The following is a 71,018-nucleotide window of genomic DNA, read 5'->3' as shown; positions in this document are numbered from 1 at the left end:
AAGCAAACAAGGAGGGTTTATTCCAGTCCCATTTGGAGATGACCTTGAACAAAATAGAAAAGTCTGGGGTGGGGGTGGGGGAATTCTGCTCTCCCTTCTGTTGGCTTTACAAGGGGTTTATTTGGGGGGTCTCTTCTGGACCTGGGGGCGGAGGACCCGGGGGCCTGCCTGGGCTTTCTGGGACGTTATTCTGTCCTGGAGGAGCTTCTCAGCAGGCTGATCTCGCAGCAAGCCTCCCAGTGAAGCCCTGGGTGGGAACCCATTTCAAATGCAGATGTTCGTTTTGTCTGCTGGCAAGTCTGACCCTCCGGTTTGCCCTATTGTCCCAGTCTCTGGAGGACGCCGAGTTGAAAGAAGAGCTTGTCTATTCTGCCAGCGCAGGTGCAGCCCTTTCTAGTCCCACTAGCAATGCCTACTGCTCGGGTCGCTGTACTTCATCCACGTTTGTTTATCATCTTCCGCCCTGCATTACTTTTAGAGAAAATTTTAAACACTTCCCTATATCCCGACTAAAAGGAAAACATCGCAAACAAACCAAAGTTGTAGACACTGAGGTCATAGTGAGCTCACCTTTCCAAACCTCTGCACCTCCCCATCCCGGCATAGGGACCTTATAGAAGCACACACACTCTCCACTCCCATCCGGTCCATCAACGTTTTCCTTAGATGGGAAAACGAAAGCCCAAAAGACAGGTGATAGTGTGGGCAGACACGAACTTCATCTCTATGCACGAAAGGCCAACGAGACCCATATTCAATTTGAGTCACGATTAGTAGCCAGCGCTTCTCGCACAGAGAACGTCAGAGTTCAAGGGGGCTTTTGAGGCTGATGTCTCCCTTCAGACACCTCAATAGGAGTTACCACTCCCTTCCTGTGGGTCTCTTTACTCTGCACCAAGAAAGGGGAGTACACACCCCAGAACGCACAGACCCTTAGGAGGCCCACTTCCATGGCTCAGACTGGGGCCTGCTCTGTTATGCTAGGACCCTAGGAAGTCCAAAGCTTGGGGGTAAAAATATTTACCAGGTCAGAATGTCTATAAAAGTTTTAATAAAGAGTATATACTGTGGGAGAGAGAAACACAGCTGGTGAATTATCAGAGTCATACCAGGAGAGGGAATGGGGCCTTTGATAAAAGACAAGTCTCTCTTCCCGCTGTTCTTCTGAGGAGACAAGCAGGTTCACCCCCCCCTCTCCCCATCGCCTTTACCCTTCTCTCAATAAACTCCACACTCAAAACCAACAAACCACGTCTCACACACAGTTTTATCCAGAGACCCTTTGTGTGGAATTAGTATTTGCATAGATAAGGGGGCACTCAGCACCCCCTGGTCTACAGAGCAAGTTCTAGGAAGGCCAAGGCTATACTGAAAAACCCTGTCTTGAAAAAACAGAGAGGGAGGGAGGGAGGGAGGGAGGGAGGGAGGGAGGGAGGGAGGGAGAGGGAGAGGGAGAGAACACGTGTATTTTGTTGTTGTTTTGGTTGGTTGGTTGGTTAGTTTTTTCCAGACAGGGTTTCTTTGTATAGTTTGGAAACTTGTCCTGGGACTTGCTCTGCTGATCAGGCTAGCCTCTAACTTACAGAAACCTGCTTGACTCTGCCTCCTGAGTGCTGGAGTTAAAGGCAGGGGCCACCACCACCCAACAAAGGAACACATTATTTTATGACACCCTGTGTCCTATCTGAGGCAGGTGCTGGGGTGAGGTGCCATGGGTCATTCTGAGACAGCCCCTAGTTGTTTAAGGAATGATTAGACCAAGGCTCCAGGCAATCAGGATCTGGTTGTTCTGGCATAAAGTCAATAAAGCACTCATATACAGAAAAATAAATAAATCTCTAAAAACAGGGAACTTTCACTTTTAGTGTTTTGGCCTTTTTTGACCCTAAATCCTCTTCTAGAATTCCCATCTATAATTCTTCCTCCGAAAGGAATCCTAGGGGTAGGCATGAGATCAGACTGCAGGGAAATCCTGGGAATGCCGGTGCCTGGTGACTTCCCAGAGCTGAATCCCCTTCAAGACGGGTTCTCTCTCTACAAGCATGGTGCCCACACCACCTTTTCTGGGCTGTGTGCCCGTGCATGCACACATGTGCCTCGCATGTGTGCGGATAACAGGTACCCCTGGTGTGTACCTCAAAAGGCGCATAAGCTAACCAGTGCAAAACAAGTCTCACTCCCATGGGTTTCCGGGTTTCCAGATGGTAGTGTTTGCTCTCCTTCTCTGCTTGGCCCCATGAAGGGCAACCCTTCCAACTCAGCCTCACTTTCTAAGCCTGGACTTCCTCCTCAAGAAAACCAAAGTGGGAATACTTACTGTAGGTGGGTTTAGGACCAAATAGGAAGGCCCGGCAAGCATGGAGCACTCCTGAATCACCGCTGCTGAGGACAAGTCCCAAGTCCCAATTCCCCACCTTATCTAGTGAGATCTGTGGGTGAGGGTTAGATGGCCCTGCATGGGGAAAAAATAAGATTTATCTTTCTTTTATTTCCCCTCCCATTCTTCCTTCCATTTTTATTTTGTTTTGCTTTTGAGACAGATTCACCATTTAGCCCCAAATGGCCTCGAATTCCTTCTGCTTCAGCTTCACGAATGCAGGGTTTACAGGCTTGAGCACTGCACCTAGCTAAAGACTTCTTTATTGTATTGCATGGCAAGCCAGCTGCCGCTGCCTGAGACTGGGGATTTGTAGGACAGCTGGGGCATTTCTGGTCCCTGGATCTTATTCAGTAAGAAGGGCCCAACTCCCTTGAGGATGTTCTTCTAGCAGAAGCATGAGATGCTAAACTACATAGGCACAGAACCTCCCAGCATTAACTGCTCAGTTAAGCACACAGCCAGGATTAAGCTTTATGTCTGAAATGTCCCCCAAAGAGTCCTGTGTGTGAAGGGCTTTGGAGAACTGACCTGATCACAAGTACTTAGACCTAGGTAATGAATCAATCTTTTGAGGGTTCAGAAAACTTGACTGTGCTGTTAAGGGGTGGGGCCTAGTTCAAGGAAGTAGGTCTCAAGGGGTTTATAGTGGTGGGGGTTGTGTCCCCAGTCTGTTCTGTGTGTCATTTCCCACCCCCACCCCCCTGTCTCTCTGCTTCCTGATCTGTTGTTAGAGTGTTTACTTTACCTCTGGCCCAAGCAACAGAGCCTGCCAACTGAAGGAAGCCTCTGAAACTGTGAGCCAAAACACATTTTCCCACACATCACATTTTTACTGTATTTGTCACCACGGTGAAAGGTGACCTGTTGAATGAATATTATTTCAAGGTGTGTTGCTTTGGTTTATGGTGCATTTGTTTAACTCTGTGAAGCTGTGGTTCTTTGGCTGTCTAAAACACCTGATTGGTCTAATAAAGAACTGAAAGGCCAATAGCAAGGCAGGAGAAAGGATAGGCTGGGCTGGCAAGCAGAGAGAATAAATAGAAGAAGAACATAGAAGAGGGAAAAAGAGCAAGAGAACAGGAGAGGAAGACACTAGGGGCAGCCACCCAGCCACCCAGGCGCCCAGCCACCCACCCAGCCACCCACCCAGCCACCCACCCAGGCGCCCAGCCACCCAGTCACCCAGCCACCCAGCCACTCACCCACCCAGCCACCCAGCCGCCCAGGCGCTCAGCCACCCAGCCACCCAGCCACCCAGCCACCCAGCCACCCAGCCACCCAGCCAGCCACGGAGTAAGAGTGAAAGTAAGATACACAGAAGTAAGAGAAGGAAAGAGCCCAGAGGTGAAGTATAGATGGGATAAGTTAAGAAAAGCTGGCTAGAAACAAGCCAAGCTAAGTCCAGGCATTTATAAGTAATAAGAGGTCTCTCCTTGTGTGGTTTATTTGGGAGCTGGGTGGCAGGCCCCCAAGGAGTAAAGAGTAAAAACAGCCAACTACAGTGACCTCCATAGAGCTCAATCCAAAGTCGATGGGGTGTGATCAGTCCACCTGCCGTGAAGCAGTGACAAGGGGGTACCCCACCAGGAAGCAAAAGCCAACGTTTCTGTCTGCTCTGTTTAGGTGGAAGCTCCCCTTTGGTCCCACCCCTGAGAAAGCCTGTCAAGCTGTGGCTCCTCCCTGTGAGATGCTCAAGACCACACCTACGGGGTATTTAAGATCAGATCCATAGACCTGTCTCACTGATTTCTCTCCTACTTTTTTTTTTTACCCCCAGAAGACTTTTAATTCAGCCTGGTCTAATTTACTGCATCAGCAGAAGAAAACAGTATCCAGGCACCAACTACCTGAAAAACGGCTGCCTGGTCGCCCATGCTGGCAGATTTTCCTGGTTGTATATTACTGTGTGTCCATCCCTGGTGCCTTAGTACAGTGCCTGGTGCCCAAATAATAGAAGTTGAGTTAAATAAATGAACAATTGAGGTGATCGCTTAAAATTTAAAGCTGAAAAAAACTTAAATCTGATCACATCACTCCTTTGATAAAAATTAGTGTTGGGGGCCTTAAGAAATAGTTCAGCAGTTAGGAACTTAAACTGCTCTTCCAAAGGTCACTAGTTTGGTTCCCAGCACCTACATGAGGCTGCTCAAAACTAATATAACTTCAGCTCCTTGTCCACTTCTGGTTTCTGTGGGCACCAGTACACATATGGTGTTCTCTCTCTCTCTCTCTCTCTCTCTCTCTCTCTCTCTCTCTCTCTCTCTCTCTCTCTCTCACACACACACACACACACACACACACACACACACACACACACAAATAAACCTGGCATTTAATCCCAGCGTTTTCAATACAGAGGCAAGAAGATCTCTGAATTTGAAGCCAGTCTGGTCTACAGAGTGAATCCCAGATCAGCCAAGGACTGCATAATGAGACTCTTTCTCTGTCTCAGAAACAAAATTAAAACAATCAACTTTTTTATTCTTTCCTTCTCCTCCTCTTTGTCCTCCTCCTTTTTAAATCCATCAGTGGCTCCACACTTCACTTAAACCAAAAGCCAGACTCTCAGGCTCGGCTCTGGAGCCTGCCTCTTCTGGCACCTCCTGCCCAGTTCACTGAACTCTGCAATGACCCCCTCTGGGGATACCAGCTCCCTTCAGCCCTCTAGCCTTTGCTGCTACTGCTGCTACTTGGCTCCAGCTCCTCCAGCAAAACTCAGTTCCAGGAGGGCCATTTCATCAAGACTTCCCCAGGCAAGCAGATCTCTGAATCTGAAGCCAGTCTGGTCTACAGAGTGAATCCCAGATCAGCCAAGGACTGCATAATGAGACTTCAGGCCGCTCTACCAAAGAGGCTTCCACTAGGTGCTGCAGCCCTTCAGCCCCTTCACTTCCTGCACAGTGCTGGTCACTGACTTTAATTGTCTCTCTTCCTGTTTATTTGCTTATTACTTGTGGCCTTGTTCTCTCCTGCTGCTACAATACTGCCCAGAACACAAGGCATGCTCTCCCGTATCAGCTGAGGGATATCTTGTGGTCAGAAGAGGAAAAGAGAAAGAGGGGAAAATTCAGTGCCTATGGAGAGAAAAATGATTTTTCTGGTCACTGCACAAGTTTTTTTGGACAATGAAGGCATTTTCTTGGACCCTGTCAAGGTCCAAGGACACTGATTGAAGGAAAAACAATGTATTGCATCTGTCCAGCATCAATTGGGCCAGGCACAGTCTTGGGCGTCCTCATACCTCACCCCATTTGGTCCTCACAACAATCTTAGTATTCTTTCTCTTTCTGGAAATGAGAACTAAGTGTGAATGATGGTGTCTGTCACGACACCTATTCCCCACACTTGCTTTGCTAATAGGACCCTGGTTTTATGTAGAGACTATGCCCAGCCCTAGTTGATAAATCAGACTCTCTTGCAGCTAGGTGTGGCTATGTCAGCCTGTTCTGAACAATGCGTACTAAAAGCAGTCTGGTGGTGGTGGAGGGGGATTCTAAGAAAGCTTTTGCTCCACTCACATCTGACTGCCTGCCTTAAAGTGGTCTGCTGTCTGAAGCAGTAGCAGCAAACTTATAACTAAAAAACAGCAAACTGAAAAGTAAAAGCCATCTAACTAAACCTCGAGGATCAGAAAAAGGGAAGCATTTTAGAATTATGGGCTCATTGTTCATTAAATTAACTAAAGCCACCAGCAATTGCTATTCTTTTTTTCTAAAGGAATGAATTAGGCACCTATTTGTTTAGAAACCACTACCAAATTTGCTGTCACTTGAAGCAGAACACATCTGAAATTAGTAGGGTACGTGCATGTGTTTGTGTGCATTTGACTGTGTGCGTGCATGTGCATGTATGCATGTGTTGTGAATGTGTGTATGCATGTGTGTACATGAGTGTGAGCACATGGGAGTGTGTGAGTGCATATACTTGCACATATGTGGAAACCAGAGATCAACCTCACACTGCTCCTCAGGAGCCAACCACCTATTTTATGAGGCAAGATCTCTCATTGGGATCTGGAGCTTGCTTGTAGGCTAGACTGCCTGACATGAGTGTGCACAGGCACGCGCGTGTGCATACACACACACTCGCACACAGCATCCTCTTGTCTCTGCTCTTCAGTGTTGAGGTTACAAATACTTATCACCACATTAGGCTTTTTATATGTGTGTGGTGGTGGGTGGGAGTGGGGGATGAGATCAAACTCAGCTTCTGACATTTGACCAAGAGTTCAAAGAGCCTTACTATGTCTCCAAAGCTCAGGAACCCAAGCTTTCTATATCTCAAAGCCTGCCTACCAGATGGCCAAGTCTGTTGGAAGGAGCTTTGAGTATGAAAATTACAACTGAAATAGCTGGAATTCTTCATATAAATTCCAGGAAATCCAGGGGGTTCTGGACACCACATGAGAATTGGAAAGAGGGAGCACGGCCCCCTTACTGAGCAAAGTGAAGCATGTTTCACTTTCCTTGGAGCTTGGTAGAGCTGGGAGTGGGTGTTGGAAGAGAAAACACCAGTTCTACCCACCACTCCTTCAGGAGTCCGCGGAGAAGGTGGTCCTGCCCACTGAGACTGGTGAGGCCTGCAAAGGTGATGGAGGGTCTATGGGAACGCAGGGATGGGACAGGCAAGCTGACCAAGTGCCCTTGTTCAGAGATGTGTCAGGTTTGCTGCTGGACTCTCACATCTTCGGTTTTTCTTGGCACCCAGGAAGAGAAAATTTGACTTTGTGAGTCACATCCGTCTACAATACACACACACACACACACACACACACACACACACACACAGCTACCTTGCTGCGGACAAGGGAACAAGTCCGTACTGCTGTTCTACTGATCTAGTCAAGCTGTGTGGTCAAAGACTGCCAGTTTGAAAACCAGGTCTTCCACACAACGAATACCAGGGATCTACTGCCTGCCAGGTAATCTTGTAACCTCTGGGAATCTTGGCCTTGCATTCTAGTGCGAACAAAAACTGTGCATAGGAAAAATAAATGAAGTACGAAGCGCATCAGGTAGGTGCAAAGAAATGGAGCAGGGACCGGGGATCTAAAAAAAAATGAAGGGAAGTGAGCAGAGGTGGGAGGGGCCAGGATGGAGTGACCCTTTGTCAGGCTTTGTCTCCTGTGATGGGTGTCTCCCTGATCCTAAAGCAGACCAAGAGTCATAGTGAGTGCTGTCATACCCGGCCACATCCAAAGCTCCTGTGTATTCGCAACAGCATTCCTGGTCCAGAGGAGGCCTGATGCAGCCCTACCCTAATGCCCCTCACAGCTGCTTCTGCCAGCTGTTCAGCCTTGCTCCCAGGAGTGATTTTACCCCTCAGAAGGGAATGCTTTCCTCATGGTCCCTCCAAGAAGCAGAACCCACTAAACATACCCACTAAACCTCAGCAGCCCTGCATCTGCACTGTTTTCTGAAGGGTCAGCGTGTACCTCCATTTCTTTAGATCCGTTTTTATACCACTAGCTGTAGGTAGCTTAATCCCACGTCCCCCTGATTCCTATGTCCCTTTCATCCCAATTCCCATCTGTGATGCTCCATACAGTTCTAGCATGGTTCATGCATATTCGCAGGTTAAGTGCTAACCCTTAACCTTTCCTGGAATCCCTCTCTACCCAGACAGCCCCAGGAACCCTCAGGTCTTGATCTCAAACAGCACACTCCATGTGCCTCCCAGTCAAATGAGCCCAAAGAGTCTGTGTCCCACTGTTCTCTCCAAAGGCTGCTGGGGTCTCTGCAGCCATCCTGAGGCAAGTATCTCAGGTTTTTATTTCTTCTGGCCAGCTCATACTGAGCACACAAAAGGTATGCCACAAACCCAGCTCCTTCCTCCCTGAGGAACAACCCCTGCTTTGTCCACATTGCTGCCTCTCTGGGAATGGAAAGGGGTTGGAAAATTCCAGCACAGAAGTGTTCAGCCTAATTCCAGCCATGTGAGTGGGAAGAAATGTGTTTCTCAAAACTTAAAAAATTCTCAGCTTTTGCTCCAAAAGCAGTTCCCAACTCCTTGAGCATTGGTCTACAGGTGAACGAGGAAGCCGGGGTCAGAGCGGAAGCAAGCAGTCTGGAAAACAAAGGTGTGTTAAATGGGACATGGGAAGCTCCGTGCCCGAGGCCCTGGCTCGCTGGTGTGCAAAGGGAGTCTTTAGGCTTTTGCTGTCTCCATCCTTCCTTGATGTTACCCAAATTCACTCATTCACACACTTGCCCACTCACTCGCACACTCATTCACACATTCGCTCACACACTCACTTGCTCACTCACCCTAATGTATTCACTCATTCACACATTTGCTCACTCACTCGCACACTCATTCACACATTCGCTCACACACTCGCTCACTCACACTAATGTATTCACTCATTCACACATTTGCTCACTCACTCACACACTCATTCACACATTCGCTCACACACTCACTTGCTCACTCACACTAACTTATTCATACTCTCACTCATTCACTTGTTCACTCACTTGCTCATTCACATGCTTGCTCACTCATACTCATTCATACACTCACTCACTCATTCACTCACATGCTCACTCACTCATTTACACACTTCACTTGCTCACTCACTTATTCACTTGCTCACACACCCACTCATTCACTCACTTGTTCACTCACACACTCATTCACTCATTCATTCACACACTTACACAGTGGCTGCCTGAGTTACTCACTCATTCGCTTGCTCACTCACACATTCACTTGCTCATCATCCACTTGTTCATTCACTCACTTGCTCACTCATTCACACACTCACTCACTCACACACACACACTCACTCACTCACACACTCGCTTGCTCACTCACTCACTCGCTCACTTACACACACACTCACTCACACTCACACACACTCACTCACTCACACACACACTCACTCACACACTCACTCACTCACACACTCACTCACACACACACACTCACACACTCACTCACACACTCACTCACTCACACACTCACTCACACACACACACTCACACACTCACTCACTCACACACTCACTCGCTTACTCACTCCCTCACTTGCTCCCTCCCTCCCTTGCTCACTCACTCACACACTCACTTACTTACTCCCTCACTTGCTCCCTCCCTCCCTTGCTCACTCACTCACTCCCTCACCTGCTCACTCACTCGCACACTCACTCAGACATTCATTCACTCTCATTTGGTTGCTCACTCACTCACCAACAGTGACGACAGAAAGTCAAACTGGCTGGCAGCTTCTGGCATGGCTCCCAGTGGGCCTCATTTCTGGTCTCCACCTTGCACAATCCTCACCCTTTGAATCGCCACTGGCCCTAGAATCATGTTCCCGGTGAAGACAATGAAAGGGATAGATCCATGGTCAACACTAGTTCAGGAGATGATGGTGGGGGAGAAGAAGGGAGGAGGGAGGGAGGAACTTTGCATCCAGCTCATGTTACATCCGTTCTTTCTAGTGTCCTATCTGGAGCCGAGAGGGCTCCACTTCTTTGCAAGTGAACAAATACACAAGAGTAAGCTGGTAGACCCAATCCTATGTGAACTCATAACATCATTAAACATAACTTAGATTAAAATTCCCATTAAAGCAAAGGACTCTCAGATTCTCTGTGTGTGGTGTATGTGTGACCTTATTTTCACTTCCTTAGACTTGTTTTTATTATGTGTATGAATGTTTCACCTGTGCACATGTGTGTCTGTTGTGTATGTCCCTGGTGCCTGCTGAGGTCAGATCCCCTAGAACTGGAGCAATGGATGGTTGTGAACCACCATGTTGGTGGGAGGAATCAAACTTGCTTTCTCTACAAAAAGTAATCGGTGCTCTCAATCACTGCGCCTTCTCTCCAGCCCTGTTCATGAATTTGTGCTTGAGAAATCTGTGCTTGAGACATGGTCTCTCATTGAATCTGAAGCTAGCTGTTTGGGTGACACTGGCTGGCTAATCAGCAAACTCCCAGGATCTGCCTGACTCTGCTCCCAGCTCTGGGATTGTGGACACATGCTATTACACCCAGATTCCACCCAGGTGCTGGGGACCTGAACTTGGCCCTCAGACCTACGCAGCATCTCCCCTGCCTGCTTCCCCTCTTTTATTTTATTTATTTTATTAAGTTGATTGATTGATTGATTTTTTTTTTCCAGATGGGGTTTCTCTGTGACAACCCTGGCTATCCTGGAACTCACTCTGTAGACCAGACTTGCCTTGAACACAGAGATCTACCTACCTCTGACTCCCAAGTGCTGGATTCAAAGGCATGTGCCACCACCACCTGGGGCCAAGCTGCAGTGTTTATCTTACAACAATGGAGCAGTGGCTGAGGGACTAGAAGGGAGGTTAAAGGAAATGAGGTGTTAAACAGCCTGTGGGGCTTCCCACCGTCCCTCGCTGACCCATCTGCTGACCCCATTTGCAGTACTTTCAGTGTGGTGTCTGCTAGTCATAGGCATAGGGAACTGGGATAGCCATCTACAAAGACTAAAGAGTGTAGGATACTCATTTCAGTTCAGTAAAGCTGCAAGGCTATACACTGTATGAAGCCAACAGTAAGAGATGTGGCCGACCTAGAGAAGAGGTTGTTGGGCCTGTCCACCTCACAGGAGTCTCCCAGGTTCAGACCCATGCCATATGTATAATAGCTGAAGTAACCGCTTCTCACACCTAGAAGGACATCCCTGTGTATTCTAGAGCAGCAGAATGAGACTTCCAGCTTCCTACAGGCAGCCACTGTACCAAGCCTTTTCTTTTAGGGGACCTCCACCCAGCTCCCAAATAAAGACACAGAGACTTATTCTTAGTTACTAAGAATATAATAAACTAAATAAGTTTAGCTTATTTTTATCCAGCTTTTCTAACTTAAATCATCCTGATTGTCTTCTTTTACATTTTGTTTCTGGGCTTTTTACCTTTCTTTATTCTATATGTTTTTCTTTCCTTCTTACTTTGTGGGTGGCTTTCCCCCAGCATGTCCTTTGTTCTCTCATTCTTCTTGTAGTAGGGAGGGTGCTGTTTGTTTGTTGGTTCCTGGCCGCCTGGCTAGCTGAGACCCAAAATAACCACACAGAAACTGTATTAATTTAATCATTGCTTGGCCCATTAGCTCTAGCTTCTTATTGGCTAACTCTTATATTAATTTAACTCATTTCTGTTAATCTGTATGTCGCCACGTGACAGTGGCTTACTGGCAAAGTTTTGGCATGTCTGTCTCTGGCCGTGGATCCATGGCTTCTCTCTGATTCTGCTCTTCTTTCTCCCAGCATTCAGCCTAGCTTTCCCTAACTACCTAAGTTCTGCCTTGCTATAGGTCCAAAGCAGTTTCTTTATTCATTACTGGTAACCACAGTACATAGAGGGGACTCCCACATCATCTTCTTTCTCTGAGCCTGGATTTCTCCTCCCATTTATTCTCTGCCTGGCAGCCCCACCTATCCCTTTCCTTCCTAGCTATTGGCTTTTGATTAGACCAATCAGGTAGCTTAGGCGGGGAAGGTGAAACAAATGCGGCACATCTTTACCTAAGTAATCACACAATTCTTACATCTTAAACAAATGCAGCATAAACAAATGTAACACACCTTACATAGTTAAAGTAACATTCTGCAGCAGAAACAAATGTGACATATCTTTGCTCGGTTTAAATACTATTGTAAACAAGCCACCAATCATGGAACAATGAGGATCTTCCTACTGGGGGGGCAAAGAATCAGAAAAGTCTAAGATTTCTTTTCACTCATTCAACAAATATTTATAGAACCCTTGCTAAGTGCCGAACATTGTTGTATCGGGTTGGGGACACAGCCAGTGACAAACAAGAGGCAAACCTCTCTGGCCCTGTGCGGGTTCCATCAAGCTGAGAAGACAACAGTTAGCCACTGAACAGCCAAGACAAACGGTCATAGGACGGCAATGAGTTGACATGGAAGAAAGTGGGTGGCACAAAACAGGGACTCTGGTCCCACTGAAAGATGACAGACGATGAAAGACCAAAGAGCACAGCAGACAAGCAACTGAGCAAAAAGCTTCAGTCAGTTTGTGCCACGGCAGGAAAAGCCATCTACAAACAGAGCCTGTCCTGCTGACAGGGTCACTCAGAGGCAGCCTCTGAACCTTGTGAGAACACAAGGGTAGGGGTGGGGTGGGAGTATAGAAAGGTGGTCACTCCTAAGCCTGTTCTGGAAGCTTTCAAAGGGTTCATTAGTGCTCACAGTGATTATACCTCGAGGAAGGCTCTAGTAAAATGCCCTCTCATTCCCCACAGGATGAGAAGGGGGCTCAACATTTAGTCCATGGGACAAAGACAAGAAGCCGGGAGGGAGGGAGGCTATCCCAATGAGAAGTCCTGCTCCCCTTACAGACTCACCTTCTTCTACTTCCGCATCTCCCCATCAAGCCCCCAGGCAGGAAAGAGCTGTAGCTGAAGGAGCACCTTGGGCTCTGAGGACCAGGGAGACTCTGCCCCTCTGCAAGTCCTGGATTCTGCTCTTCTCTCTTCTGACTGTGGCTTTGAGAAGGGCTTTGTGGCAGCAGGCGTGAGGGAGGATGGTGGCAGATGAGGTCTCAGCCCTGAGAGCTTTGCAGTTACAGACTAAGGGGTCTGTCACTCTAACGTCCTTGCAGACACCATCCCGCAGACCTTCCTCCTTTAGCTCTTGCTCCTCAGGGAAGCAAGGTCTAGGACGTGTGCTGTCCTGGAAACCACTCCAGAGGGCAGGGCCCTGGAATGTACATGGAATATTAGGTCTCCCAGGAACCCCACCTGAAGTCAGAACACACCAGCCCTGTCGGTCTGTCCCCTAGAAAAAGGATAGAGACAAGGACCAACTCCAGCAGGAAAGTTTGCCTGGACACAATGCTTTTCCAGCTTTTAACTCACCTGTACACCTGTTGGATCTGACCTACCAGGAGTTAAATGATACAGGGTCTTTTTTTGTTTGGTTGCTTTTAGGTTTTTGTTTGTTTGTTTGTTTTTAAGTTTTGTATTTCTGTGCTATTTTTTTCTTTTTTAACTTTTTTTCCTTTTCTTTCCTTTTTTTTAATTAACAATTTCCACCTCTTCCCCTCCTCCCATTTCCCTCCCCCTCTCGCCCTCCCCCTCCCTCTCCAGTTCAAAGAGCAGTCTGCACTGGAAAACTTCACTCAGATGCTTGATCCCAGGAGCCAGGATTAAACAGAAGGACAGTTAAAACATATCCCACTGACTCTATTGAAAAGAGATAATAGCCAAATGCGTAACATGTAGCTGGGCAGTGGTGGCACATGCCTTTAATGCCAGCACTAGGGAGGCAGAGGCAGGTGGATCTCGGCGTTGGAGGCCAGCCTGGCCTACAGAGCAAGTTCCAGGACAGCCAGGGCTACACAGAGAAACCCTGTCTTGAAAAAAAAAAGCATGTAACATATTTGTATTTGTGGGAGGGGTCACACATGTGAGTACGCTAGCATGTGTACTATGCTCAGCACATGGGGGTCTTTCTCTATTGCTTTCTGTGCTATTCCCTTGAGGCAGGATCTCTCATTGAACTAAAGGCTCACTGTTTTGGTTATGCTGGCTGCCCAGCAAGCTCTCAGCGCCCTCCTAGACATGTGGTACCACCCCACACCAATGCCAAAGTTACAGGCATGCTCAGGCATGCTGAGCTTTTTATATGAATGCTGGGCATGCACACTTGGCTCCAGGTCCTTATGCATGCTGAACAAGGGTTCTGACACACTAAGCCGTCTTCCCCAACCTACATGTTTGTATGTTGATCAACTATACTCTAACGACTGTCATAATAACTCTGATTTAAAATGGTTTGTTCTGGGCCTAGGGAGCAGGTTTAACTATTTAGAGCTTGCCAAACAAGGATGAAGATTTGAGTTCAGAAATCCAACACTTACATCAAAACAGTGAGAGGAGCATAGGCCTTCAATCCCAGTCCTGGGGAGGCAGGGGGACATAGGAGGAGGCCTGAGGTTCTCTGGCCTATCAGTCTAACCAAACTGGTAAGCTCCAGATTGAATTGATCTCACCTCCACACGTATACATACACATGTACAAATGCACACACACAGGTACACACACATATGCACCTCTCCACATATACACACAAAGGTATTTTTAGAAGTTTAAAAATCGCAGACAGGGGGCTGGAGAGATGGCTCAGTGGTTAAGAGTACTGACTGCTCTTCTAGAGGACCCAGGTTCAATTCCCAGCACCCACATTGCAGCTCACAACTGTCCGAAGATCCAGTTGCAGGGGCTCTGACACCTTCACACCAATGCACATAAAATAAAAGTTAAATAAACCATAAAAAATACTTTTTAAAAAATTGCAGACAATATTTACTCATTTATTTATTTATTTTTAGAAACAGGATTTCTCTGCATAACAACCTTAGCTGTTCTGGAACTCAATTTGTAGACCAGGCTACTCCAACTCACAAAGATCTGGTTGCCTTTGCCTCCTGAGTGCTGGGATTAAAGGCATGTGCCATCAAGCCTGGCTACATAAAGGAAATATTTAAATGTTCAAAATTGCACGCATGTTTGTTGTGTTGTGTTGTGAGAGGGTCTCATGCAGTCCAGGATGGCACCCACACCCAGTTTCAAAATGTCACCAGGCGGTGGTGGTGCACACCTTTAATCCCAGCCCTTGGGAGGCAGAGGCAGGCAGATCTCAACAAGTTTGAGATTTACAAAGCAAGTTCCAGGACAGCCAGGACTATTGCACAGAGAAACCCTGTCTCGAAAAAGAAAAAAGAAAACAAACAATAACAACAACAACAAAACCCAAAATGTCAAATATGTAGTAAACACATGGTGGCAACTTCAAATTATTATTTAGTGTGCTTTTTATTGCAAGAGACGAAACCAGTCCCTGGCCTGGGGGTGTTAGACAGACATACAAGACAACCAAAGCCTGTTGTCTAATATACCACTATATTCTGGTCTAATAAAAAATAAACATTCAGAAAATTATCTTATTAAATTTCTAAGAAGAATTGATTTTAACAAATGTGACAAGGGAAGACTCATTTTCTCTTAAAATATTGCTAGAACTACTAACTTACCAAAGAGACGGTCCTTATCAGATCATTGCTCTAAAATATTCTCCTGGGGCTGGGGTTAACTCAGTTGCTAGAGAGCATGCACAGGCCCAGGATTCAATCCCAAGCACTGCCTAAACCAGGGATGCTGGCACACACCTCTCATCCCAGCACTCATGGAGTGAAAACAGGAAGGTGAATAGTTCAATATCACCCCTGGACCTAATGGAGTCTGAGACCAGTCTGGGCTACATGAGTCTCAAAACAATTGTTTTTCCTCCATATAACCATATGAAAAGAATATGGGACCACCGATAAAGTACATGCAATATTCTCAGCCTTGGCTTCTTCTTTTCCTGTTTCATCAGAGGTTAGATGCTTTATTATTAATAATAATATTATTATCATTACACCTATTTGTGAAGGGTAGTTTCTTTCTTTTTTGGGGGAGGGGGTTGCTTGTTTGTTTACCAAGACAGGGTTTCTCTGAGCCTGTCCTGGAACTAGCTCTGGTAGACCAGGCTGGCCTTGAACTCACAGAGATCCACCTGCCTCTGCCTCCCAAGTGCTGGGATTAAAGGCGTGCGCCACCACTGTTCAGCGTGAGGGGTAGTTTCTATACGTGTGACATGGTATGTATGTGGATGTCAGATGGCAACTTTTGGGAGTCAGTTCTTTCCTTCTACCATGTGGGTCCTGAGGATTGAACTCAGTCATCAAACTGAATAGCAATGCCTGCCCCTGCAGAGCCATTCCACCAGACCAGAGGCTGGAGTCTTCTTATTCAGCTGCTACAGAGAAATCACTGTCTTTGGATTCTGTTGCTAATCACTCTCACCTCTTCCCTTCTCCCTTTTGAGGGACTACGTTGTTTTAATAAAACATGCAGTTAGTAGAAAACTGTGGGCTTGGGTTTTGGTCTCAAACCTTACTTTGTAGCCTTGATCTTGTTGCCTTGATCTGGTGCTTCCTTTTGCTCATCTGTAAAATTGGAATATCTAATAATGGTTTACTCACACTACCCCGCCCCCCCCCCCCCATTTCCCATACAGATTTATTCTTCCCTGCCATCATCCCCACCCTGCCCTTTCTTCTCCACTTTTCCTGAGCCTGGCTTTAGGTGACAACCTCAAAGATCCCTTCTGCCCCTTCTACTGCGCTGACCTTCTTAGACATTGTGGTGGGGGTGGGGTGGGGATGTAGCAGGTGTGGGGTCTGCGGTGGCACTGATGGTCTCTGAGAAGCCAGCTGCTGGCTTTCACCACTCTTCTGACCTCCCAAGCTTCTAGGACTCATAAATGAGACTTTGTATTCTCAGCTTATTTATTCTTGGAAAGGTTAAATCATGGGTCACTTGTTCAAGGTTGCCTAGAGAGTGAGCAGTCTGTCTCCCATTAACAAACAAAAACACCAAGGTCAGCAAAATGGCTCCACAGGTAAAGGCATCTGGCAATAAGCCAGGCGTCCTGAGTTCAATTCCCAGGACCCACATGGCGGAAGGAGCGACTGGTTCCCGTGAATTGTCTTCTGATTGCCACTCCTGTACTGTGGTGCCGTGCGTTCCTGGGAAGAGGAACCTCAATTGAGAAAATGCCTCCATCAGACTGGCTGTGGGGCAATTTTCTTGGTTAACAATTGATGTGGGAGGACCCGGTCCACTGTGGGTGCTCCTGGATTATATAAGAGAGCAGGCTGAGCAAACCATCTGTAGCAAACAAGCATCATTCGTTGCATTCATGCATAGTCTCCGCTTCGGCTCTTGCCTCCAGGTTCTCTAGTGTTTTGCTTGTTTGTTTATTGTTTGTTTTTTACTATTTGGGGACCTGCCACCCAGCTCCCAAGTAAATACATGGAGACTTATCTTCTTACTTACGAATGCCTGGCCTTTGCTTGGCTTGTTTCTAGCCAGTTTTTTTTTTTTTTAACTTAAATTATCTCGTTTCTCTTTAACTATGTTTTGCCTCTGGGCTTTTTAACTTTCTTTATTCTATATATCTTTCTTTCCTTCTTACTCCATGCCTGGCTGTGTCGCTAGGTGAGTGTCCCCTGGGGATCTCCTCTCCTCCCTCCTCTCTGGAGCCTAAATGTCTCCTCCTATTTATCTCTCTGCCTGGCAGCCCTGCCTATCCCTCTCCTGCTTAGCTATTGGCCACTCAGCTCTTTCTTAGACCAATTAGGTATTTTAGACAGGCAAAGAAACACAGCTTAAACTGTGTTTAAACAGACTTAAACAAATGCAATATAAAAGAATGGAATACATTGTTGCATCATTAAACAAATGTTCCACAGCAAAAACAAACGTAACACATTGTAAACAAATACTCCACAACTAAGTTCCTATCTTGAGTTCCTGCTCTGACTTCCCTCAGCTATAGATGGCTCCTTGAAAGTATAAGATGGAATAAACCCTTTCCTCACCAACTTGCTTTTGATTATGGTATTTATGATAGAAACAGAAAGTAAACTAGAACAGAGATAAAATCTACAAAGCACACACCTCACTACTAGGAGCCTATGCTCCAAATACATAAAGAACTCACACAGTTATCAAAAGAAAACCATTTAGAAAGGGAAAGAACCTGGGCAGATATTTTATAAAAACTGATACACAGGGGGCTGGAGAGATGGCTCAGTGGTTAAGACTTGTTGCAGAGGACTCAGGTTTGGATCCCAGCACCAACATGATGGTTCACAACTGTCTATAACTGCAGTTCTACGGGATCTGATGCTCTCTTCTGACTTCCACAGGCATGCATATGGCACACACAAATACATATAGGCAAAATATACATTGAGATAAAGTAAAATACATTTTTTTTTAGCCGGGCGGTGGTGGCGCATGCCTTTAATCCCAGCACTCGGGAGGCAGAGGCAGGCGGATCTCTGTGAGTTCAAGACCAGCCTGGTCTACAGAGCTAGTTCCAGGACAGGCTCCAAAGCCACAGAGAAACCCTGTCTCGAAAAAAAAAAAAAAAAAATTTTTTTTTTTTGATACACAGTCTCACCATGTAACTCTGGCTGGCCTGGAACTCTGTGACCAGGCTGGTCTTGAACTCACAAAGATCCACCCACTTCTGCTCCTGTCTCTGCCTCCTGAGTACAGGGATTAAAGGTATTCGCCACCACACTTGGCTTAATTTTTTTTATTGGTACCTGAGTAGTAAATAATCACTCAAAAAAGGTACTCACATGGGGGCTGGGTGATGGTTCAGTGGGTACAATGCTTGTTGAGGACCTGAGCTGGGATCCCCAGTACTCATATAAAAAACTGAGTATAGGGGCACATAAATCTGTAACCCCAGCACTTGGAGGCAGAGACAGGTAGACCCCAGGGGCTCCAGCACCCATTCTCTATCTCACAACAGTCTGTAACTACAGTTTTAGGGTATCAGGCATCCTCTCCAGGGCTTTAAGAGTACCAGATACACATGTAGTCACATACATACATACAGTGAAACAACCATACATAAAATAAAAATAAACAAATCTTTTGAAAGGGAGAGAGGGTGCCCTCATGCTGGGTGTGTGCCTTTAATCCCAACACTAAGGAATCTGAGGCAGGCAGATCTTCGTGAGTTCAAGTCCAGTCAGGTCTGCACAGGGAGCCCCCATCTCAAACAAACAAAAAGAAACAAACCACCTTATTGGAATATGGTAATAAAACTCTACACAACTGCCAAAGTTCATCAAACCCGACACTAAAATCTTCAGATCTCATTGTTTATTTTATATTATTATATTATATTATTATATGCTTTTATTTGATCTCATTGTTTATTTTATATTATTATATGTTTTTATATTAAATCCTATCATATTAAAACTTCAGCTTTGACACTGTCCAGACGTCACACTAACAATCTACCTGTCCTCCCTCTCCTCCCCTCCCCCCCTCCACTATCACCCCTCTCCTCTTCTCTGACCTTCCAGGGATAACACCCCAGTGCCTTCCCCAGATCAATTTCTCTGTCCAAGGGCCAGATTCCAAGTCACTTCCAGTGCCATCTGCTTTGAAAAGAGTCTGGGTTTTGGAGAGTATCTGACAAAGGGTTTGATGATGCAGGCTGGGGAACTGGGACCTGTCATGTCTCCTGCACGGAGTTTAGCCAAGGTCCAGACTTCACGTGGACACCACCATTCCCTGTTCCTCACTGGAACCATTTTGAATTCTCGACTGAAATAGTAACTTCTTTACTGCAACCTATCCACTTCCTAATTTCTTTTTAGGGTCACTCTCCCAGCATGCTGACTGTGGAGTCTCCCTGTCATATTCCACCAGCATCCGCACAACACACTGGGAGAACCTCTACAAAAAGCTGGGCCTTCCCTTGTTTCCTAAGAGACTCCAGCCCCAGCCCACCCTGGCTAAACAACAGAACTCTTCCAAAGAGGTTGAAAGAGGCTCAATCCTTCAGGAGGTGCCTGAAGACAGGCAGCCTGAGGGAAGCAACTGCCAACTGCCTGTCACACACTTGCTCTGAGGAAGCAGGAAGGTCAGCTTGCTGCTGCAGGGTTTTACTGAAGAGATAGATGTTTGCAGGCAGTGTCAAGAGACCCCTGAGTGGTAGGTTTAGCCCCTAAAATATCAGGCCTGACTGAGTCCTTCTTTCCAAGGTCATGTCTTTGGCCTCAGAACTCTGGGGACCCTGAGTGAGCACCATGTCTCTGTGGTTCAAACATTACAGAAATGCGTCCTACCCAGGCCTACCCTTGGCAGTCGGAGGGGAACTGCCATGGAAAGCAAGCTCTGAGGTGGTAGAACCAGCCCAGCAACCCTGAGCTTGCCAGCTTTCTGTCCTGACAAGACCTGGAATGAGCTAGCACAGTAGGAAAAACCTAAAGGAGGCTGCCTGGGAAGAGAGAGCAGCACCTTGGCCTAGCTCCGTCCTAAGCAGAGAGAAGGAGTAGCAAACCCTGCCTTCAGCCACAGAAGCCTGAACGCCCTTTCGGGAGCAGGCATGGAGAACATCCTGGACATCGGAAAGCAAATGAATGAGACTTCCACTTTCTCTCCACTGTTGGATGCCTGGGGAGGACAAGGCGCTAACTCAGCAAAGCCTCTGACAATCTCAGGAAATGGAGGCCCAGGGAGCTAGGAAGGGGCAAGGGGTGAAGGGAAGCTGCAAACAGAAAGGCTGATCAAGCTCTCCAAGGTACTCTCTTTCCGGCATAGAGAGGCAGATGACCATCTCAGCCCATGTCACTCTGAGCTGCTACAGAGTTAGCAATCTGGAGAGACTGAGGTGCTGTGAGCTACCTGGCATGCCCCACTTCCCCTTCAGGTTTCTCCCAGCCTGCTTCCATGTCTGTCAGCCCGGTTTCCAGAAGAAAGATTTGAAGCACTGTTGACAAATGACACGTATGTTCTCCTATTGGTTGAGTCCACAGTAACATAGCTACAGCCTTGTTCCATTCTTTTCCTGAGAGATCCACTAAGCATACTGCCCTGACATGAGGCTTCCGTCACTGCTAAACCCATCACACCTGTGTGTGTGTGTGTGTGTGTGTGTGTGTGTGTGTGTGTGTGTGTGTGTGTGTGTCTATCTGGCCAATGAGCCCCTAAGACAAGCCCACTTGTCTCCCATCCCACTCTACCCCACCCCCATCCCGTTGCCCTGCCAGGCTTTTATAAAAGTGCTGAGGGATCTAAACTCAGGTCCTAATGCTTTCGAGGCAGGACTTTACCTACTGAGCCATTTCCTGAGCCCGAATGCCTCCCTCTTAAAGAGGACCGGACAGCCAAGAGTCAAAGTCATTTGAGGGAAACTGTAACTATGAAAAATAGAGAGCCAAACAAACAGAAACAAGTGAACTCCAAGGAGACAGAGACAGTATGGAGGCCGGAAAGAATTCAGAATTTCTACTGGACTTTCCACTCCCAGAGGACTAACGATGATAAATTGTGAAACAAGACAATGTTAGAAAAAGGAAGCGAACAAGAAAAAATTCTAAAAATGTAAGGTGATAGCAAAATATAGAGAGGGATTAAAGGCCGGGCGGTGGTGGCGCACGCCTTTAATCCCAGCACTCGGGAGGCAGAGGCAGGCGGATCTCTGTGAGTTCAAGACCAGCCTGGTCTACAAGAGCTAGTTCCAGGACAGGCTCCAAAAACCACAGAGAAACCCTGTCTCGAAAAACAAAACAAAACAAAAAAGGGATTAAAGGTGTGTGCCATCAGCACCCTGCTGGTTTTGGGGTTTCAAATACCCAACCCAGACCCAGTGGCTTACTCCTGCTGCCTGCAGATCCAGATGTAGAACTCTCAACTTCTTCTCCAGCACCATGTCTGCCTGCATGCTGCCATACTTCCCACCATGGTGATGATGGGCTAAGCCTCTGAACCTGTAAGCCAGCCCCAGTTAAATGTTTTCCATTATGAGAGTTGCCATGGTCATGGTGTCTCTTTACAGAAATAGAAACTCTAACTAAGACAGTTGTTTTGCTGTGCATGAGTCTGTGCACTATATGTAAGCCTGGTCCTGGAAGAGGCCAGCAGAGGGTATTAGGTCTCCTGGAATTAGGTTGTGAGCTGCTGTGTGGGTGCTGGGAATAGAACCCTGGTCTTCAAGAATGGCAGTCAAGTGATCTTAATTGCCAAGCCACTTCTCCAGCCCCATTAACTCTCTCTCTCTCTCTCTCTCTCTCTCTCTCTCTCTCTCTCTCTCTCTCTCTCTCTGTGTGTGTGTGTGTGTGTGTGCGTTTAAAAGATGCTCTGCTTCATGAACAGCTTCTTTAAAAATTGCCCTCTGCAAATCCATTCTTAGGGATGCTACCAAACTGTAAACCCAGAAAGACGAAGACAAAGAGTTCAAGAAACATGGAACCAGAGACAAGTAAATGAAGGGGAACCCTGCAATAAAGATGGAGGGAGGTCTCCAGGAGAATACTCTTGGCTGGAACCACTGTCTGGGGTCTCCAGGGAGTGTGCCATCAAGACTGAGCAGGCCTGACTGTGAATGCTCAAAGCTTTGAGACCTCCAGCCGGCCCAGAGTGACTTCCTTCAATAAAGCCACACCTCCCCAAACTACCCAAATCGCACCACCAAACATTCAAACGCATGAGCCTATGGGAGCCCTTCTCATTCAGTCCCCAGAAATGGAAACTCTTTTAGCTCTCAGAGGTATCTCACTGGGTGCCCAGGAAATGTTTAAACAATATAGGAAGTGTGAGAGGGAACAGCTACGCGGGTGAACAGATGAGCGGCTGCCAGTTTCCTCGGTGTCAGAGCTATGTTAAAGGTTATGTGCCTTTGAAGAAAATGAGGAAGCTGGGGAGAGACTGGGATGGGAGAAAAACTCAGCACCACAACTGAAGCTATTAATCTGGGGGTTTTTGTGGTTGCTTTTTGTTTTTTCTTTGTTTGTTTGTTTGTTTTTGTCTTTGAGACAGAGTTTCTTTGTATATCCCTGGCTGTCCTGGAATCTGCTCTGTAGTGCAGGCTGGCCTAGAACTCTGAGGTCCACTTGCCTTTGCCTCCTGAGTGCCACCACCCAGTTATTAATCTACTTTTTAAAAGGTTTGGGTGCTGGGAATGGTAGTACGTGTCCAGCACTCAACACTAGGAGGCAGAAGCAGGTGGATTTCTGTGAGTGTGAGGCCAGCTTGGAATATTTAGCGAGTCTGTCTTGAAAAAAAGAAAGGAAAAGGAAAGGAAAGAAAAGAAAAGAAATGAAATGAAAAGAAGTCTGGGAGATGTCTACCCCTGCATGAAAACTTGTCCCAAACACTACCCTCTCACCCAGACCCAAGACCCACCCTTGGAACACTTGTTGCCCAACACTAGGGGGCACTCCTTCATCACACTGACTGTACCTCCCCATGCACCCCCACTCCCAGGGAGAAAAGGGGACCCTGCCCTACAAAGACTACAAACCCAGGACCTCCCCGTATTGGCTGTAGCTTTTTATTGAGACTAGAGGGCCTTCCTAGCATCGGGGGTTCATCCACTAAAACAGTAACCACCATTCTTAGTTTCACAGAAAAGGGAGGTATCAGGGGTTAAATGAACCTGCCTTAGCTCATTGGCCTGCAGTTGTCAGCTCTGAACGCCCTCCCCTTCCTATGTGTGACAGCTATCAAGAGAAGAATAAACTAAAGAGTGTGCTTCTAAGCAGTTTCTTCCTATATATGTCAACTTCCATTAGACACGTCTTCCATACGGAACCAGGCTCATAGGAGGTCTGTGCACTCATGAACCCCAGAGAAAGGGAAGGCAACGGAGCAGTGGGCAAAGTGCTCCTGTCCTTACCAATTGCGTGGACAGCCCTACCCCTGCAGCATCACCAAAGCAAAGACCACCAAGGATGGCCGAGGCTCAAGGAGTTCACACAGCCTGGAAAGTCTGGCTCCTTCAGCTTCAGGAAAGACCCTGGGCACCTTTACAGAATCAGGACTTAATTCACAAATGCTCCATCTTTTGAGCATTTAACCCCAAGGACAGACACAGCCCCCTCTTTCCAAGCAATCCTGAGATTGCTAGGTTGAGGCCCCCAGGGACAAAAGGGGGTGGGGACAGTGATGGAAGGCAGGGCTTGGGAAAGAGAATCTAGTGGTAGTGGTAGTGGTAGTGGGGAGGGTGGTAAGCCATGAGAATGAGCACGGATGTGTAAAAAAACACGGAAAGCTCTTCTGCCATGGAACAGAGAAGCGTTGGCATATTCTTCTCCATGACATTCATGTGTTGATTCTTCTGGTGATTTGTTTCTGGCCCCAGATTCTGGCAGGCTTCCTGTTCCCATAACCTGTCAAGTAGAGTGTCAAGGGAAGCTGGGAGGGAGAATTTCACAACTAGCTGCTTCCCTTTGATGTTGCCATTGGAGCCCAGAGTCCCTCCTCCACCAGTCAACCATTTGGGAAGTGAGGACGATGTTCTCAGTAGTTCACAGGGGTGGGATGGGGGAGCTCCACTAAGGAAGGGTCCTCATATTCCAGGGCTGGGAGGTGTAGCTGCCCGTGAAGAGGAGGGTGTGGGTATCTGGACAATTTGCTAAACCCAGGACACACCTCTGATGCAGCCACACCCCTGTGAGCTGAGCTCTTCAGAGCAATGGTTTTCTCTGAGAATTGGGTCAGCTTTGCAGCTTTCCTGGGCAAGATTCCAAACCCAGCAAGTCACAGAGCAGCCAGGAAGAATTATTACCTGCAGGGGGTGGGGGTGGGGAGAATAAGGGAAAGACAGGTGAGCTAGGAAGCCCTGTCTCCTTCCTTGAGTTTCTTTTTCCCTGGCCTCAGCAAAGATCAGTATGCAAGCATGCTAGCTAGCCCGGTGCCCACCTGTGCAGATGCTCCCCTGGCACATTTGAGATGGGGCAACCTTCTCACTGCACCATCCCGCAGAATCAGGTGTGCTGCCAGCTCAGGTCAGGCAGATTCCACTAAAGCCCCAGGCCGGGCCCTGCCTGAGAGTCCCCACCCTCTATCCTTCTTGCAAAGAGGAGAAAAATGTATATAAATTCCATTTGAGAATCCCTCTTCCCCACTCTGTCCCCATGGGCTACAAACACAAACTGACTTGAGGCTTGTCTTGGCCCGGGGCAGCCCTGCCCACTCCAAAATATTCCTCTTGACTCTAGCTGCCTTAAGCTGGCCGCTTTCTCCAACTATCTCAGGAATGCTTGCTTGGCAAACATCTTGTTGGCTACTTCTCTAAGCAAAGCGAAGCACAAGACTGGGTGGGACATACGGCCTTTCCCCTGATTTTGTAACTCAGAGCATATGGGCCTCTACCTACGCTTATTAAGTGTCTCCAAGGGTTTCCAAGAACGCTGTCCACGAAGGGAGGACACCTGGGAACTGCTTCTTTTGTCTTTGTCCCAAGACTCTTACCTTCTGCAGCTGGTGGGGACAATGGTGCGCTGCAGGCCCCAGCATATAGACATTTTGTGGGGTTTAGATTTTTACTTCTTTTATATGTATGCATGTTTTGCTTGCATGTATGTATGAGCACCACGTGGGTGTCTAGTACCAGCATAGTTCAGAAGTGGGTGTCAGATCCGCTGGAACTGGAGTTGTAGATGGTTGTGAACCGTCAGGTGGGTGCTAGGAACCGATGGCACATCCTCTGCAAAAGCTACTTAGGGCTCCCCACTTTTAAAGGGGAGCTTTATGAAAAAAACTTGCCACATTCCTGGTTATTCAGCTTGAAAGGGTTCTTGTCCCTGCGCCTCTATGCTGAGAGGAAGAGGAGAACCCGGCCAGTCAGCAACGGAAATCAGCGCTGCCTCTAAGTGGATGGGTCTGAGGAACAAATGCCACTGGAGCTCTTGGGGGGCGGGGAGGAGAGAGTCAGAGCAGCCTTACTTAAGAAGGGGTCTCCTGGGAGGTAGAAGGGTCCACCTTTAACCCCAGCACTTGGGAGGCAAAGGCAGACCAATGTCGATGAGTTCGAGGCCCACCTGATCTACAAACTTAGTTTCAGCACAGCCAGAACTGTTACACAGAGAAACCCTGTCTCGAAAAACCAAAGGGAAAAAAAAGGAAGACAGGGGAGACATTTCATGCTGAGGTCGAAGAGCGAGATTCAGCGCGCAGCCAAGCGGACAGGAAAGAGGGTTTCTGAGTGTAGGAGAGGTGGAAAAGATACTGAAATTGGGGACAGGTAGGTGGAAGCAAATACTCCCTGTGCTTGCCCTCTTCGGTTAGGGAGCCCGGATTCAGGTGAGCACGAAAAGAGACCTGGCTTCATCAGCTATGCTCTAGGTAAACTGCTTAAACTCTCTGAGCCTTGGTTTCCTGTTTATTTATTATAGTGATGATGAAAAAAACACTATCAGAGGGTGACTGGAATCGGACGGCCGAGTGAAATGTGGGTGGTGACCCGCCGCGTGCTCGGCTTAAAGCTGAGTGGAGCTGGACTTAGTGGAGGGTAATTTATTTGGGTAGTGGGTCAAATCCACCAGATTTTCAACCCAGATTCACACTTCCTGTAGAGGCAGGATCTAAAAGAGCTGTCGAAGGTGTTTGTAAACAATAAAAGTGCAATTCAAAGTTTGCCGCTGGGGGGTGAAATAGTAGACGTTAGGAAAGAGCCTGGGTAGCTGCAAGCTGAAGCGTCGGTTCGCCTGCAGCACGGTCAAAGCTGGGCGGATGTGGAATGCTGCGCAATCCTCCCGCCATCTCCAAAACGCCAGAGACCCCTCCCTCAGCCACCACAGGGGCTTGAGTGGCTCTTCCTTGGAAACCGTCCCTCCGTGCCTGTAGGAATGACGGGTGAGACCCGGGCGCCAGACAGTGGTGGAACGATCTTGGCTGAGTTGGTTAAGACACCCCCAACAACTAGGACAGTAAGGCAGGGGGCAGGGAACGCAGCACAGCCTCCAGAGCCCAGGGTGGCGAGGGGACAAGGCTGAGGCCAGCCCAGCGGCCAGCCGCAGCGCCGCCTCCAGGGAGGAAGGCGGGGGCCGGGACGGGAGCGGGAGGAGGCGGAGGGCGGAGGAGGGCGGCGCGCTGAGAGGTTATTTGTGGTTCGCTTTGATCCCGAGGGGGAACCTGAAACTCTCACATTCCTGGCATAGCAGCCGCCTCCAGCGCGGGCTGACCCAGGGGCTGCGCACTGGAGCGCTAGCAGCCAGAACGTCGGCGCCACCGGCGAGTGCGCACCTCTACTACCGAACCGACCTAAAGCCGAACTCGGTCTGCGCGCGCCGGCAGCCGCGGGCCGCAGCGGTAAGAAAGGTGCCCGGCTCTCCGGGAAGCGCGAGGCCAGCGGGGACGCTTCCCAGCGGCACCCCGACACTGCGGTCTGTCCGGCCTTTTCTGGAATTCGGAGCTGGCGAGAACTAGCCTCTCCGGGAGAGGGAAGGGGAGGCCGTGCACCCTTTCGAGGGTCGATCCCAGGCGTCTGTCTAGTCCAGGGAGCCGCGCGGTATGCGCTTTGGAGGGAGTTCGTCGGACCGGATCTCCGACCCACTGGGGCTGGAGGAGGGACAGAGGATCGGTGTTTGGGGGTGTGAGTCTTGCGATTGGGGCAAGTGGAAAAGGGCTGTAGGCATATCTTGCCGAATGCAGGGTCGAGGTAACTGCTTTGTCTAGATTGGGGATACAGGTGGCTTTTACCCTCAGCTAGCTCAAGAATTCCTCTTTGTCTTCCTTGGAAAATCCTCTCCGGAGCCACGAACTGGCTCTCACTTAGAAAGAATGCAGCCTGCTGTCCAGCCCGGTGACGTCAGCGCTGGAGTATTTGGAAAACAAAGAGGTCTGGGGAGGGAGGCGGACCCGCGTTGCTTAAAGACCTCTCGAGGTTGTGGGTTTTGCTTTCCCGGGGCACTCGGGCAGTCGTCGTTGCTAGTGGTCCGCCTCGGGTCTAGCAGGAGCCCTGGCCTGGCTAACTTAGCTTTGGTTCTTTTTGCTAGAGGGAACCCAGGCCAAGACCAGAAACGCGTGTTTGCTTAGGAAGGTAGTTTTCCGTGTGCAGAGCGGCAGAGCAGCCCAGGTGCAACGCCCGGGTAAGGAAGCTGGTTTTTAGTAATGGCTCACCTAGAGGTATTTGAAAGATTGTGTATCTAGGGGATTAGATTGGGACCTGTGTGCTATGAAAGGCCTCGGAAATGATCCTTGCTCCGGGTGCCCGGCTCATACTTGGCACGCCTGGAATCTGTAGCGAAGGCTCCGCATTCCTTCTAGCCGCTCCCGGATCCTCCTTAGCGGGTGTCAGCCCAGACTGTGATTAACCTAGGAAATACCGCGAAGAAAAAAGCTGCGTGCGAGTAGACTCCTGAAGTCTTACACACTGTAGGGTGCAGTGCGGGGAGGATTAGGTGCTGGGAAGAATGAGTGCATAGGTGACCTCGGGACTCATTTCCTTCCCCCAGCTCTGCCAACATACCATTCCCAAACTGAGGCCGAGCACATTTCCTTGGTTTCCCCTTTACCTCATTATGCCATCAATTGGGCTAAGGTGGTTGTTTCTAATGTCAATAGAGATGCAGAGGGACGGTCCCCTGTGTACAAGGGTACAAGTAGGGGCTTTCCGGAGTAGCAGATGTGTGTGCCAAGAAAGGAGGATGATCCTAAAATCTAGGATGTTTCTCTGGCTGCAGTTACTGCAAGCGCACTTCTGCCTCCTCACAAGACCATTGTCCTATTGTTAGCTTTCTTTAGCCGCGTTTGCCAATTCACACGCAGCTTCTCCTGCCTGCTCACCTTGCGGAATGACTGCTAAGATCAGCCATGACAAGGAGACTCGGATTTATTTTATAAGGCAGCCTTTGAAGAAGCTGGGCTCAGGGTCTCCTTCCCAGGGACTGTCTGCTTCCAGGAAGAGAAGCAGGTGAAGGGTGGTGGACTACCTATGGCTCAAACATCTTCGTTCTCAAGATCATGGGGGTCATTGGCTTAGAGCTTCTTTCTACCTTGCTGCATTCATTCTTTGCCATCTGCTAGTAAACTGGGGTCTAGACTGCTATGTGGTTGAATTTGATGGAGGCTTGTCCTAGAGTCATTCATTGAGACTGGTGGGTGTAGCGGCTGACTGCAGGGGACCGTGGTCCCTATTAGATAACCTTTCCGGTTTTCTATTGTATTTCTGTAGGATCAGCTAAGTCCCCATTAATGTCATTACGACGATAAGCATTTGCCAAAGGTTTATAGCACACCAGGCACTCAGCTTCTCAAAGAAGCACTTTGTGTGTGTGTATAGATATATAATTTTTTTTTAATGGGCAAACTGAGGATCAGAGGTTCAGTAGATAGATGGCCGGCCACATTGGCACTTGATCTGGGCCTGTGTAAAACCACCTTTTCTCAAGCAGTGTTATGGCAAGCGTCCCCTTCCTCTTACGTGCTTCCATTGATTGCTGTCCTTTCTCTTAGGTGCTCTAGGACCAGGTGCCTGCTGGCCATTGTCTAGGCAAGAGTGTGCAAGCCAGAGAAGCATGAGGACACTGGAAGACTCCTCAGGGACAGTCCTGCACCGCCTCATCCAGGAGCAGCTGCGCTACGGCAACCTGACAGAGACCCGCACGCTCCTGGCCATCCAGCAACAGGCCCTGAGGGGTGGGGCAGGAGCTGGGGGCACAGGGAGCCCCCAGGCCTCCCTGGAGATTGGAGCACCTGAGGACAGTCAGGTGCTACAGCAGGCCACCAGGCAGGAGCCCCAGGGACAGGAGCATCAAGGTGGAGAGACCCATCTGGCAGAGAACAGGCTGTACCGGCTGTGCCCACAGCCCAGCAAGGGAGAAGAGCTGCCCACCTATGAGGAGGCTAAAGCCTACTCCCAGTACTACGCAGCGCAGCAGGCAGGACCCCGGCCCCATGTTGGGGACCGAGATCCTAGAGGGGCATCAGGAGGCAGCCGGCGGCAGGATGAGGCCCTGCGCGAGTTGAGGCACGGCCATGTACGCTCCTTGAGTGAACGACTTCTGCAGTTGTCCCTGGAAAGAAATGGTGCTCGGACCCCCAGCCACATGAGCTCTTCACACAGCTTCCCTCAGCTGGCCCGCAGCCAGCAGGGTCCCCAACCCCGAGGACCCCCATCTGAGGGCCCAGAGCCCCGTGGGCCCCCACCTCAGTACCCACACGCTGCACTGGCTCATGAGACTGCTGCTGTTGCTGACCCACGATACCGTCCTCGAAGCAGCCCACACTTTCAGCACGCGGAAGTCAGGTGACTACCCCACCCTGGATTTCTTCTAGTCCCATTCTCCCAGGAGAACCCCAAGGTCATATACCTTGGGTCATAGCTTACGTGACCCCAATTCTCCTGCACCCACACCTGCTCCTGGGGCTGTCTGCTCTTGGTGAGGGCTGGAGGATAGGGGGACTTAGCTAGCTGGCTTACAAAGTTAGCTGCCAATCCTGGTAGCACACTTAGGCCAGGCTGGAGCTATACAGCAAGACTTTCTAAAACAAACAAAAAAACCTGACATCATTGCTTTAACTTTGAATGTAGATACATTGTCTATAGCAAGTAAGGAGGGTCCCCAGTGGCTGGGAATGGGGTTTAAAGGTGATATTTTTTTTTAGAGATCACTAACAAAAGACAGTGGAAATCCCTGCCAAACTACTCCCAAGATAAGTAGGCCAAAGGTGGGACTTCCTGGAGGTTTTTAAAGGAAAAATGGACTTTGTTGTTGTCATTGAGAGGTGCTGCTCCTGAGGTTGACAGAACTAGGCGGCCACCTGTCGCAGCTGCTTCGTCTCCTAGTGAATTTCTTACTGTGTTTTCCCTTCTACTTGTCTGTCAGCTTGAGGATTCTGGGCCTAGGTGAGCCTTTGTGTGTAGACTCAGGCTGCTGTTGTATCAGGGTGACTTGGCTTAACTGAGTGTGAAGTCTTGGGTGTGTGTGTATGTGTGTGATGGACTTTTAAAAGAGGCACATCACAATACCAGCCTTAGCGAATGGGTCCAAAGAGCCAGGGTGGAAGCTGGGAGCCCAATGAGTGCAAGCAGGAAGCCGGATCAGAGATTGGCACACGAGTTCAGGTTCCTAGAAACCAAGGGGCTGCCTGAATAAGCAGACCCTTCACTTTTTTTTTTTTTTTTTTTGGAGCTCGCTGTGTAGATTATGTTAACCTTTAACATTTCCAACTGCCTCTGCCTGCCAGGTGCTGGGATTAAAGGCACGCTCCACCAAGCCCCTCACCTTTTCTATATAAACACCATCATGGTGAAGTGGGGTTCCAGGAAGTTTTACCGGGGGACCCAAGAATTTGCAGACCCTCTGGATTCAAGGTCAAAGTCTGGCTCACTTCACACCTGCTGATTCTTCCTTTTGTCACTGCGGTCCTCACCAGTTATTTTTCTTTTCTCTGGAAAAGAGTGGTGGCCCTGGCCTGGGGGAGCCAGGGGATGGAGCCTCGTGGGTTGACTCAGCCTCTACACTCCAGACACCCACCTTATCTCCCTCCTCAGGGCAGTTCAGGAAGAATTTCTTCTTTTGGACCAGCCCCATTGAACCCTGTCAGGAAAAGATAATATCCAGGCAAGGAAGTGGACTGTTTGCTGGAGAACAAAAAAAAAATGGGGAGGGGGGAAATGGGTAACGGCAGAACCAAGAGCAGAGAGAGCAAGTGTGAGCGGAAAGGAGTCTCCATTCTTGGGGCTAAATCATTCCCAAAGAATGCCGGTTGTGTCCCGCCTGGCCTGTCAGGGCGGGGGTTTGCTGAGGGGAGAATGGCAGTTTTCTGAGGCCACCCTGAGAGGGACCACACTTACCAACAAGATAGTTTAGTCAGCCCAGTGACCGCCCTCTAACCTGCTCTCCTTGGAGGCTTTTCCTCAGCTAACCGGATGAGGAGTCAAAAACAGGGGAGCACTGGGGATGCGTAATAGACCCAGAGGTGAAATCTGACTTTGAGGGGTCTTCTAGGACCTAGAAATTTCTTAGGACAACTGAGGTAATCATGGCACTTGGAGTCACATGGCCCCAGAAAGGCCTTCTCACTACCCATGTGTCACTCTTTGTTCCTCTCTTGACATGGAGTCTGAGGATGTACTATAGGTATATAGTATATACGTAGGTATATACTATACCTATGCCAGGGACCAGTGGAACACTGTCCTTAGCTCTGCTGCTGAGCTAATCCAGGGGTGGCCCCTTGTTCTGAAGTGCCCACCAGCAGAGGTGGACTAAACTGTTATGGGTGCCTGTTGTCTGCTTGCCTTTCTGTCAGGCCTCACTTTGTGATTTAGCAGGCAAAGTTGGCGTGACCCTGGGCAGCCAAGACGCTCATTTGCTGCAGGCCAGCAGCTGGGGCTGAAATCCGCCCCTGTTTGTCTGACTGAGCTCAGGCTCAGCACCTGCTTCCCTGCTCTAATCTTAGCTGGGGTCTTGGAAAAGAATTTCGTAGCTGGGGGTAGCAAGACCCTGAAAGAAGGAGGAGAAAATTTCAGTGAGCTGCTTTAGCTGACTTGACCAGAATGCAGCCACTAGGCCTGCAGAGCTGTGTGGGTTCTATCCCAAAGAACCTTGTATCAACTGGAAAGGTGAAAGGTGCATTTCAGAAGAAACTTTATTTAAGCTGTGTGCATGCTTAGAATGCCCCGGGTTGCTTGGGCTGATCCCTGAGGCCTTAGCCACATGGAGCAACTGAACCGAACAAGCATCAGGACGCTGCACCCACAACGCACCCCACACTAGTCTTGCTCTCTGACCCTTTTGAGTTTCCATGTGGCTTTGGCCCTCCCCACTGGTGGCTGCCAGACACTGGGGAGGCTCAGTCATTGGCAATAGGAATAGCCAGGGTGTGTGGGTGTGTCAGTCTCTGACCTTTGCCTCTTCTTTTCCAGGATCCTCCAGGCCCAGGTACCCCCAGTGTTCCTCCAGCAGCAGCAGTACCAGTACTTGCAGCAGCCCCAGGAGCACTCCCCACCCCTTCATCCAGCCGCTCTAAGCCATGGTCCCCCAAGCTCCTTCAGTCCACCTGCAGTGGAGGGACCAGCCAGTTCCCAGGCCACCGCGGGCAGTGCCCACCTGGTGCAGATGGAGACAGTACTGAGGGAGAACGCCAGGCTGCAGAGGGACAACGAGAGGTTGCAGAGAGAGTTGGAGAGCTCTGCCGAGAAGGCCAGCCGCATAGAGAAGGTAGAGACTCCTAGGGGCTGGGGGAGCACGAAAGCCTGTCAGACTGCTTCCTGCACCAAATTCTGTTCCACGTCGCCCCCCACACACCCCAAGCTCACTCCAGACAGCTGAGGGAACAGCCAGGCGGTTTGCCCTGGTGCCTGAGCAGTTGCTGGCCAGGGGTGGTTAGAAAGAACTCATTCACTAGTTCTCCACACACTTGCACCCTCGCCCTGCACAACCCCTCCTGTGGACACCTCCCACAGAGAACCCTTTGTGCACCTACACAACAGCCAGTCTGTTCCAGGCCAGCCCTGGCCAAAGAGAAAGCCCCTCCTCTTAGGGAAAAGAAAAAGCAGCGGGAGTTGGCCTAGCAAGCCAGCTAGGAGCACGTGGAAGACCTGTGGCTTCCAAGTGGGAGGGGCAGCCACATGCTGTGGTCAGAGGCAGCTCAGACTGGGGTCTGGCGCCCCCTTCCTCGGTGAAGCCTGGCCAGCTGTGTGCTAAGGTTCAGCTTTAGCAATAGCCTCAGGCCTCCCAGTACGGTGTATCCACAATGTTCTAGATAGGCTGAACCACCTCAAATATGCTCATCCCTGTCCTTGGCACTCAGATTATCAGACAATGTTAGGCAGAAACAAAATGCCTCCTATAAACATTGGGCGTGGGGCAGGCTGGAGGTAGACCCCCCCCTTTGAAGAGCTTTTAGCGCTGGGTCCAGGCAGCATCTTGTCCTTCCTTGCCGTACTTTGATTACCCCACTAGAGCCACTGGCCTCATTCACTCCCTGGGACCCTTCCTGTCATTCAGCTCGTTGTCTTGTCTTTTGCAGCTGGAAAGTGAAATTCAGCGGCTCTCTGAGGCCCACGAGAGCCTGATGAGGACCTCTTCCAAGCGTGAGGCCCTGGAGAAGACGATGAGGAACAAGATGGATAGCGAGATGAGGCGGTTGCAGGACTTCAACCGCGATCTTAGAGGTGAGAACTAGGCTTGTGTGTTTGGAAGCTGGGAGGACTTTTTTGGGGGAAATTCAGAATCTCTGTTCTGTGCTGTAGAGGCCTCCCCCCATGAGTCCCCATCTTGGGGCCCTGGTCTGAGCTGGGACTTCTTTCTAAGCCCATCCCTAGCTTGGGGGATGTGGACTCACAGTTAGGACCCTAGGATAAACTCCCAGACTGGCAACATCCCTTGATATTAAAACATCTCTTTATTTGAAACAGAGAGATTGGAATCTGCAAATCGCCACCTGGCAAGCAAGACACAGGAAGCCCAGGCGGGCAGTCAGGACATGGTGGCCAAGCTGCTTGCTCAGAGTGAGTAGGGGAGCTGCTAAGAAACCTAGCTGGGTGTACAGGCCATGAGACCACTGTGACCCCAATCCATTCCCCTTGAGGTTTAACCCACTTCCTTGCAGAGTGGCACTTACGGAACAAGTTTACTGAATGGCTGCTGTGGGGAAGAGTGGTTTCCAAAGATGAACAGGGACTAGGGATCTGTGTCTGGCTGAGCCACACAGTACTGACCCTCGGTATAGCATTGGTCCCTCCTGCAGGGAGGCCAGGATAGCCCTAGCAGTAGAGGAGTTTCCTAGAAATGCCAGGCAGCAGGAAGGCTGGGGATACCAGAAGTTGAGGGCACGGGGAAACTGGGATAGCCACACTGGAGGGTCCTGGGATAGCCACGATTGGGTCAACAGCTACAGTCTAAAGGAAGCATTCAGGCTTCCCTGTAAACAGGGAGGCCCAGGCATCCTGGAGGTTTTATAGACTAAGTCATTCATTCCTTCATTAGTGGGACTGAACTAAGCACTGGGCAGAGGGGTGGGAACTCACCCAGAACATGGCAGGGAGGTGAGGTAAGCTGAAGGCAGGAACAGGTTCCCACAGGTTCAGGGGGAAAAGTGTTCATGATCCTGGAGACTGGTGATTAGGAAGCCCTTGGTGGCCTGGGAAAAATCTCTGAGGACAGCAGAAGGACTCTGTAGGGAAGGAGGTGTCAGACACTGGGGGAAAGAAGGCTCCTAGGAAGGAGATTTTTGAGAGTCCTTTAAGGGGTGTCCAGAGAGGGGAAAGAGCTTCTGGCAGTGCACCCTTCTTGTTCAAGGACTTAGAGCTCTGGAGTGCTTGCTAATCAGCCTTTGGCTCAGATTGGGTAAGACTTGGGTTATCCACTACTACCTTTCAAAATGAGGTGACAGTGGCTAAAGGTCTTTGGAACGGAGGTGAAGGGGAAGGAGGTGTGGCGCCTCAGGGTTGCCCTTGGGAGGCTGCAGAGGACCCACCGCTAGGGAAAGGGAGATTAGGGGTGCTCTGGTGGGAAGGGCGGCTTTTGGGCCCAGGCTCTGGAGAAGAAAGGAAGTCTTAGGGAGGGTTTCTGGAAGCCCTCAGAGGGGGAGGGGGCAGAAGCAGCCGGGAGGCGTTTCCGCTCCCCGGGGAGCGAGCTAGCGCCAGGCTGTTCTTGGCTTCTTGCTGGAGCCATTAATCTCGCAGCCGCGGGTGACCTGGATGCCTGGCATTCCAGAGCCGCTGGGCTGTTCCGCTCCCGGCCGGTCCCCCCTCCGTTCTCTCCCCTGTGTGCCTGACAGTGGCGCCCTTCGGCCCCAGCGGCGCCCAGCCCTTGGCTTTGGGAAGAGAGAGGGTGAACACAAAGGGTGCCTGGGACCTGAATGTGGGGAGCCTGCTAAGCAGGCTTAGCCTTCCACCCTCTACCAAGGTATCGCCGAAGTTGTACAAGGCATCTGAAAGCAAAAAACTGGATCCACAGTTCCAGGTCTCCAGAGAAATAGGCAGCCACACTTAGTCGACCAGCCTAAGACTCCCAAGGGGGGCGGGGCGCATGCTTTGAGGTGGTTGTAGGCCTAGAGCATCACTTAGAAAAACCTTGGCCTACCTAGAGGAGAGTTTCTCTGAGCAGAGCTCCTCCAAGCGATCAGCAAAGCGGTCAGGGATAGCTGGAATCTCGGGGTCTTTGGACTAGTGTCATTGTCCCTGTGCTGTGGGGTTGGAATTCTACTGTGTGCCTGCCAGCCTACGTGTGGCTCCCCAGACCATGTAAAGACAGGAGATCCTCCAGTCTGCAGGCTGCACTCCAGAGCAGACACTTAGGGCAAGAACCGCAGGCACAGCCAGATAGCTGGAGCTTCTCAGTCAGCCATTCAGTTCCTGTGTTTCTTTCTCTGTAATCAGGAGCCACAAATCCTACCTGGGAGATTGAGTGGGATACGATGTGAACTGTGCCTGCCCCCTTCTTCCTGCTTGAACAATGACCTTGTTATAGTACCCTAATCTATAAAGGGTTGGCTCAGTTCCTGCCTGACGAGTCTCTAGTCATCTTGAAGCTTAAGGAAAACTGTGCATATGTTTTGGTGATGACCTCTCCTGGCATAATTTGAGCAGTGTCCCAGCTGAGAGGCCATTTAGCTTAGTTGTTATAGCAAGGGTCACCGCAAGGCTCTGAGTGTTTACTCTTAACCTGCAACTCACTGAAATGCAATACACCATTCCCAGGAATGTCGATGGAGGGTGAGCAGCAGTTGTCGGTCCTGAGCCCAGTGGTGAGTAAGTGTGGCCAGCATCACTAATCACTCCTCCTCAATGTCTCCCCCACAGACTATGAGCAGCAGCAGGAACAGGAGAAACTGGAGCGGGAGATGGCACTGCTGCGTGGTGCCATCGAGGACCAGCGGCGACGTGCTGAACTGCTGGAGCAGGCTCTGGGCAATGCACAAAGCCGGGCTGCTCGGGCTGAGGAGGAGCTACGCAAGAAGCAGGCCTATGTGGAGAAAGTGGAACGGCTGCAGCAGGCACTGGGACAGTTGCAGGCTGCCTGTGAGAAGCGGGAGCAGCTGGAGCTGCGTCTGCGCACGCGCCTGGAGCAGGAACTCAAAGCCCTTCGTGCACAGCAGGTGAGCCCAGAAGAGCTGGGCAGAATCCAAGGCATCCCTGGTCTCTATTCTTTGTCCCTTGGGAAAGATGATTGCTCCTTGTGCCCCTTGGCTGCTTGGCCCCTCTCAATCACCTTGGATAGCAAAGGCTCTGCCATGTGGCCTATGTTTAGATTTAGAGGACTTGATGGGTCTTACCTTGACAGTAACAGAAATTGGGACCTCCTTACTGGATTGTGGTCACTAATAATTTTCATGCAGAAGACTGAACCACTCTCACCTATCTTCCCAAGATAGGAAGCAGACATCCAAGCCCTGAGTCTGTGCTATGTATTTGGACATAAACATATCTTGTTGTTTACAAACCAGATAGAGTTCTGTCTCCACACCCAACCTTACCCTGTCATTGAAGTAGGGGGACCAAAACTTAGTTGTCCCAATGTGATTATTGCTCACATTCCCATTCCTACTTCAGAGAATTGCTTTTTTTGGTCGTATGTGCCCTTATGTCCCTGCCTACCATAAATTGGGAGAGTATGTGAGGAGCTTTGTTATCCCCTGTATCTATGGTTGGAAGTAGGAAACGGGGAGAATGCGCTGCAAATGACTGAACAAGGTGTTGATGTGTTAAGGTCTTCGTGGAAGCATGGGGCCACAGTCCCACACACCCCAGCTTTATTCTTGACCGTGATATTCCTTGCTCTGCAGAGACAGGCAGGCACCCTCCCTGGTGGTGGTAGCAGCAATGGTGGGTCTGCTGAGCTCAGTGCCCTGCGACTGTCAGAACAACTGAGAGAGAAGGAAGAACAGATCCTGGCTCTAGAGGCTGACATGACCAAGTGGGAACAAAAGTATCTGGAGGAACGGGCCATGCGGCAATTTGCCATGGATGCCGCTGCCACTGCGGCTGCGCAGCGTGACTCCACTCTCATCAGACACTCCCCACAGCCCTCGCCCAGCAGCAGTTTCAACGAAGGCCTGCTGGCAGGCAACCACAGGCACCAAGAGATGGAGAGCAGGTACTATAGGGTCAGGCCAGGGACAAATGGGGGGAGAGGGGGTGGGAGGGTGGTAGCCAGTCTCTTCCCAGTCCTTTGTCCCTGGACTGGGACAAAGGCTCCACCCTCAGCAGCTCAGAATGTTTGGCATTCCAGAAATTATAAACAGTTGTTTCCCTGAGTGAATCCCTCCTGTGCTCAGGCTAGAGGTGGGTGGGTACCATGCAAGGTCTGGCCACTGTGGGTCTTCACTATGGGACCTGACTCTTAACAATGAAGTGGGCTCAGAGAACATCAGTCTCAGAGCATTAATAACATTATGCAGTGCCCCTCACAAGGGCGAGAGGTCCTACCTGGCTCAGGGAGGGATGTCTGAGTTTCCTTCCAGCTTCTGCGAGCTGGGTACAATGAAGGGGCTGAATCTGTAGGTCTGAACCTGGCCTCTCCCGCAGGTTAAAGGTGCTCCATGCCCAGATCCTGGAGAAGGACGCAGTGATCAAGGTCCTTCAGCAGCGCTCCAGGAAAGACCCTGGCAAGGCTACCCAAGGCACCCTGCGGCCTGCCAAATCTGTGCCGTCCATCTTCGCGGCTGCAGTGGGAGTCCAGGGCTGGCAAGGGCTCTCATCCAGCGAGCGGCAAACCGATGCACCTGCCCGACCGACAGTAGGTATGAGGATGCTTGCAGTGGGGCGGGGAGGAAGAAGGAACCTTTGACAGCACCTTCCCAGACTCTCAGAATACATGCCTACTGAAACCAGGGCTTCCTGACCCCTCTTCTAGGGGACCTGGTTACTTTGGTTCCCATGACCCTGAAACGCATAGGGGCCCTGCTAATAAAAAGTGGATGCTGGGCCTCAAGCTGCTTACAGAGAAATGTAGGCAAGTCTCTACTGTTCCTAAGCAAATACTAAGAAGTTCTAGATTTCAGCTACAAAGAAGGGGTGCCAAGCATCAATGCCTAACGTGATCCCACTTATTCCCATTTCAAAAAGGGAGCCTTTCATGTTACTATACACCTTGCAAATTAAGAGCAGCTCAGTCCAGCAAGTTTGCTGATGTCCTTTATTGGGGACCTTGTCCCCTACATCAAGCTGTATCCACCAACCTCCTTTCCTTTCCATAGACCGGGTACCAGCAGAGGAGCCCCCAGCCACAGCTCCTCTTCTCCCGACCCACACCAAACACGGGAGCAGAGATGGGAGCACCCAGACCGATGGCCCTGCAGAAGGCACCTCTGCCTGCTTAGCCTCAGAATCCGAGAGCCTCCTGGGGTGCAGCAGTAGCCAAAGGACAGCCTCTCTGGGTAAGCACCCCACTTCCCCCTAGCCTGTGTGTTAGTTGGATGGGAGCTGAGGACACAGTAGGTGTGAACTGGAATATGTGTTTTTCCCCAAATTCATTCACCACGGGAAGCCCCACAGTGTGAACTAAGGGTCATGGGAGGCGTGAAACCCTCAGTGGGAGGCAGACCTATAATTCAGAAAGAAAGCACCCCATCAGAAGGCGCTGTACCTCCTTCCGAGTTTTCCTCGCATACCTCCTGCCGGTCCATATAGCTAAGATGATGGAGCTAGGCATCTTGGGTTGGGAAGCTATTGGAAGAGCTCAGAAAAGAGGACCTTGAGGAAGCCTGTTCCCTTTCTTGTTCCCATCCCCCTTGCGTAGCTGCCCGTGTATGCCTCATGATCTCAGAAAACCACAGGCATGACAAGAATGCTTCTAACCCTGGGGGCACCCCTCAACTGATCACTCTAGCCAGTTGAGAGTCTAAACACAGGCATACTTCCTCAGCCCTCTAGGTCCCCGCTGAGGGGAGAGAGCACAGCATTGTGCTTAGTTGACCAAGTTTAGAGGAACTGAAGACGGGGACAACTTAGGGGAGGGATCCTGTCTTTAAAATATGCTGGGAGTGGAAAAGAAAGAGTGGATAATACTCACAGACTAGACCTGTTGTTTTCTTGTCTTTCTCCAGACTCTGTGGCTGTAACCAAAGTTCAGGACCTGTCAGACATGGTGGAAATACTGATCTGAAGGAAAGAGGTGAGGCCTTGGGGACCCTGACTCCTGGCCTCCCCCTGGCCTTCCAGCCATCTTCAAGGGCTGCGCCTCACTTTCTCCAACCATAGACGGTGTGGTGCACGACGCCCAGACACTAGCACTACAGGGGACCTAGAAAAGTCTGCACCCCCAGAAGACTGCTTCTTGGCCCATATTCCTCCCATGCCCATGGGGAAGGAAGAGCCAGATTTCCCCTGCTGCCCAAAGTCTATTGCTGGAGCAGAAAGGAGCTGAGCCCCGTCCGTCCTGCCCAGTTGCATTCAGGCATGAAAGGAAAGGGGAGTAGATTCTGATTCCCAAGGATGGCTGGGCACATCCGGTGGTCTGCTGGGGTAACCAGGCCAGCCCTGGTGTACGTGGTTAAGCACGCTCCCAGCCAACCCCCTCTGCTCTTCACTTTCTCACTGCCTTCTTCGGATCTCTAAGACTCGAATCTTTGGGGGAGCTACTAGGAGTGTGTCTTTTGGGAGCCACCATCGCGCCTCTCACTTGGAATAGGTTAGGGGCCATTTGAGGGGCCTGCAGAACATTGTATTTTGTACATAATTCTCCCTCCTTGGGAACAGAAGACTAAGCATGCTGGTTCAGATTCTTCTTCCAGGGCTGTGCTGCCTGGCCCTGCTGCCACAGTTCTTGAAACATCTGACAGGTCTGCCAGACGTTTCTCTGCCTCCAGTTCTTGGCCATGGAGTTTGATACTGGTTGCCTTTCCTCCATTTTAAACCGCTGTGCTGAATGCCTGTGGGGCTCTTGTCACCAGCCTTTCTGAATGGCTCCACAGCTCCTGTCCCTGCGACATCCTGTCCGTCGGTTATAAACTGAGCCAGATGCAATGAGCCGCCACGTATGCCCAACACCAGGTTCTCTTTGAAGAAACTGGAGAAGTCGTTCTCTAAAACGCGTTAGTTCCCACCGGCAGGGACTGGGAGAGGAAGCTGTGCTGTTGAAAAGACAAAAGTCCTCGGTGTGTTGTGTCCCATCACAAAATGGCACCCATGAGGCTGGCTCCTCGAGTTTCTGGTGCCCCAGCCCCGAAGCAGGGCCAGCTACCCGGAACTGGGTGAAGCATCCCACTTGGCAGCCTACCAGCAGCAGTGACTGTGACTTTGACTTTGGTCTTAAAGTAACCCCCATCCGGCTCAGAACGCGCCATGGGTGGACTTCAGAGCTTTTGTGTTTCCTCCTTGAACCTTTGGTTTTGTTTGTTTTCCTTTCACTGTTTTCAAGTTCTGTTTGTTGTTTCATTCCCATGGTTCTCTGAGTTTCCTTTTGAAACATTTGCATTTGCTGGGCAATTGCATATTTTTTTAATCCCCCTACCCCTATGTAAATGCTGAAAAATACATCTGGTTCATGTGCATTGTTTACAAAGATAAAAGTTAAAAAAAAAAGAGGAGGGGAAAAAAGGCAAAAAAAATTGTGAAAGTTAAAAAAAAACATCTTAATATATTTTGGATTAATATTTGGTATTTCTTTTTAAAGTATTTTTTGTTGCTGTGAACGTTTTCTGCCAAAGACCATGACGTGTGTCTGTGTGTTTAAGTTATCATGAATATTTAAAGTGTAAACATGGCTGTTTTGTTACGCCACCCTGTACCAGGATTGCTGCTGCAGTCCACTGGGTATGACAGTATTTTAATAAAAAAAAACTTATAAGGAGATATGTTTATCCATTTATTTATCGGCTAGGACACTGTCTAGGCCTGAGTCTTCCACCTCACCCTCCCTGCTGGGTTTACAGGTGCATGTGGCCTCCAGCTCCAAGACAGGTTATCTGCAAGGATGAGAAAAGGAAGGAGGAAGATTTTTAGAGGTTCACCCATGCCCACTCTCTTCAAGGACAAGTGACAAGTGCCCCTGGAGGTTTTGTGAACTCGCAATAGGTACAGCTGACTTGCCATGGCTAGCGCATCTTCAGAGACAGCCTATGAGGATGGAAAGGGTGTGGCAGATGCCTGCCTCTCCGGGCAACTGTCCTAACCAATTCTGATTTCCGTGGTTGCATAGTAGGAGTGAGTGCGCAGGTGTTGGAACATTACCTGCTCTCTTTCTCACTCAGCACCCAGGATCCAGGGACCATGAGACCCTCTGGCTGGACACACGCAGTGTGTGTTCAAGAGGGATAAGTTCTTGGGCACCTGTCTTTGGCCTCCTTCCTTTGATAGGACCACCCTTCCCAATATTTGCAAAACATGTTTCTTCAACACTTAAAAGGAAAATTACCCCTTAGTCTTGGCACTGACTCATGACTCAGGATGCAGGTGGATATAAGGCTGACCCAGAAGCAGCGGACCATCAGGTGGGCATAGGTTAATAGGGAGTTAACCTCCTATGATAGATGAAGACCACAGATGTCTTCGGGACAGGTCTGGGGATTCAACAACCATGTTGATGGGTGGCCAAGCTGGGGTCCTAAGCAAGTCAGCCTGCTTGTCAGAATGGAGTTGAACAAATGGGAAGATTCACAACATGCAAAGACTTTTCCAGCAATTCTACAAGTGACAATGGGCTCTGCTGTCTGCCTTCTGTGTGATCTAGGCTGCAGTCACCTTTGTATTTGCTTCCTGGAGATAAAAAGGAGGAAGAAATGGATCCCAATGTGCCCAGCATATCTACATGTATGTGTGTATATGTCTGGCCATGTGTCCCAGGGAAAGGTTTAGGGGCAGCAGTATTTTCTGTTTTGAACCTCTCTCTGGCCACATGTGCTCCCTTGCTAGGCATCTCAGAGATGAAACTAAACAGGTTACTCAACACACTCTGTAAACCACCCTAACCAAGCCCAGGTGTCTGGATCCCTGCAAAGGGGTGGAGCCTATGCTAGAACCTGGGTGGCTCTGCCAGGCCCTTTGGAAACCAGGTTGATCTCTTAGGGGACAACCTAATGTGAGCCCTAACCTTCTTGTCTTACCTCTGTCTAGGACCCCTACAAAAGGGCAGAGAGTATGGCTCGGGCACAGGGAGGCATACCACTCCAGGAGCCATGTATAAGCTACTGGCCTGGCTTCTCTGCTCTCTCTCTCACACACCTTCTGGTTAACTATTAACTCTCTTGGCATGAGCATGTGCCCGGCTCACAGAGCTTGCTAACAGTGTACCAAGGGCAGAGGCAGTAAATAGGTACAAACCCACAGATAACCAAAACCTCTCCATGGTCCCTGGGGACCCCAACTGGGCCGGAACCTTATTTTCAGAGCTACCCACCACCCTGTCTCTTAACCCAAGTGGGGATCTAGCAGACACATAGACACGCCTTCACAGCCTTAGCTGAGTGACCAAGCCTGCTGGAGGTAGCCCGGAGACCTCATGGCAGCAATGTCATTCTGGACGAGCTATGTCTGGGGCTAACCTATTCACAGTGCCACAGCAAATGACTGTTCAGCATCCTTTGGTAAGTGGTAGACTTCCTATACTGTGAAACCTCCCCCTTTGGAGTGCACAGTTCAGTCGTATCTTGTATCAGAGAATTTACTTTAAGCCAGTGGTCAAGCATGGGTCAGCATGAAATGCCTTATCCATGGACCATATGAGCCCCATTAAAGTGTTATTTGATCCACTTTCCACTTTCCACATGACCTAGGACGACTCCTTGAACTTTCTATAGCTGACAGGACTCCCTGCACTCTGAACCCAGCATCTCGGCTAATCTTGCATTAGGCTGCAAAGGGCACTGTCTGGTCTAAGTTGGAGCCCTTATTATGGATCCTAAGCCTGCTATGGGCATGAGTTCTTCATGAAGTTTGGTCAATGGGCCAATGAGTCTTGGCTCTACAGAGCTGACGGTTTGTTTTAAAGCCTGAAGCTTATTTAATTGGGAGGACCACTCCTAAGAAAAATGGTACAGAATGTTGAGTCTATCTTGGGCTCTGTAAGGGACCTGTTAAGGGAGTGCTTAGATATAACTTCATTATGAAGTCTGCTTAGGGGTACTGGGCATCATGCCTGCCCAAAGAGATCATGTTCTGGGAGATGCCCATGGTTAGGGCTTACCTTTGTCTCTTCAAGGTGGGGCTTGGAACTGGAGATAGAGGAAGGGGAGATCTCAGTGGCTAAGGCACTAGCAGTCTGGAAGCTGACAGTTTGGCCAGCCTGCCTGAATCTATGTCTGGCCTTCTCTATCGTACCAAGCAAACCTCGGTCCCCAGGAGTAGCAGCAGCAGTGGCTACCATGCTGTTGTAGGGACATGCTACTTCTCTGCTCCAATGGTCTAACCGCTTTGAATGTGGAGCAAGGCCAATGTCAGGATTTGTCCACATGCTCCGACCTAAGGACACATTCCAGGTGTATTAGGCAACTTAATGGTCACTTTCCTGTTACAGCTGACCCTTCTTGCATCTGTCTGGACCTCTATGACAATCCATTTCTAGCTGATGGAGGTCCCATCCAGACTCTCCTCTGCAGCCTCTGCTTGCTCAACACAGCGGACTGTGGAAATTTTCACAGCAGATTGCATCAGTAGCGAGCGCGCCAGCGTCTCTGGCACAGTGGCAGCCGTACGAGCCACTACAGAGGCTTGCCCTGGAAACCATGGAGACCTTTATTTTTGTGTGCAAACATGTGTGGTGTATTTGCATGTGAGATACGTGCATGCGTGTGGGGGGGGTGCACACATGCAAGTGTGAAGAGGCCAGAGGAGGATGTCAGATGGGCCGCCTTATCTCTGTCTCATTCCCTGAGACCGGGTCAAGTTCCATCAGTCCTCCTGCCTCTGCACTCACAAGGATGAGATTATGGGCACACCATGACCATGCCCAGCTTTTTTTTTTTTTTTTTTGTTATCTGATTCAAATATAGATACTTTATTTTTTTTTAGTTTTTTTTGTTTTTTTTTTAAATTTATTTATTTATTAAGGATTTCTGCCTCCTCCCCGCAACCGCCTCCCATTTCCCTCCCCCTCCCCCGATCAAGTCCCCCTCCCTCATCTGCTCGAAGAGCAATCAGGGTTCCCTGACCTGTGGGAAGCCCAAGGACTGCCCACGTCTATCCAGGTCTCCTAAGGTGAGCATCCAAACTGCCTAGGCTCCCCCAAAGCCAGTATGTGCAGTAGGATCAAAAACCCACTGCGATTGTTCCTGAGTTCTCAGTATTCCTCATTGTCCTCTATGTTCAGCTAGTCCGGATTTATCCCATGCTTTTTCAGACCCAGGCCAGCTGAGAACATCCCCATTGTCTCAGTGTGTGGGTGCACCCCTCACGGTCCTGAGTTCCTTGCTCGTGCTCTGTCTCCTTCTGCTCCTGATTTGGACCTTGAGATTTCTGTCCCGTGCTCCTCTGTCTCTGTCTCCTTTCATCGCCTGATGAAGGTTAATATTCATGAGGATGCCTATGTGTTTGTCTTTGGGTTCACCTTCTTATTTAGGTTCTCTAGGAATATGCATTATAAGCTCAATGTCCTTTATTTACGGCTAGAAACCAAATATGAGTGAGTACATCCCATGTTCCTCTTTTTGCATGCCCAGCTTTTTGCATGGGGTTTAGGGATCCAAACTCCGATCTCACATTTGCGCAATGGGACAGCTTTCCTGCCTAAGGTATGGGCTCTCCGCTTCAGTATGGCTGACTTCTCTTTCCTCCATCCTATTTCCTTAAAGTGGCTGTCACATCTTCCTTCCTTCATTCATTTATTCATTCATATTACAGATGTTTATTGAGTCAGGACAGTCAAAATAAAGCAAAAATGTGTTTCTGAACACTGGAGTCTACTATCTGTTTGATCACTGTATACCATCCCAAGTCTAGCACAAGTGTGCTCAGAAGTGTTGAATGAATATTCCAGACAAGAACTGGCCTGCATCTACTTCTCTGGCTCCGGCATCTAAATAATACTTGGAAGGCCCAAGTCCACGGTTGTCCTCGGCGCCCAGCCTGTCACCTTATTCCTTTGCCTGGGAATGTTTTGTCCTTGAATAGCATCTCCTACTAGCAGTATCTTTTCCCCTCTTCAGTTTCTTTTGTGTCCCCTCATGAGCAGAAGACAAAAGAGAATGGCGTTCCCAGGCTGAGGGACCCCTTGTCAGCGGACATTCATTAGGGCTCTGCTTGGCTATGATGGAGCCTCAGGTGCGAGGACACAAGTGTGCAGGGATGTGTTCCCTGTCTGCACTGCAGCTACAATGGGGACCTGAACAAGATCCAGACGGGAGTCCCAGGGGACATCTTGATCAGAGGTCCCAAGCCCCTCCCCACTGACCAGACCCCTGTCATTTCCCTGGAGGTGAGAGGATGATGGGGACTTTGTGGGTGGTGTCCTTCAGGTCAGAGAAGGAGAAGCTGAGCCCCAGGGCCTGGGTTGAACCAGAAGGAGCATATGAACAGGCAGTTGTGGGTGTGTGAGCCCAGAACTGGCCCCACAGGATGGCTGGTCCCTGAGTCAGGCCCAGGCATTGACAGCCATGTGAGCCTAGGCCTGCCCAGCCATGGGAACAGCAGATCCCTCCACCTGCAAGAGAGCTGCTCCTGCCTGGAGCTACTCCTGCCTAGCCATGCCAATCCCGGAATCCCTCTGGGTGCAGGCCAGAAGTGGGGTGGGACCAAATGCTCTTTCTCTGGTTTACCTTATGGTGCTAAGGTCCCAAGTTCAGAATAAGAACAAAGGCAGCGCCGCCGTGTGCCAGGCTCCCGAGATCATCCTGTAATCCTCACGTGTCGAGCTCCTTTCCCTGCATCTCTGGAAACAGAACCTCTTAAATCAAGGGGCAGAGAGGGGGATGAATTGCTTCTGGGACCAGTCTTGGATTAGTTGTGTTGCCAAGTAAGGTGACCTTGAACTTAATCCTCCCCGCCACCTCTCAAATGTTGGCATTACAGAAGTATACCATCATGCTTCTTTGGTGGTACTGAGGGTTGAACTGTAGACCTCATGCCCTTTGGTGGCATGCACGCATGCATATTCTTTTCAAAATAAATTTTATGGGTATGAGTGTTTTGTTTACATATACATATGTGTACCACATTTGAACTTTGCCCGCAGAGATCAGAAGAAGGGATTAGCTCTCTTAGAACTGGAGAAAGTTGTAAGTTGCCACGTGAGTGCTGGGAACCAAACCAGGGTCCTCTGCAAGGGAAGCCATGCGCTTTACAGCTGAGCCCTAACATCCATGGTCACATGAACTTGCATCTACATCTACAACAAACATGCATGCAAGCCTTGAAACCATGGATTCATCTGTGCTCGGAGCAAACACCAACACCTGCAGAGAGTGACAAGCACACATACACACACACACACACACACACACACACACACACACACATTCAAGTAGTACCCCCAGCATAGCTCTGAGTGAGCAGGCAGCCACCCATCCCCCTCTAGCAGCTGCAGGGAGCCCAAAGCAAGGCAAGGTCAGGTTAGACAGGAATAACCTCAGAGCTCCTGGGTCCTGACTCAACACCAGAAGCAGACAGCCATATACATTCTTTTCAAGTAGGTCACCATGACCAGCCCACATGCTGGGATCTAAGTCTACCAGAAGAGGCTTGGGGAAAGCCCAGGTGCTGCAGTCAGCCTGGAGTCTGGCTGGTTGGTGTCCGTGGCACTGGGAGTGGAAAGTGGGTTTTGTGCCACTACTGGGCACTGTCACTGGGTTCAGATGACAGCTTAGGAGGGGCTACAGCCTGGAGGAGCAAGAGCATACAGCCAAGCTGTGCACTTCTTGGGCCCATCTGACTGCTCTGCTGTGCTGTACTGGGTGTTTGGGTGGGACACAGCTGCAGCTTGAGTTTTCTTCATCCCATTTGATAGACATGGGGAGTGCAGCTAGGTCAGCCGTAAATCTCTCTAGGGCAGGGCTTCTTAAACTTTTCACACACACACACATACACAATAAATCAATTCTTAAAGTTTGTAGTAGGGAGCCTGTCTCCCTGAAGCACTCCCAAGAGAAGGGTGACTGATCTGGATTCTGGGGTCACGCTGGAGGGGGCCAGCGAGAGACTATATGAAGACCCTTTAGCACAGTGTCTCAGCCTCCCTAATGCTGTGACCCTTTAACACAGTTCCTCATGTTTTGGTGACTCCCAATCAGAAGATTATTTCGCTGCTACTTGATAATTTTAATTTTGCTATGATTATGAATTGTAATATAAATATTTGATATGCAGGATACCTGATTTAGGAAGCCCCCTCAGAGAGGTCAAAACCCATAGATTGAGAACCACTGATTTAGCAAGAAGCCTAGAATGTTCAGTCCATAGAGACATTGTCGTTATTGCTATTTTTCTAAAAAAAAAAAAATTTAGCATTATTCTAGAAAGGTTTTCTATTGAATCCCTTAGGGACAAGGAAAGCCGCTCTGCCTATCCACCCTTTGTCCCCATCCTGTCAAGTTGGCCTTTGACTCCCATAGTAACATTCCAGTTACAACACAAAGGCAATGGCACAGAGGGACACTGGCGAGAGCTGGGGCCAAGGTCCTGCGTGCTGCTCTTGAGAGGACTCCAGGGTCTGTCCCTGTGCAGTGTGGATTCTCTGGTTCCTGAGCGCTGGGCCCTTATGTCTTCCACACACACCAGCCTTACCAGGGCTGGGGGAGGGATGAATCCACAAACACCGTGTTTACTGACCTGCTAGCCTGTGTGCTTAAAGAAGAGTCCTCTGCCTTGCCCTTCCCCCCACCCAGGATTCATATCAGCAGAGTCAGTAAGGCCAGAATTTGACTGGGAATGGTCCCTCAAGCCAAGACCTGATGTGCTCTGGTCCCAGGTTAGACCCAAATCCCCACCACCTCACAGAGCCTTTATTAATGGTGATTTCATCATGGCCCAGCAAAGTTGACTGGAACCTTGAGGAAATTTGAAGGACGGAGAAAGAGAGTATCAGGGATTTGGAAAGTCTGTGGAGGGCAAGCGACAGACAGAGGGTCTGAAGAGTGAGATGCTGTAACTAGCTGTTCGGAGCACACCTTCTTTTTCTAAAAAGATTTCTTTGACTATTTGTGTATGTTTGGGGGAGGTACCCTAGAGGGCAAAGAGAGTGTGTCAGATGTCCTGGAACAGGAGTGAGAGAACAGCCTGATGTTGATGCTAGGAATGGAATTCCAGTCCTCTGCAAGAGCAGTAGTAAGCAGTAGTAAGTCTCTTCAGCCCTGAGCAAACTTTCACAGGTTGAGAAGGTGTCTGGGCTGTCCATTCCAAAAGGTTCATCATGGCATTGCTTATAACAGTCAACAATCAAAAATAACTTCAAGGTCCATGCAACGGGAGACAGCTGAAGAAATAGTTCAGTCGTGCACAGGCGAAAAGTTGGTGCCTCGAAGGTTGTTTGGCTACTTGCCAATATTGAGAAAATTTCAGAAAGAAAGAAAAAGAAAGAGAGAGAGAGAGAGGGAGGGAGGGAGGGAGGGAGGGAGGAAGGAAAGAAGAAAGAAAGGTAGATGTTCATCTTCTCCTGAGCACCGGAAACTCTGGATATTCTAGCCCCTCCTTCCGTCCTTTTCTCTTGGTGTGCCTTCTCCGGCAGAAAGAAGTTGCTGCCTCCAGGAGAGGAAGCTGTTCCAGGCCAACAAGTTCTGTGCCTCACCATAGTCACTCACCATTTCCTGTTCAGTCTTTCTCTATCAACACTGGATGCAGAGCTGTGCATGCAATTCCCTGTATCTGGAACATTCTCCCCATCCTTCCCCTAGCCCTCTGCCCTGATAAGTTCCTCTGACCCCTCAGGAGTTAGTATTAATGTCAGCCATTTAGGGAAGGTTTCCCCACTGTCCCAAACTGAGTTAGGGCCCTCTGTTTCATGCTCTCATTGCATCCCTGTAAAACACTCTATAAGGGTCACTTGAAGAAGTATTTGTAGCTGGTTTGGTGGTGGTGCACTCATTTAATCCCAGCACTCAGGAGGCAAAGACAGGCAGATCTCTGTGAGTTTGAGGCCAGCCTGGTCTACAAGAGCTAGTTCCAGGACAGCCAGGGCTGTTACACAGAGAAACCCTGTCTCAAAAAAACAAAATAATAATAATAATAATCTTCCCTGGCTAGAGAGATGGCTCAGTGGGTAAAGGAACTTGCTGTACAAGCATAAAGGATCTGGGTGTAGATCCTAGCACCCTTGAAAAGGTAGACTGTGACCTCGGCACTGTGGAGAGGCTTTGGCAAGTGGGGGTAAAGCCATCTCTGGCTCTCACTGGCCACCAACCTAGTTCTGCATTCAGTGAGTATCCCCTGTCTCACTGAATAAGGCGGAGAGTGACAGAACAGGATACTCAGTGTCCCCCTCTGCATGCCACCTTCACAGAGATGCATGTGCTTGTGCTCAGGTGAATACTCCCCCACACCCCAAAATATATGTATTGAAAGACAACATCTCACAACATTTCTCCAGCTTAGAATTCACTATGTCGACAGCTTTGCCTTGAACTCATAGAGTCTCTGCCTCCCAAGTGCGGGGATTAAATGTGTGCGCCACCAAGTCTGGCCTCAAAACACTTTTTAAAAAACTTTTTATTTTATGCGCATTGGTGTGAAGATGTCAGAGCCCCTGGAAATGGAGTTACAAACAATTGTGAGCTGCCATGTGGATGCTGGGAATTGAACCCAGGCCCTCTGGAAGAGCAGCCAGTGCTCTTAACTGCTGAGCCATCTCTCCAGTCCTCTCAAAACATTTTTTGTATTGATTTCAAAGGGAGAAAATTGTGACTTTGGAGTGGAGAAACCTTAAGCCAAGTGACCAAGGTAAACACCACTAGTAATTGGACATAATGACATCATGGGCCCTGGATGTAACATACCAAGGAGGGAAGGTCACATCTGTGGCACCCTGCCCACTAAGGCACAACATGCATCTACATAAAAGAAAATATCACACACATGCAAATTAAGGGACACTCTACAAAATAATTAACTAGTCTCTGTTGCGTTTTTAAAAAGATTTTGTTTATTCATTTTATGGATATGAGTGCCCTATCTACGTATGCACCTTTATGGCAGAAGAGGGACGTCAGATCTCACTATAGATGGTTGTGAACCACCATGTGGTTGCTGGAACTCAAACTACAGGACTTCTGGAAGAGCAGTCAGTGCTCTTAACCACTGAGCCATCTCTCCAGCCCCTGTTTGTTGTTTTACTTGAGACAAGATCATCAGATTTAGCCCAGGTGTATAAGAACTCCTGATCTTTCTCTTACATTTATGATTGGCAGGGATACAACTTTCAGAGGTACATTCTCTCCTTCCACCCCTGTGTGAGTCCCAGGGATTGAACTCAGGGTTTGAGGCTTGTGTGGCTAGCCTGTGCTACACCTGAGGAGCCATCTCCCAGCCTCAGACCAGTACACTTAAAAAGTCTTAAGACAGCTGGATGAGATGGCACATGTCTTTAATTCTAGCGTTCAGGAGGCTGAGGCAGGTGGACCTCTGAGAGTTCAAGGCTGACCAGGTCTACATGGTGAGTTCCAGACCAGCCAGTACTACATAATGAGGAGACCAGAAGAGATGGTTCACTGGTTAAGAGCACCTGCTGCTCTGGCAGAGGACCCAGGTTCTGTTAACAGCATCTGCATGGTGGCTCACAACTGTCAGTAACTCCAGTTCCAGAGACTCCAGTGCCCTCTTCTGTAGGCACCAGGCATGCACATGAGACAGATGTACCTACAAGTAAAGCACACATACACACAAAATAAAAATACATATATACCTGGAACCTGCTTTGTAGATAAGGCTGGCTTCGAACTCAGAGAGTCACCTGCCTCTGCCTCCTAAGTGCTGGGATTAAAGACATGTACCACCACCACCCGGCGGTCTTTTTATTTATGCAAATTTGACATAGGCGTTTTCAAAGCTAAAAGTGGGAACCTTCCACACGTTTGCTTTGATTTGTTTTTAAATTTTAATTAATTAAGTAATTACGTTTGAGAAAGGTGCTGATTTGTGGTTCTGGTTGGCCTGGAACTCACTGGATAGACCAAATTAGTCTCAACTCTTTGGCAATCCTTCTGCTCTTAATCACTAAGATTATAGGAGTGCACCCTCATGTCCAGATTATTTGAGTTATTTTGTGTCTTATTCTTTTGTTTGTTTAAATTTTCCTGTTTTTTAGACTGCATCTCATGAAAATTAGACTGACCTTGAACTGGATGTGTAGTTGAGGAAGATCTTGAACTTCTGATCCTCCTGCCTCCATCTTCTGATGGTTAGTCAGTGCTGGAGAACAAGTTCAAGACTTCATGCATGCTAGGCAACACTCTAATAGCTGAGCTACACCCCTAGCCCCATGCATCCTATTTTTGCCACTTAGTATGTCGCAGACATTTTTTCCATGTCTAAAGTGGAATCTGTTTATCTGCACATATTGATTGGATATATCATGCCAAGAGATAACAATGAAAAGACAGTATTTGTGGCCTCAGACTCCATGAAACTGATGCCCTCGTCAACAATATAGACATCAAGCAAATCCTTACAAACACTGACTGCTTTTGCTCTCCAAAGTTCTGAGATAATTTGGGATTGTAAAAATGAAGAGAATCCTCACATACAGCCCCCCAGATCCTCACCATCTCTGACATCCATAACACCCTGCAAACGCTGACACTGACCTCACTGTCTTATGTCGTGGAATACAAGCTTAAGTTGTGTTGCATTCGTTTATGCTGTGGAACATTTGTTTAATGATGCAAAGATGTGTTGCATTCTTTTACGCTGTATTTGTTTACTCTGTGAAACTGTGTTCCTTTGCCTGCCTAAAGCACCTGATTGGTCTAATAAAGAGCTGAATGGCCAATAGCAAGGCAGGAGAGGGAGAGAGGGGCTGCGAGGCAGAGAGAATAAATAGGAAGAGAACTCTAGGCTGGGGGGTGGGGAAGAAGAGGAGTGGGAAAAGGAAGACAGGACAGGAGGACACCAGGGGCCGGCCACCCAGCCACACAAGCAGCCTCAGAGTAAGAAGGGAAGAAAGACATAGAGAATAAAGATAAAAAGTAGAGAGGTAAAACATGGAAGATAAATGGGTTAATTTAAATAAAAAAAACTGGCTAGAAATAAGTCAAGTCAAGCTAAGGCAGAGAGTTCATAAGTAAGAATAAATGTATTTATTTGGGAGCTGGGTGGCAGGACCCCAAAGGGGTGGGGGGAACCAAGTACGGCCTTCCCTTCAGTACAGTCCTGTTTTCACATCGACTATGTTCCAACACGGGATTCTGTGACTCAGGTTCTACTTGGTTGCTATGTCTCCTTAGTCTCCTTCAGCCTGGGCTCTTCCTCAGTCTTTCCTTGCTTATCATAATCTTTTTTTTTTTTGGTCTTTTTTATTTTGTTTTGTTTTTTTTGAGACAGGGTTTCTCTGTGTAGCCCTGACTGTCCTAGAAGTCACTTTGTAGGCCAGGCTGGCCTCGAACTCGCAGAGATCCACCTTCCTCTGCCTCCCAAGGGCTGGGATTAAAGGCGTGTGCCCCATACTTATTATAATCTTAAAACTTAAAAAGAAAATAAAGCCAGGTATGGTGGAGCACACCTTTAGTCCCAGAACTCAGGAGGCAGAGGCGGGTGACTCTGAGTTCGAAGCCAGCCTTCTCTACAAAGCTCTCTCAAATTTAGAGGCTAACCCTGAAGCTGAGATGCTGTCCAGGGTATACCCCTCCGAATATACCGTGGGAGGAATCTTCTTGCCTCTTCTGAGCTTCTAGGGCAGTGGTTCTCAACCTTCCTGAGGCTGCAACCCTTTAATACAGTTGCTCATGTTATGGTAACCCCCAAACATAAAATTATTTTCATTGCTCCTCCATAACTGTAATTTTGCTACTGTTATGAATCATAATGTAAATATCTGTGTTTTCCATTGGTCTTAGGTGACCCCTGGCATAGGGTTATTCGATCCCGCAGTGCTCTAGAAGCTCCTGGCTAGGGTCATTCGATCCCGCAGTGCTCTAGAAGCTCCTGGCAATTCTCAGCATTGCTCTCTCAGCTCAACCACTGCCATCCCCGCCTCTGTGTCTCTAGATAGAGAATCACATATCCTTTTTCTAATCCAGTATGGCTGTGTCTGATTTCTTCTTCCTCTTCTTCCAGTCTCAGGCAGATTAGGCTGGCCTTGAACTGACTATGCAATCAAGGATAACCCTTGAACTTCTGCTCCTCGGGTCTCAACCCTCTGAATATTGGGATTACAGGTATATACCACCACACTTAGGTTATGCGGTGCTGGACATAGAGCCCAGGGCTTTCCGCATGCTAGGTACAATACTCTACAAACCTAGCTATATCTCCAGCTAAAACATCATCTGAATATGATTTTATCTTCAAAGTTTATTTCTAAATAAGTTAACATTCACAGGTAACAGGTCTTGAGTATCTGTTTTTTTGAGAAATTATCCAGTCTACTACCGGCAGGAACTGCTCTGTGTCCATTTTCTATAGCTGCCTAGCTTGCCACTCTGAAGTAATCAGTACACGGATTAAAGTAACTTTGTATTTACTCCCGATTCCGTGATTCCGCAGTTAGGGCTGGACTCAGCTGGGAGGTTTCTCCTGGGGTCGTTGTTAGGATTTAGGCATTGTGCTGGCTCTGTCACCGGGCAGGATGAACCCAGGCAGTACCCTAGCCAGCCCAGGGTCCTATGGATGGCTGTTACACCACTATGCAGGTGCAAAGGTGTCGTTAAGAGACTAACTCGACCCACTCCCGATCCCCCCGCCCCACCCCCAAGGGTAGACAGGACTTTTCATGTCTCTTCTTCTCTTTCTCTCTCTCTCTCCCTCTCTCTCTTTCTCTCCTTTTCTTTCTCTTCTCTTCTCCTCTCTTCCTTCCGTTCCCCCAATAAAACTTCCCACTTAAGTTCTGTCTGTCCATGTTTGTCCCTCCCTTATTGTGGGGCCACCCGCCAGGGTCCCACTCATGGCATATGACTGTGTTTTTGGTGGCTATCCTGAGTCTAAAAGGCCCAACATAGGGCTGGAGAGATGGCTTAGCGGTTAAGGGCATTGCCTGCTCTTCCAAAGGTCCTGAGTTCAATTCCCAGCAACCACATGGTGGCTCACAACCATCTGTAATGAGATCTGGTGCCCTCTCTTCTGGCATATACACAGACAGAATATTGTATACATAATAAATAAATAAATAAATATTTTTAAAAGGCCCACCGTGGCCTTATTTGTATATGTAAGTCTTGGTACTGGCTCTAGTCAATCATGCAAGCTTTGACTGTCCTGGCGCCTGTGCGTCATAACCTCTTGGGTTCACCTGGTAGATCAGATGATGTCTGTATACAGAGGCAGGATGAAAGAGAATCCAGGCCAAAGCTGCCATGCTCGCTGATGGCTGTGCTGCTGTGTTTTTATGGTTCATGCAAGTTGAGGCAAGTTCAAATTCCAAAGACTCCACTTCTTTGCAGACGTGATGGAGGCAGATTCCAAAGGGGACTGCACGTAACAATAGTGGGCGGGCGTACTGAAGACATCACTGCAATCATCTCCATAGACCTCAGGTTCTGGAAAGGTAAGGTAAACAGATCAGGCCTTGCTCACAGGAACTCAGTACAGTCGCTGCCCAGGATCCTGTGGGGAAAGTGTCAAGAGTTACCTCGGAGGCGCAAAAGATACCAAAGAAAACAAGGTACAAAAGAAAATGAGGAGCTCCCTTGTACATGGCTGAGAGCTCGTGGGAGGTAAAATCAGAGCTACCTACCTGCCGTCCAAGTTCCAGGTCAAAGGCTGTCTGTCTACATCTAGATCGTGACTCCCATGCCCCGGGCCCTTGTAGCCCCAGTCCCAGACTAAGCCGATCTTCGATAGGATCATAATTAACCCATAAAGTAAGGATGGCACAGTCATATGCAATGCTCACTGAGGCAAATGTTTTATGACAAGAGCTGGTAGAGCAATGAGTCTGGAGCTGATCCCTGGCAGAGTCCCCTCTCCCTCCCGCTCTTCCTGTCAGGCAAGCGCTTGCCCCTTTCCCCAGTGATTGCTCAGGAGAAGCCTGGCAGCCCACAGTCAAGTGGGAGGAAAACCCCAAGGGCACACATCTGATGTCACACGAGGTAACTTTGAGCCTGTTTCCTCGGCTGTGAAATGTGGGCTCTTGGAGCTTTTGTAAGAACCCCAGGAAGCTTTGCCAGCGCTGCAATCATCTGTGAGGACCACACAGCCCCTGGCTCACTCATCTGGTGCACGTATGCACTCATGCAATGGCCAGCTTTGTCTGCCTAGAACAGCATTCTCTTGTTCCTAGGACTTTGCTTCGCCTTTTTCAGTCTCTGTCATTCCTCTCCAGCCTGAGCTTTGAATGTGAATTCCATCTTCTTAATTATCCTCCTTACTGTGGATCTTCAGTTTCTCCCCTGAGACTTAAAAAAGAATGCTTTATTATATTAAAAATTAATTTTAATTTTTATTGCTTGAGATTTGTCTCATTTACACAATTTGATATGTATGTAATGGTAGAAGGCTATATGCGCATGGAAGAGCAGGTGCCCACAGATGTCTAGGCGTAGGTGGGGTTTTTTTGTCAGGACCAACAGCTCCCCAATAAGTGCACAGAGACTTAATATTAATTCTAAATGCTCAGTCAATAGTTTAGACTTGTTTTTAGCTAGCTCATATAACTTAAATTAACCCATTTTTAAACCTCCTTTTTTTTGTGGTTTTTTTTCGAGACAGGGTTTCTCTGTAGCTTTTGGAGCCTGTCCTGGAACTAGCTCTTGTAGACCAGGCTGGTCTCGAACTCACAGAATCCTCCTGCCTCCCGAGTACTGGGATTAAAGGCGTGTGCCACCACTGCCCGGCTTTATCCTCCTTCAACCACATGGCAGTACCTTCTTTCAATACAGTTCGTTCAGTTTGCTTCTCCATGCTGTCTTCCAAGACTCTGCCCTTTTTCCCAGCATCCTCTGTGTCTGGCTGTCCTGCTTATATCTCCTCCCTAGGTACTGGCCAGTCAGTTCTTTTCTTAAACCAGTCAGAAGGTACCTCGGCAAAGATACATCTTCACAGTGAACAAAAAGATTATTCCATAACAGTGCTGGATTCCCTGGACCTGGATTTCAAGTCCCTTGTGAAGCACCTCATGTGGATGCTGAGAACTGAGCTCTGGTGTGACCCTGAGCCATCTCTCCAGTCTAGTTGTTGCTGTTGCTCTTCTTCTTCTTCTTCTTCTTCTTCTTCTTCTTCTTCTTCTTCTTCTTCTTCTTCTTCTTCTTCTTCTTCTTCTTCTTCTTCTTCCTCTTCCTCCTCCTCCTTCACCCTCCCTCCCTCCTTTTTTCCTCCCTCCCTCTTTTCTTCCCTCTTCCCTCCCTTCTTCCTTTCTTCCTTCCCTCCCTCCCTCCGTCCCTCCTTCCTTCCTTCCTTCCTTCCCTCCCTCCGTCCCTCCTTCCTTCCTTCCTTTCCTCCCTCCGTCCTTCCTTTCTTCCTTTCTTATTCCCCTAGGACAGGGACGGATCCCAAGGCCTTATGCAGCAATTCTATCACTAAACCACATTTCTGGCTCCTGCCCTGAGATTTCTTAGTGTAAGTTTGTAAAGAATCAGTATTTTAGAATCTGATATCTCCAGATGGTTCTGCCCCCCTCACCCTGGGGAGGAACTAGAACAGGGATGGAAAAGGCAAGTGAATTCTGGGGCTAGGTAGGCCAGCTCCTGGCTGTCTCTGCAGAGTTTTTCCAAAGAGACTTCCTCCTAACATAAACTTGGAACAAAAGGAATTTTCCCTAAGACAGTTGATTTGTCCAATGTTTATTGAGCAATTCAACCTAGCTAGCCCTGGAGACATAGCAGGGACACCCTGAGTCCACCCTCTCTCCTCCCAAGACAGAACAGGCATGGAGTGTGTAAGGAGCTGTCACTCACCTCTGGAACTCAGGGAAGACATGTTTTGCCTAATTTAGGGGTGGAGGGCATGCCTGCCCTGAGTCTTTAAGTCTGTGGATGAGTCTTCCTGGCTATGGTGAAGTTCAAAGTGAGAAACCTCACAAGAGACTGGAAAGATTTTGTTTTGTTTTCATGTATTTCTTTTTTAAAACAGTGTTATAACCTGGGTAAGCTCCCAGTTTTCTATGTAGCTAAGGATAACCTTGAATTTCTGATCTTCTTGCTCTGCCTCCCACATGCTGGGATGACAGGCCTGTGCCACCACAGCTATTTTACAGGATTCTGAAGACCAATCCCACAGCCTTATGCATGTAAGGCAGGCACTGTGCCAACATGCTACTCATCCCAGAGACTAGAACCGTTCAGGAAAGCCTTGGTAACCTGTGTGCTGGAATGAGAACTGGCTAGACATGGCCCTGCTGGGAACCAACATGTGATTCCTAGCACACCCTGTGGACTTGGGCTTAGGTAGGGAAGAGGCAGGGGCATTTTATTGTTTTGTTTTTTGGTTTTTTCCCCCAGATGATTTTTCTTCTGCCCTTAGGAGGACGGCTCTTTACATGGACTTTGGTGGAGGTCGTGGGGCAGCACCAGGAGTCTAAACAGTGGTGGGTGTCCACCCCTTCAGAGCATCACAAGATCGATTCTGACCACCTTGTCATGACTGGCATAGCTCATGGGGTAATGCAGCTTGACATAGAGCTTGGGATGCAAATAAGCATCAAAGACACTTGCTTTAGAAATGTCCCTCATTGCAGTGACCTCTACAACATTCTGAACGACAAACTTCTCAATGGCCTTGTCCTTGGACATACACCAGTTGCAGTGTGTACAATGACTTTGCTGCACAGGTGAAGGCCCTTTGTGACCTGGCTACTCTTTCTTCAGTGTGTTTGTTTGGTTGTTTGGTTGGTTGGCCGGCTTATTTTAATTTGGTTTTAGTTATCTTTTTTTTTTTTTTGGTTTTTCGAGACAGGGTTTCTCTGTGGTTTTGGAGCCTGTCTTGGAACTAGCTCTTGTAGACCAGGCTGGTCTCGAACTCCCAGAGATCCACCTGCCTCTGCCTCTCAAGTGCTGGGATTAAAGGCGTGCGCCACCACCGCCAGACTTGTTTTAGTTCTTGTAGCCAAGACTGGAAAAGTTTTGTGGGTTTTGCTTGTTTTCCTTTTTGAGTATGGATGTTTTGCCTGTGTGTATGTCTGCATACCACTTGCATTCCTGGTGCTTTACAAGGCTGGAAGAAATCTTTGGATACTGGAACTAGAGCTACAGATGGTTGTGCCCTGTGCATTCTGGGAATTGAACCAGCGAAGAATAGCAAGTGGGGGGATGGGTAGGTATGTGCAAATGTGAGTGCAGGTTATTGGGGGATATAAAACGAGGCCCTTGAGCTGTTAGTTCCAGATGGTTGTGAATCCCTCAGCGTGGGTGCTGGGAACCAAACTCAGGTTCTCTGCAAGAGCAGTACGTGCTCTTACCCGCTGAGGCAGCTCTCTAGCGCCCAGGGTCAGCCTCTTGGACTAGGCTTCCAAGCATGGACAAATCGCTGAGCTGAGTACAGGGCGTGAGCTCACCTGTACGCTATACTTCACTTTGGGACAATCTCATGGGGGTCCTAGCAGGTGAAAATGAAACTCAGCCATGTGTATGAGCTCACTTCCTGTGGACACGCATGCCTGGGCTCTGTCACCTGGTCAATGGGACTTCACTATAGGTACTGTACCCTCTGCTGCCCTGAAATCCTAGAGCAGTTGAGTTGACAGCCAACTTCCCTGCTCACAGCCATAGAGACAACAGCAATTGAGCCCTACAGCTTAGGTGGAAAGGGTGAATTTAGAGGGGATGACCTTCACGGAGGGCTCACAGCTGTAGGTACTGAGGGGAGACTTCCACATAGGGGCCAGAGACCTTGTTTCCTCAAGCAGTTCCTGAGGGACAGACACCAGACTAGGGACATAGTGAGCCAAGCAGAAGGACTCTCATCTAAAGTGGTCACAAGGCTGTGGTGACTAGATGGCAGCATAAGAGCCGGGCGGTGGTGGCACATGTCTTTAATCCCAGCACTTGGGAGGCAGAGGCAGGCGCATCTTTGTGAGTTTGAGACTAGGCTGGTCTACAAGAGCTAGTTCAAGGACAAGGCTCCAAAGCTACAGAAAAACCCTGTCTCAAAAAACCAAAAACCAAAAGAAAAGAAAAGGTGGCATAAGAGCAGGTGGTTAGTTTAGTACAAAGGGATGATATGGACACAGGTATACAGAGGTATTATCTGTCAAAGAATTGTTGGTTCTTTTACCCTTTCGGGGCCCACCACCCAGTTCCCAGATGAACACACAGAGACCTATTCTTACCTATGAACGCCCAGCCTTTACTTGGTTTATTTCTAGCCAGCTTTTTTTTTTAACTTAATTTATTCCATTTGCCTTTTGCCTCTGGGCTTTTATCTTCCTCTGTTCTGTATACTTTTCTTTCCTTCTTACTCTGTGGCTGGGTGTGTGACTGGGTGACTGGCCCCTGATGTCCTCCTCTCCTCCTTTGTTTGTTCCTTGCTCTTCTTCTCCACCCCCAGCCTAAATTTCTTCTCCAATTTATTCTCTCTGCCTGGACTCCCCACCTATCCTTTCTCCCGCCTAGCTGTTGGCTGTTCAGGTGTTTTAGACAGGCAAAGTAATACAGATTCACAGAGTTAAACAAATGCAACATAAAAGAATAGAACACATCTTTGCATCACTCAAGAAATATTCCATGGCATAAACTAATGTAATAATATTACATTAATAAGCTCATATTCCACAATGAAAGACCAAGGATATCATAAATGCCATCATGAAGCAATGTGAACAGGTGAAGGGTGAAAGGCAAAAAGCCAGAAAGCCTGCAAAGGCTCAGCTCCATCTTCCTGGACACAACCCTGTTTGCCCATCCAATTCTCAGAGCACCTGCTTCTGCAATAACAGGCAGTATGGTATTCCAAAATGTTTGTCACCGGACTGTGAATGCCCTGAGGACAAGGTCTGGCTTGTTCCTGCAGCAGCCCTAGCCTAGGCCTGGCATAGGGCAGAGGCTGGCAGTAGGCGTTACTAATGAATAGAAGACCACTTTAGAACTTTCCAGAGGGCTAGCAGCTGAAGCAGGGAAGTTCCTAGAGGCTAGAGGACAGAATTGCAGGAAAGCACCACAAGACACAGCAAGCTCAGACCAGGAGAGCTTGATCTGAGGCAACCTTAGAGACAGAGAAGGGGCAGACTGGGCCAAGAGGCCCCACTAGGGTACCATGTGCTCAGGCCAGGGCTGCAGGAAGGTGGTGGTCTTGGTAGGAGAAACTCAGGGGCAAGGGACTAAGGACAGACTATGAACCTAGGACCTGTGCAACAGGAGAAGAGCTCGGTAGGGCCTGGGAAGATAGCTTGGTTGATTTGAGGCCTGGAGTTTGTTCTCCAAAATACACATTTAAAAAGCTCTGTGTTGGGCTGGAGAGATGGCTCAGCGGTTAAGAGCACTGGCTGCTCTTTCAGAGGACCCGGGTTCAATTTCCAGCACCCACATGGCAGTTCACAACTGTCTGTAACTCCAGTTCCGGGGAATCTGATACCCTCACAGACAGGTGAGACACATAAAATAAAAATAAATTTTAAATAAAGAAAAATTATATAGAGCCAAACATGGTAGTACATGCTTTTAATCCCAGTTCTCAGGAGGCAGAGATAGGCAGATCTCTGTGAGCTTGAGATCTGTCTAGTCTACAAAGGGGGGGAGGAAGAAAGAGACAGAGACAGAGACAGAGATTAATGAAAACAGAAAGATCTGAGTTCTGGTACAGTCATCCAGCCATCTCTGGAATGTTCGCTATGATCAGGCCTTGTATCTAGGATCAGTAAAAGCCCAAGAACAGGGTGGCCAAGATCCATACTTAAGAAGCTGAGTCAGAAGGACCTGGCAGAGCAGGTAGACACTGCAATCTGCAGAACAGGAGCTGCAAGGCAGGGTCCTGTGGCTTTTCAGAGTGTTGGCATCTGAGCCTTTTCAGCTGGGTGCTGGGTTGGGCTGTGCTGGCAGAGGAGGTGGGAGCCAGCAGGGCTGTAGGCAGGAGAGAGCTCCAGGCCTAACTAGGGTCAGAGCTTCTCCTGACCTGAAAAAGAAACACAGGGGGAGCAGCTGGCCTAGAAGTGCCATGAGCAAGCACTCCAGGGACTGGGGCAAAGGGGCAGAGTCAGAAAGGTGGCTATAAGGGGAGCTGAGGCCATCCTAGAAAGCCAAGGGGTTTGAAGCGCAGTTGAAAGCTACCATTTCTGTATGCGGAACACTGGAGAAGGATTGTAAGTGGTAATGACGTCAGCCCCCCCCCATCCATGATTCCATAGCACACCATACTATGGTTCTTCTTTAGCAGCCTGACTCACACTCTCTTCTGTAACCTCTACGAAGGCCGAGGGACATCCAAGGGCAAGAGCGGGCAAGTGGCCTGTGGCATCTTCACCTCCAGGCACACCCCTACTTACAGACTCACTATTTGGCAGTGACTATGAAGGTGATAAGACCCAGGCTTTTCCAGAACCAGAATCCCAGGATATAGGATACATGGCCACCAAACCTCAAACCTGTTCTAGAATGAAATTCTCTTTAGTAATCTATGGGGTACTCAAGCAGCTGTGTCTGGCCTGCAGGCCTGCCCCACCCTGCCTGGTCCTCCCAAACCTAGCTTCCCGTTGGGCTGGTTCTGCTAAGGTAGAAGATTCCAGGGCCACCTCTTGGGCCCTTCCCTCCCCTATACCTGCGTCAATGCCTCTGCCTGCCTTCCACCCCAGCTTTAAAGAGGATGCTCACCCTAGGCTTGGCGCCTCATCAAGGACCCGAGGTTCCCCATCCCAACCACCAGGCAGACGTGGCTTAGCTGTGTTTCCCATCCACCTTTTGCCCCATCTCCACCACTGCCTAGGACAACATCAGCCAGTGATGTGCAGGTTCCCAGGACCCACCTTAGTGCCTCTGCAGAACTCTAGTTGGTAGAAACCAAGCGCATGCACAGGGCAGGAGTGTGAGACCCTAGCCTTTCCCCCCTGGGCAAACCCCTCCACTGCCCCTCACTTGCTTCCTGTGCAAAGACCAAGCCATGGTTTCTAACACTTCCTCTGACCTCTTAGGAAGAAGATTCTTATAAGTGGGGACTTGGGGACAGGTAATACCACCTGCAGAAGGGCTCTGCAGTCTACAAGCCGTTGTCATCCCCCAGAGAAGGGAGGGAGAAGGGTGACTTTGGTCTCAGGGGGCAAGGGAGCAAGGAACATGTTCTAAGCTTTGTTTTTAATTTAAAATCTTTTATTTGTTAATGTTTTTACTACTTTTAATGATGTGTAGGTGTGTGTGTGTGTGTGTGTGTGTGTGTGTGTGTGTGTGTGCAGGTATCATGTGAGTACAGTGCCTACAGAAACCAGAGGCATCAGATCCCCTGAGTTATAGTTACAGCTGTGAGCCACCTGATATGGGTGCTGGGAGCCAAACCAGGCTCAGGTCTTCTGGAAGAAAACAAGTGGGATGTCTCTTCACCTCAGAGCCATCTTCTTAGCCTCATAAGGTTTTAAATTTATATTGGTCTTTCACTTGCATGTATGTCTATACACCACTTGCATGCCCCATCCCTGTGGAGGGCACAAGAGGACCTTGGATCCCCTAGAACTGGAGCTACAGGTGTCTGTGAGTCACCATGAGAGTGCTGGGAATTGAACCTGGATCCTCCGCAAGACTGACAAGTGCTCTTAACTGCCGAGCCATCTCTCCAGCTCCATGCAGCATTTTCAGGAGCTACTTGATGGTCATGCAGGGCACAGACTGTAGCAGCTCTTGGTAGAACTCCCTGGTGCAGGAGATAGATGATAAACACGGTGTAGGAGCAGGTGCAGCTGACATAGGCAGCAAAGACTCTGTAGGAACACAGAGCTGAGGCTGGGTACCTGGGAGCAGCCAAAAGATCTCAATGGTGCAAGAGCATCCAGTAGCGACAGACTGAGTTGGTTGATAAGGAAGGAGAGTGAGGACAGGAGCCGGACCAGGCAGATCAAAAGGCCAGCAGAATTTCTATACAGTTAGAGAGGATTCTGAGGAGAGGGTAACCAGGACCCCAGGAAGTGCCTGTTGTTTGAAAGAGGACTCTTTGGTCAAGTGGCCATTTGATAAAGAGGGGTATGACTTACCATTGAGGATCCTGGTTGTGTCCCAGGAAAATACCCTCCTGAGTACTCACTCCTGCCTTATCCCCATGAGCCCTAGACCATGACTGAATCACACACACACACACACACATACACACACACACACACACACACGCACACACACACCAGTATTGGATGTGTATGGGTGTTTTGTTTGCATGCATGTCTGTTTACCGTGTGTGTGACATGTCCAAGGAGGCCATAAGAGGACATCAGATGCCCTGGGACTGAACTTACAGGTAGTTATGAGCTGCCGTGTGGTGCTAGAAATTGAACCCAGGACTTCGACAAGAGCAACCAATGCTCTTAGCTGCTGAGCTCTTTCCAAGCCCACATGACTGAGCTAGAGAAGTGAGCTATATCAGCTGCTAACGTCTGTTCTCCTGGGGAGAGAAGCGGCAAACCTGTACTTCATTTTCTTAACCATGTAAGGAACTTATTTTGCAAGCAGGTTTCTGGCACCCAAATTGACCCAAGAATTTGACTGAAGTCACACAACACTTTAGACACGGGAGGTTCAAGCCTGTCCAATATCCAAGCTCTGGGTAATGTAAATAGTTGATATATGCTTGTCACACATATATTTAACAGATTCTCTCTGGGCATGTAAACTTGGGAAATGATGGCTTCAATGAACCCGAGCAGGAACTCTTTTCATAGCAAGGAGAAAAACGTTTGGCCATGAATTCCTTTTTGTCCCTGTGGGAGCTGCTTTCTCTACAGATCACACTTCAGTTCCTCCCGACCTGTAAGGTCAGAGAGGTGGGGTACCGGAGGCCTCTTGCTGCAAGATGTTTACATTCTTATTTTACAGCTGTGTTCCCCAACCTCTGACTTACACGGGGGGGGGGGGGGTTGTAGAAGGAGGGCATTGATTTCAATTAGAGACTTTGCAGAATCTTGATAAAGGACAGTGGGGGGACCAAACACCCCTGACCTCTACGCTTCACAGGAGACTCCTTCATTACATGCACAGTGCCTGAGGTCTTGATCACCTATGGTGACATGTCTTTGGAACACTGGCAGACGAAAAGCCATTTCATGCACCAAGGGTGCCAGCAGGTTTGAGAGAAACTTCTGAAAGTGGTCAAGCTCTAGGAGGAAACTAAAGAAAAAAGAGAGAAGCAAAAAGTTGTGGCCCAAAGACAGGGGCCACATTTAGGAGAAAGAGGAGGCTCTCGTGGGAAAAGCCTGAGAGAAGCCAGGAAAGGTGCTGCTCTTTGTGGTAGAAGCCGTGGAAGCATCGGAGAGCTGGATTTGGATCTGCAGGCATAGGAACTATAGGAGGTGCTTGGGGCAGAGGTCATTTGATGCCTTCGAGGAGCAGGCACTGGGGTTGTGATTCAGTTGGTAGAGTGTTTGCCCTTTGTGCACAAAGCCCCCGTTTGGGTTCCCAATCCCACATAAACAGAGAAGCTCATGCCTGTAATTCCAGAATTCCAGCACTTGGAGGTAGAAGAAAGAGGATCATAAGTTCAAAGGCATCCTCTGCTGCACAGCAAGTTCAAAGACAGCCTGGGATATATGAGCTCCCCCCCCCACACACACACACACAAGACGCTGCTCTCCCAGGCGGCCTTCTGTCTTGCTTCTTAGTGCGATGTCAGCTTGATGTAGCTACTCCGTATCGTGCCTGCCCTTCCCTCAAAGCCTCCTTGGCCCAGTTTCTTTGTCACCACTGTTTCCTCTGGTTCCCTGCAGATGGCTGCTCTCTCTGAGAACCTTGTACCAGGCCATCTTCCACTGTGTGCAGCATCTTTCTGGGATTGCCCTAGACCAGTGGAAGAAGACTAGCTACTGTGGACACCAAGGAATGTCTGATCATTGAGAAAGTGCGGGCGGATAAACCCCCTACATGAAGAGCCTGGCTGTCACTGTTTTCCTTGTCCTTTCTCCTTGCTCTTGAGATCATCTTTCCTGAGCCCAAACCTTCCTGGGAAAAGAACACACCAATAGGGTCTCCAGACACATTCTCCTCAGCTATGCTGGACACTGCCCGCCTCCCCAAGAACAGATGCCAAAACCAGGAGGATAGGTGGAGAGGGAGGGTGGAGAGGCGGGAAAGGGCCTGACTTTCCTCAGACCAGTGACCCACTGCCCCCAACCCATGCTTGGGATGAAAAAGGCCAGGTGGCTGGCTAAATGCTGATTCTCCTCAGCCTCCTGAGCTCTAGATGATGGATTATTCCTTTGATGTGTTTGTCCTTTGGCCTCAGAGAGGCAGCTTTGCCTTGGCAGCTCATGATAGCCTCAAGTACAGCCCCCCAAGGTCACCAGGCTCTCTTTCTACACAAGTCCCCCTCTCCCTTGGCTTTCAGGAAGGACTGAAGCCCCCTGAGTCTTGTTAATCTGTTGTCAGAGTCCCTGGTGGCATGTGAGGCATTTTTGCAATTGTTCTAAAATCCCATTATCTTGGCCTTTCGGACTGCACAGTGGCCGCTGCTGGCTGAATACGTGACTGACCACCCAGCATCCCCTCCAGGGAAAGCTCCCTGGGCCGCTGGCCACCATCCAAACAAGCTCCTCTCTATGGAAAAGCACAGAGATGACAAAAACGGAAGGGGTGGTCTCCAAACACAGGCTACCTGTAAACACTGAAGCGTGTTCCAAAGAGAAACAAAAGTAAAATTACAGGGCTGACGAGCTGGGAGGAGCCTGGAGTCCACTCTACTCATCCTGCCCTGCCCCCACTTACTACAGAAGTCACTTCACACCGACCCGTGTTATTATTTGCTCAATTCATCCAGCAAATATTTACCGAACACCTACTATTCTAGATGCTTGGGCTGCATCCAGAAACAGACCAGCCTCTCCCTCTCCCAAGGGCTTGAGTCCTGTGGAAGGATCACTGGTAAAAGGAGAAGGCGGAAAATGTTAGAAGGTGAGAAGGGTGAGGTAGACCAGCAAGGTAAAGTGAAGCTGGAGAGAGTTAGCAGAGGGAGCCAGTGTGGAGCCTTCTAGAAGCAGCAGCTCAGTGCAGGCTTTCAGGACCAGGCAAGAACTGAAGCAGAGCAGAAGGGGCTGGATAAGAGGGGAGTGTGGTAGGGGAAGAGAAGGACACGATTGTCCTTTGTCTCCATGGGAGTTTCAGGAAGGTGAGGTCTGCCTGCAACTCTATGACTACCACAAGGTCTGACAAGGGTACAAAAGTTCTGGGGCTTGAGAGATGGCTCAGTGGGTAAGGGAGCTTGCTGAGCAAGCATAAAAATGGGAGTCTGACACCCTAGCACTCATAAGGAAATCAAGTTTGGCCTTTCACATAGTGCTGTGGGGAGCAGAGATAGGAGGAGGATTGCAGAGGCTTGCTCCAGGTTCTGAGGGAGATCCTGTCTCAAGGGAATAGGGCAAAGGGTGAAGCGCATACACATGGGTGCAAACACGTTCTCACACACAAATGTACCACACATACATACATATACACATGAATATATCACATACTCACACACATAAAAATGCACCTGAATACACACATCACACAAATATACTATGCACACATACACACAGAATAGTCACACACAGAAACAAACATACACAAATACATTACACACACAAATGTACTACTCACATACATAAATACACGCATACACACACAAACATACCACACGCACTCACACAGAACACACACACACATCACACCACACACACACTGACAACATTCATACACACACCACACACACGAACACACACATACACCTACTACACACACAGCACACATAAGTACATACCACCACATACACACATACACTACACACACACATATACATACCACATACACTTCTTCATACATACACAGAATGCAGAAGTTCCAGAGAAATGAATGAACAGATGAAGAGATAATGCCTATACAGTCCCCAAAGAGATAGGAAAGTAGAGACAACTGGACAGATAGAGCTCCAAGCTGGGGACTGTATCTAGATCAGGCTTGTGATCCAAATGCCTGGGGGGGGGGGGTTCTCGTGACCCTCACATGCAGACAGACCTCTACCCACAATCATGATTCTCCAGCTGAAGGGTGGGATGGTCCTAGGTGGGAGAGAACATGAGTCTGTGGTTATTTTCTTTAAAGATTTATTTGTTTTTCCTTTGCGTGTGTGAGTGTTTTGCCTGAATGCATATATGTGCACCATGTGCGTTCAGGAAGCCAGAAGAGAGCCCAGGAACTGGAGTTATAGGTCATTATCAGCTACCATGTGGGTGCTGGGAACCGAACCCTGGTCGTCTGGAAGGCCAGCAGGTACTCTTAACTGCCCAGCCTCTCTCCAGCCCCAAGTATGTGGTACTTACATGTACCCACTCCCTAGCGACGAGCACCCCATCTAGGCATTCCCAGACACTCAGCTCCTGGTGTCATCACCAGCCCCGGGACACACATTTCATAAATGAACAAATGATTGTTGACTGAATCCACAGCTGTGCATGAGCGAAACAGTTTGTTATTCTACTCCCAGATATTTGGAATTATTATTGCTGTCACTATGATTGTTTACTTGTTTGTGTGTATTTTTTTTCAAGACAGTTTTCTCTGTGTAACAGCCCTGACTGTGCTGGAATTTGCCCCGTACACAAGACTGGCCTCGAACTCACGGACATTCACTCGCTCTGCCTTCCAAATGCTGGGCAAGAGCTCTACCAACTGAGCGGCATCCCTACCCTCAGATACTTGGAATTATTATAAACAAATGACATTCCAGAGAAGAGGAAGCCCCATGCTGTTGTTTCCTGTCCTGCATCTACCCACAAGCCCTACCAGGACATCTCTTCAGGTTTCTTATGTCCTGTCTGGGCTAGAGCGGAGGGATTTTAGGGATTTTAGATGCAGAGAAGGCCTTGCATGCCCCTGTATACTTCTATGGAGCTCTGAACCAGTAGGGTTTCTCTCCAAATAAAAGGGTTGCTAAGGAATGAGGTTCTACTAGATAGCCCAGTGTCCCCAAAAAAGAAGATAATAGAGCCTGGAATGTAGACGCATGGGGACGGGATGCGGGGGGCAGACAGGCAGGGAGGCCATATTCCCTTCCTCTCACGAGAATATGTAGCCAGGCTCACACGCCAGGGCAGGCAGGGGCTGAGACCAAATGTTGCAGGAAATGCTGGAACCATAAACACAGGGACCAAGGACCAGAAGGCCTCTTCCGCCCTGTCCCTTCTCCTTTCTCTTAGCTTTAGTGCTGCCTAGAGCCCGGAGCTCCACTCAGGGCTGCTGACACTCACAGATTCCTGGCCGCTGGCTCGCAGGTGCTGGCTGCCTGAGATTTTTTTGCCTGTAAACAGTAAAGAGCCCCTGGTTATCTCACATAGTTGGAATAAGCACTCTCATTTTTTTTCCTCCCTCCTCTTCCCAGAATTCAATAAAGGCCAGAGATTCCACAAGCCATCTGACTCAACTCGATTTCCTCCTTCCTCCTGCTTCTCCACCCTTGTGACCCTGAAAAGGCAGAGCCCAGAATCCAAGGCTCTGCAGCCAGGCCTAAGCCTGCTGCCACATCTGGTGGTCAGGAGTCTTTAATCCTACTGACCTAGGAGTCACCGGGTGCACCCCACTGAGTGGGAAGCTCCACACTGCAGGAAGTGATGCTGGGGGGGGATGTGTAGCCAAGGGCCCAGTACCAAAGTCAGGCAGCCAGAGTCTGAAGCCTGGCCCCCCAGTTAATCAGTATGGCAAATGAGTTTTCCTCTCTGCACCAGTTTCCTCTTGTGTAAATTAGTACGTCGGCAGTTTCTTTTTGCTTTTTGTGTGTTTGTTTTTGTTTTTGGAGACAGGGTTTCTCTGTGCGGCCCTGGTTGGCCTTGAAATCACAGAGATTCACCCGCCTCTGCCTCCCGAGTGGCTTCCCGAGTGCTGGGATTAAAGGAGATAGTTTCTTTTCTTTAAGGTGGTTGTGAGGATTGAATGGATATTGCACAGAGAGTTCATAATAAATAATGCTATAAATATTGTATTTCCATCAATGCTAAGCATGTGACTCAGACCTACTTCTATAAACAGCACATTCTATGTAAGGAGACAGACAAGGAAAAAGGGGGCTCGGGTTCAAGGAATTAACTGTAAGGCTCAAAATAGAGGGGACACTGGGATTGGAATTTTACAAAGAAATCAAGACAATTACAGAGAAGGAAGGTGTCCTTGAAAAGTATTGAATGTCTAATAGAGTTAAGTGTAAAAGCGCACACCTTTAATCCCAGCATTTGGGAGGTAGATGTCTTGGAGGACAGCCTTGTCTGCGTAGGGAGTTCCAGGCCAGCTAGCGGTACAAAATGAGATTGTGTCTAAAATAATAATCACAACAACAATAATAAATAATAATAAAAGGATGAAAGAAAAAGAAAAGACAAAGAAAGGACATTACAGATAGAAATGACGACATAACAGAGGACACCTGGGCCCGACCAGCAAGTTGGGCTGGAAGCCCAGGATGTCCAGCCCAAACTGAGAAGATGACAGGATTTAGGATGAACTGAGTCCGTCCTGGGAGGCCCTGAAAGCCTTGCTGGGATGCTTCTTCCTCTCTGGTGTCTGACTTCACATACTGAGCCTGGTCCCCTTTCCACTCTGATAGAATTCAAGGCCTGCGTCATCACCGCCTTGCGCAAATACATTTTGAAAAAGGGTATTCCCACTTGCCATCAAGATCGTATCTTTACTCTCCAATTTTTCATGACTCAGATTTGGGGAAGCCATTCATCTGCTTGTGGGCCTGTGGCAACTGAGCATGGCAGCTGAGTCAGGGTGATGCTGGTCTATACTTCAAAACTTCCTTCCAATAGAAGTGAGAATTAGTCCGATGGTGGTAGCGTACACCTTTAATCCCAGCACTTGGGAGGCAGAGGCAAGCAGATCACTGTGAGTTCAAGGTCAGCCTGATCTACAGAGAAAGTTCCAAGACAGCCAGGACTACACAGAGATCTGCCTACTTCTGCCTCCCAAATGCTGGGGTTAAGGCATATGCCGCCACCACATGATTTACGTACACAATTTTTGTTTACCAAATACAAAATATTTTAAAGATAGAGAGGGGTGGGTGCTGAGGCCAGGTTGCAGGAGAAGATCAGCCATGCTGCCTGCACGCACACCCCACAATCAGCAACAAAGGCCTTTATGACATTGCTAGAGGCTGGGGTACACACGGCAAACAAGGACAACAAGAATCTTGCCCCAACCTTGTTCTAGGCTTTAGCTGTCTGCACCTTCCTT

General features: G+C 48.9%; 1 protein-coding gene across 7 annotated transcripts; it reads left to right on the top strand.

The window, feature by feature from the left end:
* Positions 1–26,412: 26,412 nt before the first annotated feature.
* Amotl2 (angiomotin like 2) lies at positions 26,413–41,491 on the top strand. 7 transcript variants are annotated; one of them, XM_075964847.1, is made up of 11 exons: positions 26,876–27,056; positions 29,202–29,994; positions 32,620–32,914; positions 33,726–33,870; positions 34,114–34,206; positions 36,502–36,797; positions 37,485–37,795; positions 38,227–38,441; positions 38,898–39,077; positions 39,747–39,814; positions 40,434–41,491. In XM_075964847.1, exons 2-10 carry the CDS (start codon positions 29,264–29,266, stop codon positions 39,803–39,805), a joined length of 2,325 nt encoding a protein of 774 aa, XP_075820962.1. In that variant the 5' UTR covers positions 26,876–27,056; positions 29,202–29,263; the 3' UTR covers positions 39,806–39,814; positions 40,434–41,491. The 7 variants fall into 7 exon arrangements, with proteins under 7 accessions (XP_075820956.1, XP_075820957.1, XP_075820960.1 ...); XM_075964848.1 differs by lacking the exon at positions 26,876–27,056 and adding an exon at positions 27,643–27,835; XM_075964841.1 differs by lacking the exon at positions 26,876–27,056 and adding an exon at positions 26,413–26,600 and having other exon boundaries at positions 39,747–41,491.
* Positions 41,492–71,018: the final 29,527 nt, after the last annotated feature.

The sequence above is a fragment of the Microtus pennsylvanicus genome, chromosome 3, assembly GCF_037038515.1.
Source record: "Microtus pennsylvanicus isolate mMicPen1 chromosome 3, mMicPen1.hap1, whole genome shotgun sequence".
In the NCBI taxonomy this organism is placed as follows: domain Eukaryota; kingdom Metazoa; phylum Chordata; class Mammalia; order Rodentia; family Cricetidae; genus Microtus; species Microtus pennsylvanicus.
The sequence above is the reverse complement of the archived record's forward strand: the minus strand, read 5'-3'. Positions and strand labels throughout refer to the sequence as shown.

Bases quoted from the DNA above. Each gene is read 5' to 3' on its own strand.
- Amotl2 (XM_075964841.1), top strand. The intron at 33,871-34,113 runs GTGAGAACTAGG...TATTTGAAACAG, and splicing joins CTTCAACCGCGATCTTAGAG to AGAGATTGGAATCTGCAAAT. The intron at 38,442-38,897 runs GTATGAGGATGC...TCCTTTCCATAG, and splicing joins ACCTGCCCGACCGACAGTAG to ACCGGGTACCAGCAGAGGAG.